This window comes from Alligator mississippiensis, chromosome 2 (genome assembly GCF_030867095.1).
Source record: "Alligator mississippiensis isolate rAllMis1 chromosome 2, rAllMis1, whole genome shotgun sequence".
In the NCBI taxonomy this organism is placed as follows: domain Eukaryota; kingdom Metazoa; phylum Chordata; order Crocodylia; family Alligatoridae; genus Alligator; species Alligator mississippiensis.
Window position 1 is genome coordinate 150,887,125 of NC_081825.1, and position 71,328 is coordinate 150,958,452.

Genomic DNA, 71,328 nt, shown 5'->3' on the forward strand with positions numbered 1-71,328 from the left:
CTCCCAGCCATGCTCAGCTGAGTGCCACTGTAATATGAAGAAATGGGACTGATGTACTGATAAATTTTCCAGCTTGTTATAGCTTGTCATTTGATTGCCATTTACAGTAAAATTATTGTTTTCACAATCATCATTCAAGCAAAGTTCATTCCAAGCGTATATAGGGAAACAGACTTGTTGAAGTACAGTAAGGGAACTGCATGAAGGGAGAAGAAGAATATCATGAGAAGATTTTTAAAGATAATCTGGGCAACAGAGCTGCATGAAGGCTTATGTCGGTACTATTCAGAAACTTAATGTTCAGAGGAAGATTAAAAGAATTTGGGAGGAATAAAGCATCAGACCATTACCTTTCACTTACAACAGGCCTGTATATTACTCTGAAAAATATAGGCATGTGTGTCTAATAATAGTAATGTCAATGACTAAGTAAATGAAATAACTAAATTAATAACTTAGTATTAACAAATATAAATAGCTTCATGAAAAATACTCTTTTCTAGTAGTTCACATCAGCGTCTTGACAAGGATGTCATATATTGTGGAATGTAGCCAAATAATTTCAAGTACAAAAGGGCAAGTGAACACATCTTGGAGTCTATGGTGGGAGATTACTGGGGTTTAGCATAAGACCCTGTGAAGTCATACTTAAGTTACTGTGCTACAATTGGTTGCTTAGAAGCTCAAACAAAGCTTAAATTCCTGCAAGTTAGTACCAGGGTAGCTCATATGTCCAGGTGTTGACACTCAAAGAACATAAGCAGCACAACATTGTATCAGATTTCTCTTCAGACTTTAGAAAATTTCCTCAAGGGCTGCTCTCTATTAGATCCTCCTCTGTGGTGCTCCAGAAAGGTATGTGGGTTCTCAGTTAGCCTTTAAAGAGGTCACCAGGTAAAACTCAAAGTTGTATTTGTTTTCATGAAATGCTAATGTCAAGAAACAGGTCGCATGTTCTTTATTTTCGTCTTTATTAAGCTGCTTCTGTGATGTTTGTATTTGTGCCTGCATTTTAACTGGGAAATTGTATTGCTGCTGAAGAAAGGAAGTCTCTGGAGTGACTACCTTGCCTTTGCTTTTTTTGTCTGGCATGAAGGCTTTGTAATCTGCACAATAACCTGTGTAGGTGGCAGCCGGGCTCCAGATACCCCAGTTCAGAGAGTACAAGACTCTAACGCTTGAGGTACAATCTCTTTCCTGGGGCTGCTCAGTCTGTGCAGTCACTGTGTAATCCACAAGGAAGTCTAGTGTATGTTTAAAGTAAAGATACCAAAGCCAGTGATGGCATGAATAGCAGGCTAAATGACCTACTGAGAAGTCATTGTTGTGACTGCAGGGTGGATATGCCTTCAGATTGCTTTAAGTCCTGCAGGGAGTGAGAGACAGGTCAAGAACCTCCTCCCCTCTCTTTCATTTTTCAGAAGAAATAGAGGCTACAACTAAGGATAGGCCTTTGTGCACCACAGGACAGGCTCCTGTGGTTGACACAGGATGGATCACAGTCTGGTCCACAGAAGTTCAGACTCCTTGGGTGCATTCAGATGAGCGTGCACTTGCGGTACATGGCGCCACAGACCCCTCAGTAGCACTGCATACTGCATGCACCCCATATGCAGGGATTCCCAACACTGCTAATTTGCAGTGTGGAGATCCTGGTGTCAAAAAAATCTGCACCTAAAAAAAGTGGGGCAGTGCACATGACAGCAGCGTGTGCCACCCAAAACCAGAGCCTGGCCAGCTAGACCCATGCTCTGGCTGCCAGCCAGGCTCCCTGCTGCTGGATCATTGCAGCTGCAGCCATTGGCACCCCCAGGTAAGGCTTCTGGGGGCAGCCCAGGTGCTGGCCCCAGCCTCCCCTCCCCCACCTGGGGTAACGTGCTGTGTGCCAGAGTGCACATGCATGGGCGTTCCCCAGGGAGAAGTAGCAGTGGGACATACTGTTCCACTGCTGTTTGTCCCCAGGGAAAAGCACGTTCTTGCTTGTGGGGACATGCTCTGTGATGTACATTTCACCTTAGTCTCCCCAAACCTCTGAGAGGGTTGAAGTGTGGACTCTTCCCTGGTTTTGTCACCTCAGCACCCAAAACAGATTCAAAAGTAGGAAAATACCGGGGTTTGTGGCCATGTAATGCTATTTTAGGCATTGGTGTCATCACCTGGATTCCTGGGTCTTCTTTCAGCCAGTGGTATCCAAGGAATGAAATATGTTTTTTAGAAACTGTTAGATCTGGCTGACCCCCTGTGCTGAAAAAACAGATGTACTTGATTTTCCTGTCCCATCCCCTACATAAACTGGTGGGGGGAAATAAACACATTTTCACAAAGGCCTTTCCACTGCTCTGATGGTGCTAGTGAGATTTAGGCCCAGATGTAACAACAGATCCAACCTGAACCTCCCGATTTTGGTTTCTTCCAGGAAATGATGTAAGCCCTCTATCACTAGACTGATTCAAGGCCCATCTAACAGTTCCCAGCACTATTTATACAAACTCCTCAGTCTTGCTGGGAAGAGTCACTTCGTAAGAGAGGCTCTACCCTGCTTCAATTGCACCTGCAGTGGGATATTATCATTGCTGCCCTTGGCATCCTATAAAGTGCCCATAGCCTTTACCAAGTGGAGGAGAACATTGTCTCTACCTTGACAATCTCTTGGCTTTGACCTTGGCAATCTGTCGTCTGTTGATGTTTTGTTTCCAGCCCTTTTATTAGAGCAAGGAGTTCTTTCTGAGCCACATAAAGAGAATTCCTCTCCCTCCTGAATTGGGAAGAAAGTCCCTTGAGGGGAGGAGAGGCCATCATTACATGTTTTCCACCTCCCTATGGTTTTCCACAGCGTGGACCGTATGATACCAGTAAAACATTTCAGATGGCTTGGCTCATTTTAGTGCTAAATCACTCAGCAAACCACAAAGCCAGGATTGGCAAACTGATGTGACTTTTTAAAGTTTTGGGTGGCACGTAAGGACTGAGACCTTGTTATGATGACTGAGGCTTACATCTGTACAGTTTGTGCTGTAACCACTGGGAACAAAAGTAGGCAACAAGAGTATCACAGTAATCTATAGCAGATGCTTCCACAGCCAATCAAACCTGTTGCTGGCTGACAGTGTGCACTGATTTGGCAGACTGTTTGGCTGCACTTCTGAGATGATTAAACTGGTGTGAGACATTGTCCTGTATATGTAAAAGGACACACAGACAAATAGGAGGCTTTGCAATCTAAGAAAATCTCTCCTGGAACAGTAAACATCATTAGGAGGCCCAATGGTATTTAAAAAAAAAAAGCATTCCCAATGCATTTTAAAAAATGCTTCCCAATGGTATTTTTAAAAAAATGCATTTTCTTCGCAAAAGGCTTATTGACATGAGTGGATGGGGAAACTAAGAGGATTTTAATGAGACCTCTTTTAAACAACCTGCTGCTTGCCAAGTAGAGGTCTCACATGAATACCACTAATGCCTAACAAGGAACAAAATAAAAGATTAGAAGTGCTCACATGAGTACCCATTTTAACTGCACTGGAATCCACCTAGGAATTATGTGGTGATGCAGCTATGTAAATCTGGCATTGGGTTCTGTGTACTGCACCTTAAATTACTAAGAAATTTTCCATATATAGATAAAATAGCTGTTTAATTCTGAGTTGTGGCATCTTCTTCCAACACTCCAGCATATCTCTGTCTTTCTCTCACACAGGTGTACATAGACATGCACTTGCTCACTCTCATACACATTACTTTTGTATTTTCATTTCTATATTTTTTTGAGATTAGGAAAACAAAAGTAAAACTGAATAGATATGATTGCTCTTTGACAAAGGATGTACAAATATAAGATACATTTGTGACTGGAGCTGCCTGTAGTAACTAATGAATACTCTAACTTGGCCTGATTTTTGGTAATAATTATTTTTTGTGGGAGAGCCAGGTGGAGGTAGAGGTATATATCAGTAAACATTACCATAATATACGAGTTAATTCCATAGCAGAATCATAAGGAAATTACTGTATTCTATGAGCTAATTCAATAGCAGTATTGAAAGGAAATGCACAACAGAAAGGAGTGGTCATTCCTGACATATACCAATGTCAAAAAAATGATGTTGCTGTATTAAAAAATGACTTTGTTGTAATAAAGCAAAGTTCCCTACTCAACCGGGCAGAGAGCTTTGGCTCAATAGCTGCCTATGGACTCTAGTGATAAAAGTCATAGTTTAGAGATACTCCCTAATTTAGAATGCCCAATTTAAGTAAGTGGGAGATGGTCCCTCAGTTAGGTAGCAGACGTGAGTTATAGAGAGAAAGGGTCAGCAAAGGTTACTTACTGCTCCACAATAAAATTCATTGTTTAGTTCTTCTTATTCACATATGCCTGCATTTACTGAACCCAACAATCCTTTTGATGTCAGAAGTGATAAATGAGAAAGAACTTCAAAGAATTTGAGTTCTGAACTGAGCAGTGCACTCACATGGAAGACAGGGGCCTCTTTAAGTGATCTTCCGGCACAGTTATAGTCTAAGTAAACAGAAAAGTAGTCAAGTTTTTAACCTTGACCTGCCCTTCTGATGTCACGCAATATAGCAGAGAACTGGAGGTCATTCAGACAAAAGTTTAAGCGGTAACTAACAGCCATGAGGGCGGAAGAGAAGAATGGCTAAGTCAATTCTTGCATATTGTGGGAGAAGAAGCCTTGGCTGTTTACAACACTTTACTTTCAAGGAAGATCAGAATATGAATTTAAGTAAAATACTGTCTAAATTTGAGGACTACTGTGCACCAAAAGAATGAGCTTTGAAAAACACAGCTTTTTTATGTGCAAACAAACAAGAAGAGAAAGTATAGCTCAGTACTGAACTAACGTGGTTGAGTAAGAACTGTGCTTTAGGGAACTTGACAGAATCTCTGATTAGAGATAGGATTATTTATGGCACTGCAGACATTACAATACAAGAAGGGCTTTTGTGTGAGGGAGACTTGTCCTTAGAAAAGGTTATCCAAATGTACAGGGCAGCTGAAACTGTGGAGGTGCAGACTGCAGAACTGAATATCCCCAAAGGGGCAGTAGGTATGAAAGAATATGACAAGAAAAAGCCACCCTACAGGGCAGAATTTTCTACTGGTGAGAAGCCACCTCACAGAGTGGAATTTTCCATTGGTGAGGAGAATGCTAAGGGAGAGAGAGGAAAGAAGTAGATGTGAATCAAGTGTGAAAAGTAATATGGCCACAAACATGGTAACATGTAACATGGAAAGCCCTGTTCTAACTATAAGAAAAGGAACTTTTTTCCAGGTGCTGCAGATCCCAAGCATAAAACTTTCAAGTGCATACAGCTGACATATAGGTATGGTAGAATCAAGCAAAATCAAGGAAAGGGACTGGATTTTGCCAGTGGAAGTTCAAGGAACCATATTTCCATTTAAATTGGAGACTGGAGCTCCAGTTATTTCACCAGAGCATCAATATAGAAAATTAAAATTGAAACCAAAAGCAAATTCAACAAGCATTAAAGTAACTTGCTATTTGGGAACAAAGGGCTCTTATACATAAGCAGTGAGGCTGCTCCAACACACTGTAATTACAGTGGGATTAATTGAGTCTGCTGGAACATGGGAATTACCATGCTCCAGCAGGCTCTTGCATCTTGTGTATCAGCGTCCCTGTGCTGAAAAATGGCAGTGGGGATGCTTTAAGTAAAGCTCGTTTGACAAGCTTTAGTTAAAGTGCCCCCTCCGCCATTTTTCAGTGCAGGGACACTGATACATGAGATGCTTCAGGTACTTTAATTAGAGCAGCTCTTGGAGCCACCCTAATTAAAGTGCACTTCCCCCCCCACAGCTCTGCCCTTTGCCCAGAGCATGTATATAAATGCCCAGTGAAAGGTGGATGCACTGATAGCATCCGGTATAAGAACAGAGTAGACAAACTCCCATTCCTTGTGGTACCTAAGGAGATTACATCAATTTCACATCTGGTGCCTTGTGATAAACCAAATCCAGTTAAGTGTGTGCTTTCAGTAGAAGAACATTCATGCCTTCAGATGATCTTCTCAGTTGTCACTGCCCAAATCTGGACATTTTTCTTAGGAAGAAACCAATTGTTCCAGAACACAAGAAGCAACCATGTCCGTAGGAGAAAATGTACCTATGGACACACATGCAAATACTATCATGCAGAAAAAGGAAATCAGTCTCAGCAGTCTGGACCTAATGAACTTTGAGCAGAAGCACAACTGGCAAAAGTGCAAATCAGTTAGATCCCAGCATAAGGACTCAAGTCTATCAAGACTTGGAGGAGAAGCTTCCCACCAAAAACAAATCAGAAACTGGATCTGATACTTCATTGGTCTGAAAAAGAAATGAAACCTCCTGAGATAATCACAGAGACTTGTTAAAAGAGCAGCAGAAAAGGGGAAATAGGAAAGTGATAGGTAAAGACTCAGTTCAGAGGGATGTGCTAGTAACCTTTCCTCCTTAGATTTGTATTCATGGGTTTTGGAATTAATCGATTTTTTTGTAGCCGTTTTTGAGAGAGAAGATGTAGTGGTAAAAGTTATAATTTAGAGACATTCTCTTACTTAGAAGATTACAGAAGTTGGAAAAAAGGGAGATGGAGATGAGATCCATCAGATACACCTGAGGCTTTAAATGTACATTGGAAAGCAGCTCAGACTTGAAGTGAAGCCCGTAACAAAAAATATTTTATGCAGGGGTTTGAAGGATGAGAGTTTGCTTGATGCAAAAGAAGGAAGTAGCTTAAGACAGGGATAGGCAAATCTCCATCCCCTGAGCTGCCCAAGCCACATGTTCTTGTTCTTACCAGTGATTCCTGTCCCCACTGGCAATGGAGAGAGGGAAGTTCTGCAGCTTGGTTAAGTGCAGGGAGGGCTGCAGTGGGGTTTGCTGTGGAGGGGATGGGCAGCATAGTTAGTGCACCTGCTTGCTTCCACTCCCTTGTGCTGCCCCTGGGTAGAATGGACCTTTGCAGGCTGGATCCAACCTTTTTGTGGGTCAGATCCAGCTCCGTGTCAGAAGTTGCTGTCTCCTGCTTAAGCAAAGCTGTCACCTTGTTATGAATAGAGCAAACACATGTGGTTTGGTCCAAATATGTCCCCAGCCTGGAATTATTTTTTTTGGGTTGTGGGGAGGTTGTTAACTCTGATAACATCAACCCATGTCAACTTTGTCCTAATCTGACCTATCCCAAGAGCTTTCTGATATAGACCTCTCTCTCCCAAGCTCCATTACTTTTTATCAAAACAAACACATCTCTTCAATAAAAGGCAAAAATTAACAAGCCACACATAGCATAAATGATTCAGTATTGTGATTCAGTCTGGATATCCTAGAGGGTGGTGCCAACACCTGCTGCTAAAGAGAGATCTGTAGCTTTCTGACAGTGTACTTCAACCTGCTTTGTTAAATCCTGTGCTTTGACAATGTGCCCACCTGGGTTTATCAAATATTATGTCTCTGTTATATAGTGGCATAGATAAGAAGTAATAAACTTTCTGTTTCTTATAGGAAGTAGTTTCTGACATGAATATTCTGCTTTTGATGATACATGTTCTAGGTATAACCTCTGCTTCTCCAGTAAGTATGAAAAAACAAAGTGGCATACTGCACTAAAATGATTGGTATAATCCATTAATTTATTTACTTTTTAGATTTATAGGCCACCCTCCCCAGAGACAGCTCAGGTAGGCTTTTAACTGTAATTTGTAAACTTACAGTTAAAAATTAAATACATTATTAAAAACAGATAACACATTAAAATAGACTAGTGTATAAAAAACTACAAAAAATAGATTCCCCAAACAGTGCTAGCCAAACTTGACTCCTCCTGCCCATATAAAAAGATCTTAAAATGTTTCCAGAAGATGCCTACTCCCTACTCCCCTGCTCTGACAGGCTGCAAGGCAGAAGGAGTTCTAGAACTGGGAAGTGACTGCTGAGAACAAACTTAATTTCATAGGTTTGCACTTTTGGCGCTTATGTCCAAGTGTCATGGAAAGAGTTACAGGGGTTTGGGTTGTAGCCGTGTTGGTCTAAGGACATAGGCAGACAAGGTTCCTTGGGTGAATTTGATATCTTTTATTAGACCAACGCAAATGGTTGGAGAATAGTTATTAAGCAAGCTTTTGGGTTCAAAAACCCTTCGTCAGGCTAAGGAAGCTTCAGTAGTTGCTGTTGCTCTTCCAGGAGCTGAAGCTTCCTTAGCCTGACGAAGTGTTTTTGAACCCAAAAGCTTGCTTAATAACTATTCTCCAACCATTTGCGTTGGTCTAATAAAAGATATCAAATTCACCCAAGGAACCTTGTCTGCCTATGGAAAGACTTAGGAATTTACAGGGATTTCATGAGCTAGTCCTGAAATGGTCATTCAGTCCATTACTGAAATGACTGTCCTATTTCCATGTGTTATATTGTAGTTGCATCCGCAGTGTAAATTGGTGAATTTGCAAAATTTAACAAAGAATGCTGGGGGTTTTTTTTATCTCTTCTATTTCATCAGAGAGGTCTAAATTGTCTGAATCTTTCTTCTCTCTCTCTCTAAACACACACACACACACACACACACAGAGTATCAAAATAGTGTATCAGTTTTATATCTATAACACTGATACACTATTTTGATACTGTGTTCATATGCTTTTAATTTTACTTAAACCTTTTTTGCAAAAAAAACAAAAACAAGTGATGAGTAAATTAATTTCTGACTTTGCATTTAACTATATACACTGGACTCTTAATTCTGAATCATAAGTCTTTAATCAAACTGCTCCTAATGAAGTCTGTAAGGGGAAATAACCCTGACTTGAAATTTACCTGTTACTATTACAATATCAAAGGACTCTTCTACTGGTCTAATGCTGGTGCTGGATTCATTGTCTTCTAACTAACATCTTTCTATAGTGAATGATGGGTATTGTGCAAATTACAGTGGATTTTCCCAACTATTAGAAAATTATTAATAATAATTAATTTGCATGTCGAAGTTACTTTCTTCAGCGCTATTGTATCTTGTGATGTTAAATAAGATATACATTTATTTTGATTTGGTAAAGTAATACTGCTATCTGCTGTGACCCTTTGGCAGATTAAAAGGAGTGCCAGTCTACCTGGAAGTGAATATGAGGCAAGCATTTCCAGTTTTAATGTCATTGACACAGACAAAGAAGTCTTAAGCAACAGCTCTGAGAATGATGTGGGGAACAAACAAAGTGGTGAGAAAAGAAACTATGGGCACCTGGAGGAAACAAAATTAATTAAGTTTACAAGTGGACTGGATCAGACTGAAGAGGTGTCTACCATTGATAGCAATATCCAAGGCACTCATAAGGATAAATCTAATAATCAGCTAAACCAAGAGGACACTAGTTTCCAGAAGAGCAATGATGCTGCTGAGAACAATATCCAGGGAACACAAAGTGTTGATGATAATGTTGAGCTCCAAAGAGGAGAAGGCATTAACAGTCCTTACATAGACCCACATGTTAGCAGAAATGACACTGAACAAAATCATTCTGAACAGCTGAACTGGAAAAATGTAGGGCATGATTCAGCTTTGGGAGAAGAGGAGTTTATGCCTCAGGAAATGGTGTTCTCTTCTGAAAAGCAAGATATGGTAGAGCCCCACGTTGCCAGCCACTTTAATATAGAGAGACAGGACAATGAAATACATAAAGGCCATTTTCATTTTGACACCTATTATTTTAGTCATGAAGCCATGCAAGAGGAGGATGCAGGTAATAGCAGTGATGGGAATGAAGCTACCTTCAGTCAGCAGGAAGAAAGCAATAGTGACTCTGGGCAGTCTACTCAACAAAATGGCCAAGGCATGGCCAGTGACTTGAAGAGTTCAAGTGAATCTAGTCAAGATGATACTAATGAGTTAAGTGCTCCCAGCAGCTCCAGTGGCTCAACAGATTCCAGTCATTCAAGCAACTCTAGTGATCCCAGGAATCCAAGCAGTTCTAAGAAATCCGGTGAAAAAGACAGTACTTTGCCATAAGTCTAACAGTGACATCCCAAGATATTGAATACTGGTAGCAGAATCACAAAATAAAAAAGAAGGCACTAGTCTTACACACAGGTGCCAGTGAGAGTAATTCATGTAATGCAGGTGATTAAAGCTAAATCGGTAAATGGCAGCAGCTGTAGCTGAAACCACAAGCCTCTAGCAGTATTTTAAAAGAAATACTGCTGAGCTCTAAAGGACTCCACGTGCCATATTGAGTCACATATCACACACACCGTTCCCTTGAAAATCAGCCATCCAAAATTGGGGTGCATGTCTTAAGCAAGGAAGCTTACTTCTACTCCAGGATGGCAGCAGGGAGCTGTGCTACACCCCACCTTAGCCAGGGCTGAACTGTCCGGGTTCCTGAAACAGGGGTAGAGTCCCATCACCCTGTCACTCCTCTCCCTGCTGCAAGGCCAACACAGCTACAGGTTAACCCCTCTTACAGCCCCTGCCAAACTGGCAGTAGCTGTCTTGGCCAAGCAGCAAGGGGGAGGGGAAGTGAGGCTGAGGACAGTATTGTACCTGTGCTTCATGCTCCTGGAGTGTTCTTCAGTCCTGGCTGAGTCCATATGGAGGCAGGGAAGACTCTGAGAAAATCTTTTTCTTCATTCTGCCTCCCCAAAACAAAGTGTGCATCTCATTCGCAGAGGTGTGGCATACAAATTAATATGATAATTTGTTTTGGTCGCTGCATAATTTTGCCTGCATGAACAAGTTTTAACAATGCCTGGTTCTGAAACAAATGAATGAATATCTGCTTTTACCACTTGCCATCTGAGATTCAAATTCTGCTGTCTCTGGCAACTTCATTGACTTGGGTATCCCTTGGAGAAGATATTTCTTTCAAATCTTTTGTTTTTAGTTCAGGAGACTCCAAAATGTTTTGATGAAGCCATAGAACTTTTAGCCAACACTGCAAAGTCTCAGAATTTATTCAAGTATTTTTAAATTTCTTTAGAAAAGTATAATCTCTTAATCAACATTAAAATGATCATTGTTTAATAAGCTGAATTAATGACACTTCTTAGCATTCCTCTTTATAATTTTTGCCTATACGTCTTTCATATCCTCAGGTTATTTTTCAATTTATGCTTGCTGAAATGCAGCAATATTGTACTGCTTCCAAGTAATTTTCTGTTTAACAAAATATTTTGGCAGTTAGATCTTGGAGAAATGTTGGCTTAGTAGTATAACTAAAGGGGGTGAGTCGGGGATCAGCACCAGGCACTGACTTGGGGGGGGGGGGGGGGCAGGGCACAAAAATAGCAACTACCCCCACTGCTGTTGCCCTGTGCATGGCTGCTGCCCAGGGTGTAAGCTGCCCACTAGGCCTGTGTGAATAGGGAAGTATTCGATTCAGATTCAGTCAATTCGGAGGACAGTGATTCGATCAGTGATTCAAATCACTGTCCCCATTTGATTTGGCTGAATCAGAATTGGAGATTCTGGCCCCAGCCTCCTGGCACTTAAAAAAAAAAAGCAAAAAAAAAAAGCCCAGCACTCACCAGCTGCAGCAACAGTGATTGGGGCCTCTGAGCACTCATGGCAGATCCCCACTGTGCAGCACAGGACAGTGGGGGGCAATGGGGATCACCCCCCATCCACCTGGTACCTGCACAGCAGCTGTCGCATTGTGTGGACACATCCTGCGCCCGCATCCTGCCCCTCCCGCCCCAGCTGGGCAAGCGGCAGCAGGGCATAGCCCCTGCTTCAAGCGCTGCTGTGCCCACATCCCCCCCCCCCAGCCACTCTCCCCTAGTAACATGCCCTTCTGCCCTGGCGGGGCAGCTTGTCCCAGCCCCAGCCCCAATCCCTCCCCCCCCCAACCCCAACAGATTTACCAGCTGGAGCAGCTGTGTCAGCTGCCTGTTTAGCCTATGGCCAAATCTCTGAAGCAGACAAATCTTTTTTGAAGCTTTTCTGAATTGATTCAAATGATTCAAATCAATTCAGAGCTTTTAATTGGTCTCCTGATTCGATTCAGATTCAGAGATTCAGTCCCCGAATTGGGCCTAATCTCTTCTAAATCAAATCAGCTACCGATGCTTCGCATAGCCCTACTGCCCACCTATGATTCTGTGTTTGCTCCTACTAAGATTTACACTGACTGAATAGTTAGTTAGGTAAAAACACACATGCATATACACACAATATTGTTAGGTAAGAGAAACATCACACCTAGGCCTATTGATTCAGCAACCTCAGAAGTCCAGAACGCTTGTATTCAGAGACAGAGTCATCTTTAGAGGTGCTATACCTATTGAAATCATTAACAACTGGGGATGTTCTGGACCTCTCAAAATTGGGCTGGTTGTCCCTGCCTCAAAGATCTTCTGATTTAAGTATGTGTAGGCAGAACAGAAAGAGTGAAAGGGACAAGATTAGGAGGCTTCTCAGTTGCAAAATAGGCATAGCTTGGCAGTGCCTTTAACATTGCTTTGGTTATTGTAAAATAAATCATTTCATGTACTGGTAGTGCTGAAATGATATTGTGGCCATGATGACCCAGCAAATACACAAGAGGCAAGAATTCTTGTGGGTGATTATCTTTGGTACTTCAATGACTCAGAGAACCTGTGGTATATGCAGAACGGTAGGGAACACTTTTTTGGGGGACTTAATGAGTAACTGCTTGCCAGCTTACAGGGCTTAATGCAAGAATTCCTGGTCTTAAATTCATGGCCTGTAGTATGCACAATATGAGACCAATGGCCACATTGTTATATCTGGTCCTCAAAATCCAAGGAGTGATGATAATATACAACGGTTGAGACCCTGTCCCAATAAATCTAATAATATGAGGAATGGGTAACGAGAAACCCATGTAAAGAATGAATGTAAAAACCATACGGAAAAGGTGGAATGTTCTGTAATACGTATTCAAAAGGCAAAGTGTAATAAACACATCACCCTCTCTGACATTCTTGAGTGCTTTTTTGTATTGTTTTTCTTGACTTATTTTTGGAATTATGGTTTCCTTTCAGAATACCTCTAGGGTGTGGAAACAAGACAATATAATAAAGTTGAATGTATTAAGGCTTTCAAAATGACAACCACAGCCTTGAAACAGTAGAACAAAAATGTCTATTTTTATGGATTGTGTCATAAAAGTAATCATTAAAATTAAAATTCTACATAATTCTGTCAAGCATTGCTAAAAAGAGACACCTGAGGCTCAGCTTTTGGAAGCTTAGCCAGTTACATGTCCCATATTTTATCTTTGCCACAGCTAAGGATTCTAGGCACTTACTGGCCCATTTATAGCACTGGCAGCAATTTTTAGCCACCTTCTGGGACTGATCATTGAGACACGCAGAGCGGCTGAATGCCGCTAAATAAAGCCTTGTGCCAATGGGTGTTGCTCTGGTCTCTAAGCAGCACCAACATCTGAGTGTAGTGACCCCTTTTTGGTCCTTGTAAAAGTAACAGGGCTGGTTTTGAAAAGCAATGATTTGCTAAGATTTTGTTTCATGTAGCAGCAACCCACAAAGTGTCATGTTCCTTTTTTGGGTGATATGAATGACAAGGCTGCAAAGAAATGGTTCATTTCCCCCCACCTTCCTCCCTAACATTCTCACTGAAATGTTTATTCAGCAAAAGACAATGTATTTATATATGAGAAAAGAGTAATGGAAAATACAGTGTAACTATATCTCCTGGCGCTGAGCATGCCCATAAATTATTTTTAAAATATCCTTTTCACTTTCTTATTCTTGTAATAGATTTTTCTTCTGGTTATAAACTTATGTTTTCTATAAGAGTTGGATATAATGAGTTCTATAGACTTATTTTAAAAATGCAGTTTTCGATCAACTGGAACTATTTGCAAAAGTATACAAATAAACTGAAGAAAATGGAGGGAAAAATTGAGAAAATCAACATGGTTCATTTCAATATTTGTAGATGGAATGTTCACCTTTGAAATTAAGCTAAATATATGCCTTAAAAAATGAAAGAAGTCTCCCAAACCTAAAATCCAATGGTTTACTGAATCTTAAACAGTTTTTTGCCTTATTTTTTAATCTTGTTTAATGAGCAGAAAAATCAGTTATTTGCACAGTTTTGGTTTTTTATTGTTAGGCTTAACCTTAAGGAATCAGACAGGGTTCCGTTGTGTGAGTTTGAAGGAGGGACAATGACATTTCCCTCTCGTTAGCACAAGATCTCTTCTAAGGTGAGATCTCCTAGATGCATCTGTGTTGTTCTGTTTACTAGGTGATACTGGGGAAGAGGGAAGACATTTCAGACTAATTCAGTGTTGGCCTAATTTAGCTCCCAGTGAAATCAGTGGAAGCCATAGGCTGAATGAAATGGGACATGTGCTGCTATCTTCTGTGTGTGTTGTAATCTGCCCCTTCTCCACAGATCTCTGTTCTTTATTAGTGTCCCCCTAACACAGCCCTGTGGTCCTGCTCAGTAGGACTGAAGGACCAGGGCTCTATGATAACTCTACACTTTTTTTTTTTACCTAAATGGAAAAAGACAACTCAACCCTGCACATATTAAAATTGTACCTGATGCTTTTAGGATGTACATTAACAAATGGTGGATAAAGTATTATCAAGTTGATCATCTATAAACATATTTAATGAGTAAAATTCTTCATAGACCTGAAATCATTCATAATACTACAGTTCATTTCAAAAGGTCTTTTTTTTTTCTTTTTTTTTGGTAAATTCATCACAAAACAACTCTAATTTTAGTTTATAGGTAAATTATTTATAAATATTAGGGGTGCATCAATAGAGAGTTTTTGCACCCATACCAATGGCCAATTTTTAATGAGCCATAATGGCTGATAATGTTCTGATTGCTGATATGCAGCCAGGCAGCTTGGAGATCAGCATCCGGCTGGTAAATCTGTAGTGAGGGAAGGGTGTGTGGGGGTGCAGATTGAGGCTCCCACAATGAAGGAGAGAGTGGGTTGGACCTGGGGCAACAGCAGGCGCTGCAGAGCTGGGGCTGAGAGTGAGACAGAGTCATAAGTGGCTTGTCCAGGGGGATGCGGGGAGGGGATGGCAGCTCCCGCTGCTGCATGCACCCTGGGAGGGCTTGGGGGGCATCTGCCCCTGAATCTGTAAGCAGGGCAAGGGCAGGCTGCCACTGCAGGCTGGGGCCAGGGCGGTGATGGGCTCTTGCTGGTTGGTGGGGTTGGGCCAGGGCTGCACTCGGGGTGGGCAGTGGGGGCACTGGGAGGGGGGCTATGGGAAGAGCTGCAGCCACCCCAAAGTTCATCATAAACACCCCATACCCCCTTCCCACTGCTGCCACTGCCCACCCTAAGTGCAGTCCCAGCCCAACCCCCGCCTCCCAGAAAGAGCCTGGCACTACCCCTAGCCCCAGCCCACAGCGGCACCCCACCTGCATGCAGATCTGGGGGTACATACCTCCCATGTCCTCCTGGGGTGAGTGCAGCAGTGAAAGCCACCCCCTCCCCTGTGCACCCCAGACAAGCCACTCATGGTTCAGTCCCAGCCCCACTCCTTCCCTCACCTCTGGGGCCTCAATCTGCACCCCCCCATGCCTCTTCCCATATAATAGATTTACCAGCCATATCCGGCTGTTCTCCATGCTGCTGGGCTGTGCTCCTGGCTGCCTGCATGCTGCGCTGCAGCTGTGCACATGCATGGGGCATTTATCAGCAACATTATTGGCCACTTCAGTCAAAAAAAGCTGACTGCTGTCGGGGATGGAAGATTGGAACTTGACCAGTGACGCTGAACCTAGAAAAGGACAGAGAGAAGAACTGTGTGAACAGTGGACCAAAGCGGCTCACAGGGGACAGTTACTATGGTGAACCCTAAAATACAAAGGGGTTTTTGCAAGGCAAGGCCCAGGGCGGTCCAACACTGGCTAGAGGACTGTAAAGAGGGACTAAGTCCCGGAGTGATATTTTGAGTTCCATATTGTTTTGTTTTATATACGTTATTTACTTCAGAAGGCACAATATGCAAGCATAGCCTGTATGCTCATGACATCTTTTGGAGATCTCAAAGGTTGGCGTAAGGTGGGATGTAGGGGTGTTGGAGCCCCAGAAGACCATGCCAGGGCTGGCTAGGGACAGCACCCACGAGGAATAAGACCTCCTCCCATATAGCATAGAAGATCAAGTTGTGGCAGGTGAGAGTGGTTGTCCTTACCCCAGTTCCGGTTGTAAGACTATAGAGGCAAGCTGTCCAGTTCCAAAAGAGCTGACACTGTGAAAGGTCCTGTGGACACATTAAGATGCATGTCACAGGATAGGCACAGGCACTTCCACACCGATACTGTCAATTTTCCTTATATCGGTACCGATCCAATATGGGGCCAATATATTGGTGCACCTCTAATAAATATTCACCTGGAAATGTGGATATTCACTTAAGAGTTTTTCCACAGACTGTGCAATATAACAATTTGTTTTTTTTGTGACAAATCACAGGATTTTGTTTCTTCTTGTTTAGTTGACAATCTTTTTAAATAGGAGAATAGATCATGGATAGAAGATGACAAGGAAAATTCTTGCCTAGAAATGAATACTCTTGTCCATATGCAAATAATATAATAAGAACTGTAATTCCCTAAACATTTGTGCAAGCAAAATGCCAAGTGTTTGCAAATTGTGACCAATGGGCAAAAATGTGGTTGCACTGAATGGTTGTTCAGAATTCAGAAACTCGATTTTCAGTATTTTATTGTCCCCAAAAATAAAGTGGTGGGGAAACCTGGAGAAAGGATTGAATGCATTGCATTTCATTTTGCTAACTCTACTAATAGTGATTCTTTTTTTCCTGAGGTAGGTTTGTGAAGTGAAGTATTTTTTGTTTGGATAATTAAGGTAATGTGAGATAATATCTTTCAGTAACCAGCTAATAAAATATGTTTGTTGAGACCAGGATATCAGATGTGAATCCCAGTCTTTCTTCCTGATACTGTATCTACAGTAAGATGTTGACCTTTAGAGACATAGGTTACTAGAGACCATTACCTGATTGTTCAGTATTAGTGAATTTAGAATTTCCAGACTATCCACTCTAAGCCAAGAAATAAGAGGTACCTAAAATGGAAGAGAATATTTAATGAATTGGTTTATTTTATGGGTAACAATACTTTATGCCAAACCACAACTGATATAACCAGTAGAAACTTGTGCTGTTAAGCTTGGAGCTAAGGATACTAACTATGAATCCCACAGATGCCACCAATAAGTAGGTGGCAGTTGTTTATGGTCCATGCATTTTGGTTGCATGACTCATTACCTACTTATAAAGATCTCCTGTCACTAATCATCCCTTCATGAGTGTCATGTCCATGTAGAGACAAATGCCTCTGAAGTTAAAGGATTATCTGAGCAATAAGGCAATATATTGCCTTGAACTGAAGGATTTGAGTCAGGAGTGGGTAAAATATGGCCCGTGGGCCACATCTGGCCCACTAGGCCATTCTGTCTGGCTTGTGGGACACCTAAAAAGTTTAGAAAAGTAGTATTTATCTGCTCCTGGCTGCATGTCAAAGATGACAAGAGCCAAGAGCAGTATGACCCAGGGGAACCTGGCAGGACTCAGGAGCAAGGCCTGACCAGCCACACCCTCCCAACCCCCCTCCCACCCCTGCCCCCTTACAACTGGAAGCCTCTACCTACCCCAGCTTTCACTGCTTCCCTGCACACCTGCTCCAGCACCAAGTAGCCCCTGGCTGCATCCTCAGACTGCAGGAGCACAGGGCTGTGCTGATACCCCGGGACCAGGAGCGGGAGGGTGTGTGTGTGTGTGTGTGTGTGTGTGTGTGTGTGCGTGCAATGAGGTGGGGAAGAGAGAGACAGAGAGAGCAATGAAGGAAAGAGAGAGAGTGTGTAGTGAGGGAGGCACATTGTGTATGTGTGTGTAGTGAGGGAGGCACTGTGGTGTGTATGTTCATAGGGTGAGTTCCACAAGCACATCCCACCATACACATGTACCCACACCCCCTCACACTGCCATACACGCAGACCAACACCCCCACACACCCCAGCCACCCACCTCTCCATACACAACCCCCCACAAACTCCATACCATCCACACCCCACATAACGACACACACACCCACATGCTCCCACATCCCCACATCTATCCAGCCCCCCACAGAACCCCCCTACACACACCCACATCCTCCCCACACCCCATATACCTACACATCCACAGCCCCCCCCCCAAACCTATACCCACCCCACTTGGGAGCAAGCTGTCCTACACTAGGCAACAGGCTGAACTGCAGCAAAGTAATTAAGACTGTAGAGCTGCAAGACAGGCAGCAACAGCGGGGGACAAGCTTGTTAATCTGTTGAGTGGAAACCCCTGAGCCTGTTTCTGAGGATCAGAGACAGGTGACCAGAAGGGGTGGAACCCATGGCCAGATAAACCCAGCTCTGGAGCTATAGAGCCTAATCTGACTTTGATTTCTAAAGGAAAGTCTGCTGGGGGGAAAGTTGCAGACCTAGGAAGGTAGCTTGAAAGCTGGAAGGGAGCCAGCTTATTTGGGATAGAGTTTTGCAGCCCCATAGAGTTTAAGGTTTGAGTTAAGGGCTGGTTGGTGTTCTGTTTTGCTCTTGCTGTGAAATTAAGGGTGGCTTAGTGGGGAGGAGGTGGCCGTGGAGGAATGCTAGAGAGGTTCTCTGCATTGGGACTGAAGCCAAGATAGAGCCCTGCAGGAACCAGGGATCTGATGGGCTGAGGAAGAGCCCTGCAAGGACCAGGGGGGTTGAATCCAAGTTAGGGTCAAGGTGCCTGGTGGGCTGATGCCAGGATGCGGCCCATTGAATTTTGCAGGTGGGAACAGCCCAGCAAGGGCCCAGGGCCTGCATGAGCAGAAGGGGCAAGAGAACCTGGTAAGCTGAAGCTCAGGCAAGGGTAGGGGCCTAGGAAACTGAAGCAGGGGAAAGGCCAGCTGCAAGAATAAAATCTATGAGGCATGGATGTGGCTATGTGGGAGACCAGAGGCTACAATTAGTGCCAGTGAAGCATATAATGTTTTTAGTTAGGGGACTTAAGGTTCATTGACACAACTAGGACTGGGGATCTGGCTAAGCAAGTAGAGCTAGACCATGTGAGGAACCATTGGGCTCACTCCAGGACTCTGGGGGCAGCCTTCTAAAGTGATATAAAGACTGCATCAAGGCATGGCAAGAAAGCAGGAAAGGTACTGTACTGATGGTTATTTCCATAAATATTTGCATATTAATTTTTACCCTACTTACCCAGTTCTCCTTACAGTTGTACATCTTTTGACTAGAATTCAGTGTGTTGCAGGGGCACCAGTAGTAGTTTTGAAGGAGGGTGTCTCAGAAGCTAAAAATAGTCTGGGTTCCAGGAATGATGACTCAGCAGCAGAGTGGTTTGGCATAATCTGTGGGTTCAGAGATATTTCTGTTACTCCATCTCTAGCACTTATAGTGTCAGAGCACAATATCATTCAATGCATCTTTTGCCCACTTCCATACACTGCCATTAACTTCTGTCAAAATAAAATATGTACAAACACAAAGTTCATAACCTTGTATTCAAAAGGATCTTTTTACTTGTCACCCTATCTTTGAATCTTTTTTCACAACAAAACATTGTATGAAAAAGTTAATTTCCCCAACCATTTCATAGATATTTATTTAACATGGATGTTTCAGAGAAGTGAAGGCTATAGAAGGCCATTCAATTTTCTAATTCTATCTCCTTCATATGAAAGACTATTTCATTTCACAGAAATTCTAATATAATAAAAGCCTTAGTGTGTCTGTCTGCCTGATCGTAATGATTTATTCGCACTCTGATTGGTTGTCTCAGCTACTGTCCTGCTAAAGGTGGTGCATGCAGGCACTTGGTAAGATGGGGCCATGAGCACCATAAGCCACCTGAATGCTGGCCACTCAACTAAGGAGAAGGGCTGGCTATCCAGAGCAAGCATCTCCCCAATGCTCTGGGTGATCTCGCTTGCCCTTGCAATGCACCCCCCTCTGTCTGCTGGTTTCCCCCACTGTTCCAGGGTGGCCTGCCTCTGCTTTGTGGGGAATGGGGGCTTTGGAGCGAGCAAGAGACTTCCCTTTGGGCACGCTTACACTGGTGCCAGGCTGAGGAGGAAGAAGGGCAAGGGGATGCTGCCTCCTGAGATGCAGCAGCACCACTGTGCTGGTGAAGTGTTTCACCTCCTTGCCCCAGCTAAACTGCCTCTGCTGTCTCGGCAACCAATCAGAGTGCTCTGCGCAGACAGCTACACATGGAGGAGCACTGCCATGACAGTGGGGACTAAGGGACCAGAGTGGGAGGGTGAGTCCAGCGCTGCTGGCCTCGCTCCTCCCCCAGCCCTGCTCCTTGGAGGTGGAGAAGCAGCAGCATGGGGTGAAGCTGCAGAGGTTGTTGGGTATGCACAGGGCCGCACTGGGAACAGTGGGGGGTGGGAGGGGCCCACAGGGATGGACGTGGAGGGGGGGGGGCACATGGGGCCGGATGTGGGGGGTGGTATACAGGGGCCGGAAGTGGAGTGGCGGCACTGTGGGGCACTGGGTGGCAGCACTCCATCCCTTCCCCCCTTCAGCCCCATCATTCATGACGGGCAATTTGTTAGTTCCTTTATGTTAAGCCTGAAGAGTTCAGTTTGGCCAATTATTTCAGTCCTCAAAGAACTAAATAGTGCATCAAAGACAGGGAACAGCAGAAACCTATGTTCAAAGTGTTACTTTTAGTTGGGCTGCATATATTTTCTCAAAACGTGGTAAAATTACACTTATTTTACAGCACAATGTTCCTGCTTAGTCAATGAGCAGAGAGAAGTAGTTAGCCATGTTAGTCTAGTCAGGCAGAAGGCATGGTAGTGATGCACCTTAAACTAAATCAGAGATGCATTAGCTTTCATCAGCCTGAACTTACATTATTAGATGCTGTGAAAGAAAGCTGCCCTGTGTGTGTCCTTCCACATCATCTGATGAAATGAGCTTAGGCTCACAAAAGCTCATGTATCTCTGATTTAGTTAGTTTGTAAGGTGTGTTGTCATCCTGCCTTCTACTTAAAGGCACTCTGCCTTCAATCATGTATTGGTTTCTTCTACTTCTGAAATTATTCAAGTACTGCTGCTTCTAATGCCTGAATACAGCTAGTTCATAGGGCTTCATCAGTTATTGTAATAACTCTACATTTAGGTTCTGAAACTCAGAGTGTTTACTGCTACATCCATCATAGCTGGGCCATTTGTACTTTATGTGTTAAAGTATACATGTGACACCTTGAAAGCTTGTTGTAATTAGAGAGGCTGCTACTATTGATTGTCTTCTTTCACACCCTTTTCCAAAATATAAATGTTGGCCCTAATACAGCAAATTAATGACACATTAATATTTAAATATTCTGCTGGGTTATTGCTGAGTTGTAGATGTCTAATTTTGGGGAAATGTTGGCTTATATTTGAGCACCAGGCATCTCTTTAAACTATTTTTATGTAACCTGGGTTTTCCCAAAATGAGTGCCCCCCCCACCACTAGTAGAAGGGGAAGGCCAGCAGGGCACACATGTTGGGGGGGAGGGGAGGATAACTGCAATCACTCGCAGTTTCTTCCTATCTATCATGTCTCAATAGAGGAGGGACAGAAAGCGATGTCTTAACCAGGTACAAAATGTAATATAAATATATATAGTGAACTAAAGTGAGTATTTACAGGTTGCAAGTACATATAACTATAACTATGTACACACTCAAATACAAACGGTAAGCATAATGGTCCCAAATGATATAAACAGATAAATATAATAATAAATGGCACTCTAAAATATAAAGCATACAGTTAACAGTTAATAAACCCTCCAAAATGCACAGTGTGTATTCAACAATTAGGCCTGTGTGAAAAGGGAAGTATTTGATTCAGATTTGGCCAATTCAGAGGCCAGCGATTTAATTTGTAGATTTGGATCACTCTTCCAAATCAATTCAGCCGAATCAGCTTTGGAAGATTCAGCTCCGATTCGGAGAGATTCGGAGATTCAGCCATAGAGTATAATGGAGAATCAATTAAATACCTATAACTTTGTCATTTTTTGGCTGATTTGGGTGAAACTTGCAGGGACGGTAGCCCCTTCTGAGGGCATGAAGCCTGCGAAGCATCAAGGAAATAGATGGAGGGGTTTCTGGGAAACTGCACCTCAGGCTACTGAAAAGCAGAACTCATGTCACATGTGTGTGTTAAGCCACAGCAGGATGAAAACTGCAGGGACGGTAGCCCCTGCTGAGGCCATGAAGCCTACCAAGTTTCAAGGATAGAGGTTCAGGGGTTTCTGGGAAACTGCACCTCAAGCTGCTGACAAGCAAAACTCGTGGCATGGGTGACATTGTGTGTATGTTAAGGTGTAGCAGGGTGAAAACTGTAGGTATGCTAGCCCCTGCTGAGGCCAAGAAGCCTGCCAGCTTTTATGGATATAGGTGCAGGTGGTTCTGGCTTCTGGGACCCTGCACCTCTAGCTACTGACAGGCACAAGTCGTGACATGGGTGGGTGATACTGTGTGTGTGTTAAGTTGTGCCCTCACTGGCTCTGGGGCATCTACATGGCATAGTAGCATGCCCCAATGAGGCCTTCTCCTCCCCTACAGCCTCAGTCCAGTCCATCACTTTAAATGACAACGGGTAAAAAATAACTTAGTGAGCACTAGCACAGTAACACCAGCAGCCTTTCAGGTAGCCAAACTGTGACAGAGCCCTTCTTTCCTCTCCTGCAGGAGCTTCTTCTCCAGCTTGTGTGTTCAGGTGCACCCTCACTGTCTGACTCTGTGTGTGTGTGTGTGTGTGTGTGTGTGTGTGTGTGTGTGTTAAGGTGCACCCTCACTGGTGCTGGGGCCTCTACACAACACGGTAGTGTGCCCCAATGAGGTCTCCTCTCCCCTACAGCTTCATTCCAGTCCACCACTTTAAATAACAACAGATAGGACAATCTGGTGTCTTTTAGTAGGCCAACTGAATAGTTATAGAAATATATCTTAGCAATCTTTTAGGTTGAAAAACCCTTTGTCAGACTGAGGAAGCACCTGCAGTTGGTGTGTCTGTGTGCTGTTCCTGGATGGAAGGAATAGTAAGGAAGCCAGAGGCTGGCCTAGCATGCAATGCAGGCAAAAAAGCCAGTCAGTAAAAATGGAAATGGAGGTGTCAGGGGGTGAGGGACAGGCTGGGGTGTTGTGGGGGAAAAGGGATGTAGCAGCACAAATAAAAGTGCAGAGGTACCTGGGGAGTCAGATGTCCGACAGGTTGTAGTGTGTCACAATTCCACTGTGTATATTGAGTCCATGAGTTTCTGTACCTACTACCTAGGAGGCTGATGAAGTGAAGTTCATAGGCCCAGCTCTGAAAAGTGGTTTGTACATTCAAACAACCTAACCTCATCACCACAACTGAAGCCAACTTCCTACAGCTAAAAACACAAAACCTGCCAACAATTTCCAGTACCCCCACAAACTGCACACCAGAATCTATCAAAACCAACAATACCCAACTACCTGTGGGGGCACATTCCTCACAAAAACACACTCTGCCTTCAGTCTTTCAGGCCTGATCCTGAGAGGAAACAATTTCAAACCACTTTTCATAGGCGGGCCTAGGTCATCAGCCTCCTAGGTAGAGAAACTCATGGACTCAATATAGTGGAATTCTGACACTACAACCTACTGAATATCTGACTCCCTAGGTACCGCTGCACTTTTACATGTGCTGTTACATCTCCCTCCCTCCCCCTCCCCCCAGCCTGTCCATCACTCCCTGCCGCCTCCATTTCTATTTTCATTGACTGGCTTTCTTGTCTGCATTGCATGCCAGGCCAGCCTTTGGCTTTCTTACTATTCCTTCCATCCAGGAACAGCATACAGACACACCAACTGCAGGTCCTTACTCAGCTTAACAAAGGGTTTTTCTCCTGATGCCCTCCTTCAGCTGCCTCACCAGTACCTGCGCATCTGGTGATAGGGGCTTGCCTCAGCCAGGAACATTGATCCCCTTGATCTTCTCCATTTGGTGCTCAAGTTCCCTCACTTGGGGATCACCTGGCTAAGGAGGGCATCGGCAGCACTGAGAGTCTCGGTGGCCTCAAGGAAGGGCTTGAGGACCACCAAGATCTGGGAGGTGGTATCTCACTGAGCTCTGTTAAGGGGTCTGCTGATCCTGATCTCCCTGAGCAAAGCCATCTCATGGATGGCCTTCTGTTGTTCCACCAGCCTTTCCAGCATCAGGTACGTGGAGTTCCACTGAGTCTCCACATCCTTCATGATTTTGTCCTGTGCAATGCTCAGCTTTACCTGTTTGTCCCACAGCATCTTGTCCCCCTTGATGCTGTGGTGGAAGTAGCCCACCACCTTCCTGCATTTTGAAATGAGATGGGTGGTAGTGATGGCACCATCACCAGCAGCCCTGTCCCCCTCCAGGGCATCCCTGGTCCCCTTCCGAGGTGTCCCTGACTATGAGGTACAACCATGATTTCCCTTGCTGTGTGGGACTCATCCAGTACCTCGGCTTGAAGAAGAGCCCACCGACGGCCTAACTGGTCACACCAGTGCCTTGTGAGGGAGAGAGGTAGGTGTGATCGCCACCCTGGCTGCTTCAGATGTTGGAGGTGAAGTGCAAGGCTACCTATTGCCCTGTGTTGCGCAGCTCCTCCCTCAAGTACTCCCTGCATGACTCATACAGGGAGGGCACCACCATCCTGCTAAAGGTGGTGCATGCGGGCACTTGGTAAGATGGGGCCATGAGCGCCATGAGCCACCTGAATGCTGGCCACTCAACTAAGGAGCAGGGCTGGTTATCCAGAGCAAGCATCTCCCCAATGCTCTGGCTCATCTCGCTTGCCCTTGCAATGCACTCCCCTCTGTCTGCTGGTTTCCCTCACTGTTCCAGGGTGGCCTGCCTCTGTTATGGGGGGACTTTGGAGTGAGCTTTGGGGGCTTTGGAGTGATCAGGGGACTTCCCTTTTGGCACGCTAACACTTGTGCCAGGCTGAGGAGGAAGAAGGGCAAGGGGATGCTGCCTCCTGAGATGCAACAGCATCACTGTGCTGGTGAAGTATTTCACCTACTTGCCCTGGCTGATCTGCCTTCAGCAGTGCTGGCAGATAGCAAGCCTGGAATCATCTGCCACCTCAAAATGATCCCACATTACACGACTCCCCCACTTCTGGGTTGAGGGTGAGGATCTTGCCTTATCCCCCTCCTCAGGAGGCAGAGGCACAACAATAGGAGGAGCTGACTCAGCTGAGCCACTTGCCTCCACAACCTCAACCTGAACCTCCTCCAAGGTGCTTTCCAGAGAAGGAGACCTGCGTCTATGGGAACTTTGAGGGGTGTGGAGCACAAACTCAGATTCCCCCTCGGTCCCCAGAATTTCTTTTGCCAGAGTGCTCAGGTCCCCTGGTTCCAGGTGCAGCTCCTCCTCTGGCAGTGGGAGGCTCATGCTGGGAGATGAAATTGGGGTGGAGATGGTCATTGTGCTGCTGGTGCCTATTTCTGGACTTAGGGGAGGTGGTGCAGGTACAGGGACAGGTACTGCTTCCACTGGCAGCAGAAGCCTCATGGCTGCTAGAGAACAGGATGCAGCTCTAGGGGGGACAGGACTTGCAGCTCTAGCTCTCCCCCTACCCTCTCTAGCCCCTCTCCCTCCCCTGCCAGAAGACTTAGCACCTGCCTTTCCAGGACCCTTCATATTAATTTTTCTTGTGCTAGAAAATGTGTCTGTGTCTGACTTCTTCTGCATTGTGTTTTGTTTACTCTGTGTTGTGTGTAGTGGACTTTAGTATGATTATTGATTATTAATAACAATATATATTTTGGTGTCTTATTCTGTGCTATGAATCTGAATGCATGACTACTTCTTCTTCTGTGTTGTGTTTGTTTACTGTTCTGTGTTGTGTACCTAAAATAATATATCTCTTTCTTCTTTTTCTACGATTCTGACTTCTGTGTTGTGTGTTAATCTCAGTCTGAATCTCTATCTGACTTCTTCTTCTGTTTTGTCTTTAGTTTGTATGTAACTAACTATAATAATATTAATAACTAATAACTATATATAATCTCTTCTTCTTTTATGAATATCTGACTTCTTCTTCTCTGATCTATTTGTGTGAGTGTGTATAATGTGTGCTTCCCTGCACAGTGATGGATAACACTGCCAGAGAAAACACTGAGCTTTCTTTTTTAAAAGTTTTGGAAAAAGGACAAGAACAAATATAACTTGAAAGAAATGAATTGGATAAGGGTAAGTAAACTAGAGGGATTCTAGATAATAAGCTAAACTAAGCTATATCATATCCAATCCTTTCTAAGAACAAAAAGGAGCAGGCGACTGACTAGGAAGCCAAGCTAGTACAGTACCTTTCAGGCACTGTTGATCACTCAGGCAGAAACAGCTCACAAAAAGCACAGAAAGCCTGCAGACAGCTTTTATGCTGTTTCTATTCCCTTCTCTAGACACTGTGATTGGAAGTGGACTCAGGGAGAGATCACACTCATTAGCCAGCTAGAGATATCAGTCCTTCCCCTCCTGCTCCCCCTCCCTCTTCTCAGTTTCTGTTTCCCCTGAAAGACCACCTCCAAATCTCTGAATCTTTTCTGAATCTTTTCCAAATTGATTCAGAGGCTCCAAATTGATTTGGAAAGTTTTAAGCTTTTAGCAATTTGATTCAGATTTGGAGATTTGGCCTCCAAATAGGGTTGAATCTTCTCCGAATCGAATCATGAACAGAAGCTTCGCACAGCCCTACCAACAATCAATAACACTCCAAAATATAATACACAAGAGTTTTCTAATGGTTCCCCTCCTCTGGGGGATCTCTTTCTTGTGCATTTTTATTGAGACTACCTTCCCCGAGTGTCACTCCCCGGTGGGAGACCCATTTCCCCACTGACCCACGTGTCCCTAGGAACTGGGTTTGGCAGTGTTCATAAGCTGCCTGGCCTGACTAATGTTTCTTCAAGGGAGAGCTCGGTTCCAGGCCTCAGGGGGGTGGCGTGACGTGCTTACACATCCCAGTGGCTCAGTCCTTCTCAGGGAGAGTTGTGGGTCTGGGTTGCCTCATGCATTCCCAGGGCCATGACTCTGAATGCTGTTCCCTGCACTCAGGAACCATTCTGTTCCCGGGGCCCTTGTGGACCCACTGCAGGGAATGGGTCCCAGACTGCCTGGCCCCTCCTCCTGGGCCTTATGCCCCACAATGACTCACCCTGCAGTAGCACAGACTCCCAAGCCTGGCCTTGTGCCAGGGTTGGAGACCTGAGCTGCCTTGGTGCAGCTCCCAAAGTCCCAGTCCCTCATGGACCCTCCATGCAGCAATGCCTGCACCACCTACTGCTTCTGTCCAGCGGCAGAATCTTTCTGGCTCTTCTGGGCAGCTGGATACACCCACTGGGTAGCTCTCTCAGCTCTTCTTGGCCCCAGGACCCCTTCCTTCTTATTCATCACTTGCTGACTCCACTGTGTGCTTAGCATGCAGCAGCTTATATTCCCTTCTGCGGCTCCACCCCCAGATTGAAAATGAAACAATTATGGGGGCTGCAACTGCAGTTCCTAATTAAATCGGCTCCTGCCCCCCCCCCTTTGGAGTAGAGGGGGAACAGACTCTTTTCCTGGCTCTTCCCTTGCTTATCTCTGTTTGCTGGGTTTTTCCCCACCAATTGTATTCGCGTTCTTGTAAGCCCAGAGAGCCTGCCATATTAAAAAAGCAGGCTTCTTTAATTCTATGCAAAATTTATCTCCTTTCATAATTTACTGTTTCCTGGCTGTAATTCAGTCAATTTTTAGGTTAAGTGCACATAATTAATTTTGAGGTTAAGAGCTTTGCTGCATATGGACCTCTGAGATAAGCTAGCAGGGAACCATTAAGACTAAGCAGTTCTTACCCACACAGAGTGCTCCTAAACTGCTGTAAAGTCATATATACATGGAACCAAATCTTTGATCTCAATTGTCTGGCAAATGTTTTTGCAGGAAGACACATGGGCTGCATCCAGATGAGCGCAGACATTTGGTTCCTCAGGAACAAGTAGCAGCAGTGTACCTTGCACCACAGCTACTTGTCCCCAGGGAATGCCTGTGCCATGTGCGCTTTGGCATGTAAGTTGCCCTGGGGGCAGTAGGGGAGGCTGGGGCCAGCACTGTGCTTCAGCAATGGTGATCCTGCTGGGCAGAACCTGGCTGGCAGTCACAGCATGGCTCCAAGTGACCCAGCTCTGCTTTTCAGTGGCATGTGCTGCCCATGCATGTGCTGCTTTGCATTTTTTCCCCACAGATTTTCTTGACCCCTGGATATCTAGAGGTCAAAAAAACCCATGGAAAAAAACATGGAGCAGCGCCTGCACAGGCTGCATGCCCTTGCAGCATGGAGAACGCCTGGCTGTGTGGTATGTGTGTCACAGACTAGCTGGGCATTGTGAGTGTATCAATTCTATCGCAGGCTAACTGGGCACTGTGAGGGTAACAGCCACTGCACTGTTCAGTTCAGTTTCGGATAGAGGAGGCAAAGTTGGGAGTGAAGCAAAGGCAAATTTATTGTAGATTACACACACAACAGTTAACAGAAAGATAAATGTGATAAGCAGATAATGCAGTATTAAAGAGCTAATAGTAAATAGTAACAACAGATAATAACAACAGATAGATGGATCAATTCTGTTGTAGGCCAACTGGGCACTGTGAGGGTATCAGCCACTGGGCTGTTTAAAACAACAGATAGACAGACATGGGTTGGCAACTTATCAATAGTCCCTCGATGCCAGGTGCACGCCAAGTAATTCCAGCGAAGTCAGGCGTCTCAGATCGACGCTGTCGGAGGGATTACTGGGGAAGTTCCCTTGATCAGGATCCGATCCTCAGTCATACTGGGAGTCCAGAGTCCGGGCCTGGAACAGCAATGACTGCTCTGTTCCCTCCTTCCTGCTGGTCACCTGATGCACATGCTTTTTATACCTAGTTTTATGCTAATCTGTTGGTTTTAGAGCCACTCACTATCTTGCCCTATAGCCGTTACCCTATAGGATTAAAAGGTGTTAAAAATTATCATAAAAGGTTACTATCCAGACTTGGGTTTATCCAGTAAGCAAATTACAATGCAGCATCTTTAGGTTTGAAATTAACATTACTAAGCCCAACCCCTTTAGGTTTCTCTGAATATGCTTTCTTGGGACATGTTTTCCTGGAATGTGTTGGGTGTGCAAGATGGTTGGATCCAGTTTTTATCATCAAGGCTGAACCCTGGGCAAAAACCATTAGGTCAGCTAATCTTGCAGCTACAGCTTCGCCTTTGGGGCTCAGTCAGTTCCACGATTAATACAAACAGTTAGTTTTATCATTTTGGTTAAATTTATGACAAACAAGTTGCATTTGCAGGTTACGAGCTTACAAGCTTTATATTAGCTAATATTACCTATTAGGCAAAATACTAAATGCCTCTAAGAAGCACATATGTGGTACTACATAACACATGGCTGGGCCTGCCAGGACGCACCCATATGCTTCAACAGTTCTTTAAAACATTCAGTTTTGGCTTTAGTTCAACAATGCCCTTAGGTCTTTCCTTCAGTAGCATAGTTAGGGGTGGGCAAGCAGAACACCAGCCCTAGGTGCTTAGAGTGTTGGCTACAAAGGACCAACTCACAGGCTCATCATAAAATTCTAATTTATTAGATGGATGCAAAAGTCAGATCATAAACCTTAGAGCTGATCCCCTCAAACACACACACATTCATGCACACACACACACAGTAGCTAACTATGAACACTAAGCACCAATCTCAAGATACACCTATCCCCAAGTGCTGGAGTCTGCTGTCAATGGCCAGTTGAGGCTTCTTTCAGTGCAATGTTGCTTCAGAAGGGGGTCGCCAGCTGGTCCTTCTGGCTGGGCAGGCAGGGTGCTGGTCAGGCCAGAGAGGGCGCCATTGGGGGTCATTCATCACTACCTTTTATCCCTCTCTGGCAGACTTTGGTGGCTCCCCAATTTTCAGGTTTACCCAATCCAGGGGTCATTGACCTTGTGGGATGTCCCCCTTGGTGGTTGCTGGATGGCAGCTGTCAGCCCCAGGGGTCATGTCTGCAGGTACATGCAGTCTTGGGAGTCAGTTGATGAAATTTGATTAATTCACAGCTATAATTAATTCAAACCAGGCCTTCTGTACCTTTAACAGTGAAGTTTCAGGGAGTTCCTGGCTCTGTATTGATCCTTTCCTCTCCTTAGTCTGTGATTTAATAGGTGTTAATTGCCACCCATTAGCCTGTTATCCTGTATAGCTACTGTGTTACACAATCAGCCAAGGTTCATTCAGGGACCCACTCCATACAGAGAAGCTGCTGTTTGATTCCTGCCCTTGCTAACATTGTTACATGGTACAACTTACTTTTAAACTTAAAGTACATTTGTTACAAAGTTAAAAAGCTTAGAATACAAAACATAAAAGGGTGAAATGCCATGGCACATATAACAGACAAAATACAATGGGGGTGCGGGGGGGGGACATACTGATGCAGAATACTATTTTATACCCATAAAAGCATCTACAAACTATATTTTTTATTACAAGTACACCTTATATTCTATAAAAATAATATAATAAAAGAAGAAGAGGGAGGAAGGAAGAAAAGGTAGAAAAGAGAAAGCATCCCCAAAAGGGGGCAAATACTGCAAAAGGGGCTTTTTGCCATATGGAGGGGCTTCATATTGCAGGTGGGGGGCAGGCAAAAAAAGGTTTCTTGCTACAAGAGGGAGCCTGAGAATGGCTACCACCACCACCATTGGCCTGCTACTGCTGCACAGGACACAACATTTCCTAGTAACATCTCTGATGTGCTTAACACCAAGTATGTTCTTAAGTGATTTGTTGAACTGAGAGCATGGGTTTTTCTGCTGATTGATAGGTTTTGATAAAGAAAGGAGGAGGCAATGAATTATGTTTTTTGTGCAGCTTCTATTGATCTTATTGCTGCATTTAAGATGAACAGGAAAGCATTAGGGCCAGGAAGTGGGACTGCATGGAGAGGCTGCTGAAGTAAAATGGGAAGGAGGCTGCCCAGTCAGAGCTAGAAAGGTGGATATGTCATGTTAGAGTAGATGGTAGAAGACTGGTTCTATTAAGCCATCCCTGCTGGCATGGAAAGCGAGTGGTCTTGCAGCACCATGTTGAGTGTTTAATTATGTAGGAAATAGAATAATTTGTTCCTGAGAATATTCAGTTCTTACCAGGAGGTGGGAGATTCTGGATGTTCATAAGGTTTTACCATAGGGAAGCCATAGAAATAAAATGTGCATTCTCATTCCACAGCTCTTTTGAGCTAATGTGGTATAAAAGGCTAAAAGCAGCTGTTATGCCTGACTTTTTCTTTACTTAAGTCTGCTGTGCTGGCATTGGATAACAGGGTCTACTTTTGATTTTGTGGGTTTTTCTGTCCTGAGGCTTCAATCAAAACTCAAACCAGTCCCAGCTCTTCCTTGTAATTAAAGTTCATTGCAACAGCCCAATAAAGCTCAACTAGACCTTGAAGCTCATATTTCATTAAGATGAACGGCTAAAGTTTGTATAACTTCTAGGACTATCATGACAGTCAACTTGTCAGCAAACTTGAAATAACAGCTGTACACACTGAAGTACATGGTGGGAATCATCTTGGACATCAGTACAGCTAAACAAGTTCTTTTTAAAATAATGAATGATTACATTTCAGGAAAAGAGAAAGATGGAATTTCCTAAGGATTTTAAGCAAGTTAGTGCTCCGTTCCTATGGAATTACAATGGTAACTGATCATCTAGCTAATTTCTCTTGGCTCTTTTGAAAATTCTATTGTAAATTCTAAAGAGCATGCATGGCAACATGGTGAAGTATACTAATGAAAAATAAAGCCCCACTTCCCTTTTTTTGGATACTAATACCTTTAATATGAAATCAGATGGTCAAAACTGGACTCTGGTCTGGTCTTTGGGTTTGACTACGAGAGATTGAGCAGCTGAAGTTCAAATAGAAGTTTAAATGGGGAGTTAGCATCTCTGTGGTACAGGCCCTAAGTAGCCCAACTTCATGAGAGGCCTGATAAAGGAGCCCCTGCATTTCTAAGGTTCAGAATGCAATTGCCAGTCTTGCAATATTTGCTAGGTTTCTTTAAGCCCAAATTCCTAAAGGCATGGATGAGATGAGAATCTCAGCTTCTTTTTATAAACCCTCAAGACTTTTGAGCCTTCATGATTGTAGGGAGAAGCTAGAAAACATGACTGAAAGGCACCCTTGTGGCTTAAATCTCAGCAAGCCCATAGAAGGAATTTACACTTTATTTATTGATTATTTTAGGGTTTTTAAGCCAGTTTCACGAATTGTTGGGGCTTGGCACATGATTTGCACATGTCTTGGGTTTGCAGTCCTGTGGCCTGGGATAGGCAATAATCTTAATAAGTCAGTTGGAGAGTTGCCAATGTCTGGATTAGGAGACTAGGCCTCAGAATTTGCATTTCTTCATGGACCAAATCAACCATGTAAAATGAAGTTGCCTCATTTTAAAACCTAAATTGCTTTTCTCTTGCTGTGCTAATTCCAGCCATTGGCAGCTGCAGTTTTTTCTTACTGTCTGTTTTTCCTCAGTTTTCTTCTTCTTAGTTACAGCCACGGTTACTACATTTAATAGGGTTGCTTTATAGTAGAAACGTCAATATGTCAGTTTTTATTGAATAAACTATTAGCATACTGAGTACCTATGGAAACTGTTCCATCTTTCATGATAAGAATTATTACTTGACCAGTTCTTAGATTGCAAAAAGACATTACACAGAATATGGCTAGGGTTTCTTCAATTCAGTGGCGACATGTAGTGGGTACACAGGGGTGCACGTGCAACCCCTGAGAGTGTCAGTACACACCCTGACCAGCCGCACTTGCCACTTAGGCAACTGGTTGGGGGGGGTGGGGGCGGCAGGCGGGAGTGCTGGTGCCTCCCCTGCGAGCACTGGCTGGGGAGTGGGAGAGTGCCATGGCTGCTTTGCAGTCGGCCACAGGGGACCACCCCCCATCAGTGAGATCGGCCGCAGGGGTAGCCCCCTGGCCAGTGAGACTGGCCATGGGGGGGACTCTCCCTGGTCACTGACTGGTTACTGGGGGTCATATGCCCCACCCCAACTAAGTTGGCACCAGTCGTCCATGCTTCTATTAGTTGTTTTCAGCTCCCTATTCTCTTGCAATGGGTTCAGTTACTTGCCCATAAACTGTTTATTAGGAAGGATATTGGAATACTTCCCATTTAATTTTGTAGTGTACCTTCTTCTGAATCCTTTCAGTTGTCTCGTCTAAGCATGCCAGTCTTCACTAAGTATCAAAGCACCGGAAATAAAGTTTTCCTCAGCTTCAGCAGATGTTTTTAACCAGTTTCATGGGAAATGTAATTAACATGCACGGCGACAAGGTTTAAAGGCATTTTACTTTAAAACGCATCCAGTGTTGTTTGATAATTAAACAAATACAGATTATGGCCCTTGTACCAATTTCCCCTCTGTTCTACTCCTAAACTAAGGGAATGAGCACAGCAAAGCTATCTCTACCTAGTGTTTTACTATTTGGTCAAAAACATAAGTAGGGAGAGTAAAATTGTAAATTAACCAATATTCCTCTAACTCATTAATAAATATGTATAACCCTTCTAATCCCTGATTGATGAATTGATGGAAACCCTGAAATAGTCCATTCTGAAGGTTTTTTAAATACTTCCAGAACATATGGAGTTAAATTTAAAACTACTTAGAAGTTTTCTTAGTTTTCCTAAGCTGTCCTTGGAAAGGAACTGAAAGGCTTAGTCTTTAGCTTGTGAACCAAAGTCATTCAGTCCTTGTGTTAATTCCTTTCAGCATCTAATTTCAGGCTGGTACATCTCAAAGTAATAAGATCAGGATTAAGCAAACAGGCCTTATTGGCAAAATTTAAAAAATCTGGAAAAGCGGATCTAAAACTCCATACAAAGTTAAAGGAATGTGATATGTGCAACAATAGGAACTCCTCAGAAAAAAGCAAGGCAAATTTTAGCACAATAAAACGCCAAAAGAATAGTAACTTGATTTTGTTCTATTTTGGATACTAGAAAGGAGGTAAATATCAAACTCCCCCAATATATTTCCTGTCTCTTCATTATAGACTGTTTCTCAGATTAAAGAGCAAAAGCAGAAAGATTTCTAATGACTGTTAAACAACTTAAACTAAATATTATATTACACACCAAAAAATAACATTAAAAGAACACAAAGTTTGCCAGAATTGATTGCCCAGGCAACATTAATTCATCCCCCTGTATGTAGGTCTTGTGACACCATCTTTAATGACATGATGTCATGCTTCATGTTCCACAAGCCCTTGCCTCATTCAGTGCATAAGGTGGGTGGTGCTGACTGAATGAGCAGATATTCAATAATTTTTCATGGTCATCCTTCAATATGTAGCTCATGTCTTACGTACTTGTCCTAATCTCTATTGACAGCTGGTCTCTCCTTCTAGTCTACCCCAGTGGTCCTCATCAAACCACATTCTTTCCTCTGACTCCTCTTTTTCTCAGTCCCTGCTATCCCACTGGTTCCTCTCAATTCCAGACTCCCTCACAGTTACTAAATCTCACAATTTCATCATGAGGCACAACTTGCAAGATTTGTGTTTGTGTTGCATCTCTGCATTCCAAGATGGCCATGGGGGTGCTTTATCTAAAGTTTGTTTGACGAGTTTCAGTTAAAGTGCCCTGCAGCCATTATGAAACGTGGGACTCTTAATACATGTGATGCTATGGCACGCTCCAACAGACTCAATTAATTAAGTGTGCTTGGACGCATGAATGCTCCAACATGGTATAATTAAAATGCATCAGAGCACGTGTATAGGTACTTTTCAGTGCCAGAAGGCAAATATCCCAAATGTAAGATATTTTCATTTTCTTCTTTTTTAAGAAAAGCTCATGTTCTTTGAAGATTTGACTCATGGTGTTTAAACACTTGGGTTTGATAATGTTTTGTCTGTGCTTTTATTCAGTCTTTCAAAAAATCTCATTTTGTTTAATAAAGGCTGATAACTTGACCAAATTTGGATGGGTTTTCACAGAAAGGCCCATCTCTGACACCAGGGTTACTCATTCCTTCTGCCAAAGTTCAAGTTTCTGCTACAGTGCCTGAAGGGGTTAGAACAGCTTAGTGAAATGGTTATAAGATTCCACCCCCAACTCCCCTCAAAAATGTTTTCTCCTAATCTCATTCTTGGAAATGGTGGGACCACTTCCAGCAAAACTTTCAAATGTTGAGGCAAGCTGGGGAATTTTAGTCCAAATGGTTTAAGTATGGCACAGGTATGATCATCTAAAAACAAAATCTTATTATGAGAAACTCTCATAACTAGAGGTGTTGCTACCAGCTCCCCCTTTATTACACGGAGACAAACTCAACCTTTGCATCCTGAGACCAGGGAGAAAATGAGTGCAACTCCTCTGCTCTGCCCAATGGCAGGAGCTAGAGGTGCATGCAGCAAAGAGCTCTATCCTGCTACATGGACTATTGTTATGGTTTATTATGTCTTTTGAGCTCTGGGAGGCAAGGTTGGGGTATGGAGAAGAGAGGTACCAGCAGATCAATAGCTCTGTGGCTTTACCAGGCATTTCTTGTCCAAGTTGGCCAAGAGCCCCTCAGAGTTCTGTGGCTCTTTGGTTTCACTAAAGCTCTGAAGGCCTGAAGGAACAAATCCCCTCATACTAGAGTCTGTCAAATTCTTGAGCACCTAGCCCACTTCCTGGGCTGTGCACTTTAATTATGATTAGCCACTTAATGCCTAGTCTACTGCTGTTCTGCTCTGGCTGTGGTATTGAGGGGCAAATTTAGGAAGGGATTGGATCCCACTTTTCTCAGGCCATGAAAGGGGTGGACAAAAGGGTAAGGATATCCAAGATGCCAAGCAGTGCTGGCTAGGGTACCCAACTTGGTTTTCCTAGTTTATTAGAGAAAACAATAAGGAAATTAAAGATGCCAACATAAAACAAAAACAACAATGAAAAAAATGAAAAATCAATAAACATGAAATACTAACACAGTCTAGAGTGAACAAGGACAATTCAAGGAAATATGGTAAATATGTTACTAAGCAACTAATGGGATTGTTAACCTTGGAACGATGCTTATAGAAAAGGAGCAGGCTCGTGCTGGCACTCACACACTCTCACACCACAGCTCACGCTAGATCAGACTTCTTTGATCTAATGTAGCAGCTGCATCTCAGTGCATGCACTCAAGCAAGCTCAGATGCATGAGAACTTGCTCGCTCACTCACCCACACAATGGAGCCCTCTTGACATCTGGCAGCTTCAAACTGGATGAGTGAAACATGAGCTTTCCTCTTCGGTATCTCAGCAACAAGCCAACAAGAAGACCAGAAACCAAGGTGAGGACGAGTTGAACAAGTCAACCCCACACACACCAAAAGACCCAGCACAAAACCATTTCCATCACTCCACTCAGGCACCTGTCTTTTACATCTTATGTCTCTCTCCTCATCTCACCACCTTAGCTTACCATCATCACACCATCTACGCACTGGTGTTGGACACTTCAAGGAACTAATGTAGAAGTGGGGCTATACCACTGAATATGACACAGAGCCTCAGACTATGTAACATCTGCTGCTTGAAGGCCCATGTACAAGTGGAATATCTTGCAAAGTACAATAAACAAGCACAAGCATGTGTAACAAAATGGTCAAATGCGGTATAGGGACATGAGAAGAAGACAACAACCACCTTCACTTAACCAATCATCCTGGATCACTGCCTTTCCATCATATGCATCACCACTCATCTTCATTTTCACCTTGATACATTCCTGTCACTCAAAACTGTCTCATACGTTTACCTTGGAGTTCTCTCTCTGCCTTCCTGCCAGTTTCATGAACACGTCTGTGCTAGCTTACCATCCCTAAGTAGGTCAAGAGTTCATTAGCTCATTCCTTCTAGGAGGTTTTTGAGCTTGACCATTACTGTGCATGGTCATAACAGTATTCCAATATTAACTTTAACTGTACCAAAACAGGGAGTCAGGTCTACAGTAGGACAGTCAGTAGCACTGGTGGTCCCAGCCTATGCTGGCTAGGGAAAAGTGGTGGCAGCTCCCCTTAGGGCCAGGGTGAGACTGGAGGGATGAAAGCTGGACCAGAAGATAAGCATAGCATGGCAGAAGCATGAGTGTTGGGATTGGGGGTCAGATCCCACTGTGTCTTTAAATGAATGTATGCCAGGAGCCTTAGAGTGATAGATAGATGGAGGGAAGCTGTTGAAGGAGCAGGTGGAGAAGGCATAATCAGTAGAAAGCAGCCTAAGGAAGTGGTAAGAGTGAAGAAAGGCTGGTCCTTTGGTGCCTAAAATGGGGTCCCTGGCTTGGAATCTAGAGGACTAGGGAGGCCTTCCCCTGAAGAAGAAGTGATGGTTTTGGAAACAAAGGGGTTAAGGAGTAGTAAGCCCCAGACTGAAGAGAGAGTGAAGGCAGGATATGTGGCCCAATGGAGTGGCAGAGGGAGGGATGAGGTGCCAGACTTGGTGGCAGAAAGGGGAGTGCTTGTCACTGATGGGCCCTTAGATGCCTTCCAACAACAAACAATTCAGCTTCTAAAATGTGTATTTATTTAAGTAAATGGAACTCCTGCCTGACTTAAGATCCAGGAGCATGGCCCTAATTACTCACTAGGTGAATGTAAACTTTCCTTTTCTGCTGTAACTGGTTCCTGGCACAGCTAGAAGCGGATCAGATAATGCATTCCATGTCAGGTGGCCATTGCAGGTATTTCCAGTGTACCAGTCAGATTTCAAGGCCCAGCTTCTAGGATATGTAAATCAGCCTTGACCCTGAAAATCTGAGAGAATAGCTATATCCAGCACTGCCTCAGTTCATCAATAACCTGGCTTTCTGAGGGGAGAAAAAAAGTCTCTTTACTCTCAAGTTGAGCCAGACAGTGTTCTGATGAAAGACCACCAACAAACACAGGGTGTTTGCAAATGGCAATGATAATTCAGTGGGTGGCCATTTACTTTCTGAGTCAGTGCTGAGCCCAGAAAAAGTCTCTTTACTCCCTTGCATCAGGCAGTATCAGTTCGTCTGTAGAGTCTCTCCACTTTAGCTGCACTTCTAATTTCATCCCATAGTTCAGTGGTTCCTTCCTCCCTCTGACATGTTCAGCACTCACCTGTGTGCAGATGTTTGACTGTACTTATCTCATTTGTTGCACAAAAAGATTCAGTTCCATTGCTAGTTAACCTTCCTGCATCACTAGCAAGTGACTGATTGCTATCCAGTCCAAACATGGTGCGCTCTTTTATGGTGTATTCATCCACTCATATGGCTCAGTGAAACCTCTTGGTTCCTGTCAGTATTTGTACCCACCAGGTTTGACTCTCTAAAGCCACTCTATTCCTTCCTATTTAACTCTTTAGTGTTAAGTACACCCAACTCACCCCCTATCTTCCAGATAACTCAACCCACATAGCATATCTGGATAACAAGATGGACTGCTATAATAGATCGCTACTAGGCACTACATACTCTTCCCAGCTTATTGAAAGGTTAGCCCTCAGGCTTGCATGTCCTCTGCCTGATGAAAGTGGGGCATGAGTGCAAAGTTTAGCCAGACAGTGTTCTGATGAAAGATGACCAACAAACACAGGGTTTTTGGAAGTGGTGATAATAATTCAGTGGGTGGCCATTTACTCTCTGAGTCAGTGCTCAGCCCAAACACCAGCCTGCTTAAAGAACAAAGCTGCAGTAGGTGAGATCTTCAGATGAGCCATAAAATGAAAGACTTCACCATTTGTGGTCAAAGATGCAAAGGCATTTCTGCAACAGTTGGGTTGTTAAGGCTGGTATCCTGACCAAATCCCTACCGAGTAACTGAACTCTGCCTATTTAGTGTGCCCTTGTAGTTTGGGTTGCATAAAATATTTTTCACATTCTGCCCTAAGCAGTTTTTTAGCTTTGCTATGTGTCTTTAAAGAGTTGCCACGTTTCACCCCAGATGTGACCAAATGTCGGTAGTGGGTGAGGTCTTTGTATATTTTGTAAAGTAGGTTGAGTTCCTTTGAAATGAATAACCTTATGCACACTGGACACATCTACACATTCATTAATGCACCGTAGTTACGGCTCATTAAGTTTAGTACTTATATAAGCAAATACTAATTTAATGCACAGTAGTACCAATGCATGGTTTTTTTCAAGTGCTAACTATGCAGTAGCCTAATAACACTGCAATAGTGTATTAGCACAGGTTTTGCCTGGCACGCTACTGCACAATGTTATTTGGCTACTGTGCAGTAAGCATCTTGTGTAAAACCGCCCACTGTGTAGTATTCTTGATTATAATGTTAACTGCAAGTTATTAGAGCACTGATTTGTGCCCCCTCCCCCCCTCCCCCCCCCCCCCATTCTATGTACTGGTGAAATGGGCCAGGTCCTCAGGTGTAGCATAGCATGATGATTCCAGTTTATAAACAGTGAGAATCTAGCCCATGCATGTTGTGTCTAATTCATATGCACCAGATTTATAGGGGTGTAATTAAGAGAAGATTCAGGACTCTTTGTGTACCGTCTTTGCAAGACACTAACAGAATTTCCAAAAAATCCCCCAAAACAGATTTCCCAATATTTATTTTATTTTAAATCCGGAATATGTATTTCAGCCTCCTAGCCATTCATCTCAGCCCAAACCTTCAATTAAATGGAACGATACAAACCTCCTGGCACTGGAACAATGTTTTATGTTTATAAACTAAATCTGTGACTAGAAAAGTGTTGAAGTTTGGAGGTTTTCTGGTAAGAGTCCACTTACTGACATCATATAGGGCAAAGCAGTGATTGGCTACCAGAGGGCAAAAATAGAGTTTATATTTCAGTAGAATTACAGTGAGCAAGCAGAAGAACTAGTAAATCTCTGTCCACTGGCTTGCAACTAGCTTGCATACTTCAGGACTGCAAACAGGTAGGACCTCTGCTTAGTTTTTTTATATAGTGTCTAAAATGAAATTGATAAGCTTTTCCACCAGTATTTCTAACCTACTGGTTCTCTCCTTTTCAAGGGATTGAAACATGCTCTGTACTCTTTATAAGGCAGTGTGATTTCTGTAATAATACTTGATTGCTGTAATAATGCTTATTGACAAGATCACCGGCTCTGCCATACTTTGCTGTAACTCACCATCAGCTTCTGCATAGGACCCAAAAGAAAATGTGAAACAATGTACTTCATAACTGAAATGCACTCAAACCTCACTGAATATTTAAAAAAACAGGGTTGTTTTACTGCTTTTTTCCCAGCCTGACTTTACTACAGCATAAAAAATATCCGAGTGTGAAAGAAAACAGCAAAAGAAATATCCTAGTGTGGAAGAAAACAGGTTTCTCCATAGATCAGCAGAAAAAAGCAACATATCTTATTACAAATTCAGTCAAGGAAACTGTCACAAACATGGAGCTTAGATGGATTTAGCAAATGTTATAAATAGGTGCAATTTTCAGCTGTTCAGGCACATCCTTAGATGGTATAAATCAGTGTAGGTCTCCTAAAGTTTTTAGAGCTACACTGATTGACTTTAAGCATCTGATCTCTCGCCTTCATGAAATAAGTGAGTATGTAATGCTTAAGCTATGGATATTTTGCTTCTAGGAGCAAGCTTCCTCTACCAAAGAGAAATCTATAATTCCGAGAAGATAAATTATAGTCAGGGACCAAAGGCGGGCAGGTGCAAATGTAGTTACATTATCAACTACGTTACAGTGGCTCTCACTTGTCCCAGGTCCATATCTTACTCCTAGTGTCTAGATCTCCTTGCCATTTACTAGGGAGTTAGGATTTGGGGTGTTGGGTAATAGTTTTTCCAAAACACCTTTCTACTGAAAGGCAGATTTCCCTCCCCCAGCCTTGTCTCAGATGTATAGGCCTGAAAGAGAAAGCTGTATGGAACTACAGATGTGTTTCCTGTTCTTGTTGCTGTAGCGTATAACAAGGAAGTGGAGCTGTCACCTGCCTCCTGGCCATAACTGGGTAGTTTCGGAAACTGAAGAAAGCAGTAGATGTTAGTGAAATCTCCTATGTGTTCCTCAAAGACCTCAAAGGTCAGCGTGTCCCATGGAGACTACAGAAAACTGTTCAGTCTGCCAAGATCTTGAGATTTTAGGCAGGTTTGGAGAAAAGTTCAAAAGACTGTTTTTCAATCAGGAGGTCCTGGATTACGTAAATCAGTGAAATATCGGGCTATCTAAACACGAATGTTATCTAAATCCTCTAGCGACCTACCCTCTCATTCATGATCTTCTGATTGCATTGACCAAGCAAAGTTTGGACCCAATTATTTCTTGGATGGAAGATCTCTAAGGATAATCCGGGTTTTGCTGCCCTGGACATATTGATATTAACATGTCATTCTGTTTATCTAAATATTTCCTTCTGAAGTGCCAATATTATATATTAGTGATTTACTGCATTTTAGTATTTCTTAGTGTTACTGAGCTTTGTTGGAAGTTAACGTGACTTTTGGGTGAATAATACAGAAAGTGATTCATTAATATTTTTATGAATAAATGTGATAAACTTTTCCTGCTATTATTCATAAGGTGATAGGGGTATTTTTAGTTTACAAGGACAAATGTTTGTTTATTTGTGAAAGTGGTTGCAGTTGCCAGAAGCTTTGTGAACTCTCATATGAAAGAGCATTTGTCTGAGAATTCATATTGGATATATATTTGTCACTATAATTGCTCACACTTCATCATTCACTTTCTCCTGTTTTCTAAAATGTCCCAGGTCATCCATCAGGGAAAGGGAAGCAATCACATGTGGCCTAAAAGACCAGTCAGACCTTGCAAACAGAGGCTTAGTCCACAAAATTGATTTACTTTGCTTTTAGATACTATTTTGTGAATACTTGCAAAGAACAAATATATTGCAGAACTCAGGACTGATTGATGAATGATTTGTCAATTGAGGGAAAGGAAAAATGTATCAGACAATGTATCTCAGTGGATTTTACTATCTTGAGATGACACATTCAATCCCAGAAATGGTCATATTCTTAGAGAAGCAGCTTTTATGTTTGTCTGTGAAATGACATACAGATACAATTATTTGCTATAGATAGCCTGCCTGTTTCACTGGGATATCTCTGGATGAAAAGACTACCTGATTTTTATCTTAATAGCTTTGTTGCTGTTTCAGTATTTTGTAAACGTGAAAAAAATTGTGCTGACAATACGCTGTTTGTTACTTTCAGAAAATATAACAATGAAGACTGCACTTATTTTTATCTGCCTTTTGGGAATAGCTTGTGCTTTCTCAGTGAGTAACCCCAACAGTTCACTAACTTAGGGTGCATCCAGTCATTCATCCTTCCTGGTCTATGTTCATGCAGCTTACTATAAGCCACGTTAATGTAGACCAGGAGTGGTGTGTACTGCCATTCACTGGTGCTGAAAACTACATGGGGAACCATGTGTAAGTAACTTGGGGTGCAGGAAGGGGCAGGAGGGACTGGGAGGGGGGTTGGCAGCATTAGAGAGGGGTGGGTGGGTCTGTAGGTGGGAGGGTCAGATGGCTAAAAATAGCCCCATCAGGGTAAAACGTGTGGGGCAGGGTAAGAAGAGCACAGCCCCAGGGCTGAGGCAAGCCGAGTTTTCCCAGGCCCAGGGCTGCGCTTCAAATATGTACTGATGTTTGATAGATTGAGTTAACCTGTTCCTGATCTAAGTTAGTTAATTTGAAGAAGTGAACTAACTTAAATCAGGTCTGCCATTTTTTTGCCCAATTTAACTCCTCTTAATGCCTGCAAAGATGGGCGTTTAAATGTAACGAATGTATGTACCATCACAAATCATTTGAAAAGTTAGAATGCTGCAATCAAATAGCCTTGGTGCCTTTTGTAAATGTGAGGCACATTCGGTAACTCAACCTTTTTTCTTATAGATCAAGAGCTTCCGCAGAAGAGCAAAATCAGATGACTCTGAAGAAAATGCGGTATGAGACTGGATTTGCTGAGCTATATTTGTCTTTTGGGGGGGCATAAGAAACTATTACAAGGTAGGCAAAGGTATGAACTTACAGGAGTATGTTAATGACTCTGTGCTACCTGACTCTGTTCCTATTCTACAGTAAAATGAGAGGTAGTTTAGCCCTCAGTGAAATTGTGATAGCTACCTCTTGCTGCAGAATAAGAGCATGTGCCTGGGCAGTTAGGGCATTTTTCATGTGCTCCAGGGTGGGGGGAGGGCACTTTAATTAGAGCAGCTCTGAAAGCCAATCTAATTAAAGTACCACAGCATCTTATGTACCAGCGCCCCTGTACTTCAGAATAGTGGCGGGGATGCTTTAACTAAAGCTTGTCAAACAAGCTTTAGTTAAAGAGCCCACATCGCCTTTTTGAAGCACAGGAATGCTGATGCATAAGACATGAAGGCTGGCTGGAGCATGCTAATTAGTATGCTCCAGCATACTTGATTAATCGAGTCTGCTCTAATGTGCTGCAATTACAGTGCATTGAAGCAGCTTCCCAGCATGTCTACAGGCATGTGTGGTGTAGCCAGTACATTGTAATTTCACACCTTTGTTGGATCTGCAGTACTTCGTTCATGCTCTTGGATTTATCCTTGCATGTTTTTTAAGCTTCAGTACTTGAAACCAAAATTGATATGGTTTCTTTACTTTTCTACTAGGTTTTCAAGAACAGGCATCGATATTATTTTTACAGATATGCCTATGTGTATCCACCACAGAGAAGAATGCAGGTAAATGCAGCTTTTAAAATCTGATTTTATTTTAAAGTAAGCTCCTTAACATTGCCTGTTAGATTATGGTACTGTACATACACATTTAAGACACTCATTGGACAAAAGTCATTGTAAATGTCAAATGGTTCAAAGGCTGGTGTGGGTCAGTTTGAACTCCGCTGTGGCATAAGTAGGAATAATTCATTGTTTTTACTTAAAAACAGTAGCAGTATGTTCACTTGCAGCAGGACTGAATTGGATTCAGCACATTCAGTGGACTGCCCTTAGGGATGGTAATATATTATTAGGCTGGTTAAAGCTAGCCTAGTATAAGGTTGTGCAAATCTCTCAAATTCTCTTCTGGGTTTGAGCAATTTTTCTCTATAATTTAAAATGGAGTTGGGTGAGCTGCTCAAGTGTATTGTCAAAACAGATTTGAAATCCTGGCTTCAGTGACTTCATTGCCACTAAGCTTTAATTTCACATATTCTTCTGGCCGAAATGAAATTGTGCCAAGGAGAGAAACCTTAAGTAGCTAAACAGGGCCCTGGTGGGACAGATTCTCAGCTGGTTTGAATAAAATCAAGGCTCCAGGGAGCAGTAATGGTGTGGAACATTTTCTAATCTAGCCTGACGGGCAGTCTAACCACTGAAACTAATTCTGATGGATTTGCAGTGATGTAAATCAGGATTAATTTAACTGAAGTCAACATTTACACCAGTGTAAGGCTGGTGTAAGTGAAAGGAGAATCAGTTTCACTATATCATTTTTTTCCAGTTGCCCTAATTTGTGTCTGGTTGCTTGTGGCTTAAACTGGCAGTCAGACATGGTGCAGAAATCCCCAACCACACCTTTCTCCCTGGGAAAGTTTCCACTGTGATCTCTGAGCTGGGGCTCTTGCATGTGTGGAAACAGAATCAGCAAATTACCTTGGACCAGCTCCCCAGTCTCTGATGTAAAAGGCACCAGAAAGGAACTGTCAGACAGTCACAGATAGAGCCCAATGGAGCCAGATTTACCAACCTCCTCTCCTCCCAGTATCTGTGTTCCAAAGGTGTTTGGTCTAACATGATACATCTTGATTTTAAAGACAAATTCATACAAATAAAATAGTTGGAAGGTTAAATCAATAGACAAATAACACCACAGATCCCCAGAGCTGCAGCCAACACAGCCATGTATCACTTACCTTGCCAAAATGGCAGGTCATAGTATGGTTCAATTCTACAGGAAAACAGCACATATGATTACACAGGGCATCACGCTAGCAAGGAAACTCCATTTTAAAAAGTAATTCTGCTCCATAAGAGTCATGCTCTTACTCATATGAAGAGAAATGGCAGTGTTTAGTATAAATAGTTTTTTTTAAGTGAAGTGACTCAAAACAGTTTTCACAGAGTCTCTTGTTACTGGAATGCAATCGAATGCTGAGGCATCAGCTGTACTTTTGAAAGAGGGCTCGCTCAAAAGCTAAAAGTTTTCAGGCATCTTGGAGTGATGCTTCAGCCACACAGTGATTTGGTATGTCCTGTGGGTACATGGATGTTTTTGTACTGGCCCATCCTTGGCTTGGTCTTAAAATGTCAGTGAAGAATCCTACACACACATCTCTTACATAGTTTCTAAGCATGCCGATCAGGTCTGTCCACGGAAAGGGTCTGAAAGTACAAAGGCACAAACACCTTTGGACTTTGGAGATTTCATTACACCCTTCCTTTCCACACCTCTAACAATAAAAATTGTCATACTAAAGCTCTGTGTGGAAAACTGGTGATTTGGCAATGTTTTAGTGGTAGTAAACATTTATAAGAAGGGTGCTTAAGATTGTGTTATACGGACTGTACCTTTAAAGGGCCAGGAGTAGGATGATCCAGTCTCTTCCCTGATGCCCTGTAGGTGTGGTTTGTGGTGGTCGGTACTTGTAGTTCTCCCTGCAAGTTGTGAGCATGTGAGTTGCTGAATCCTGTTCCTAATAAAGATAAAGCTGTTTAGAACCCCACCAGTCTCTGCCAAATGGTGACTGGAGGACAGAACCCCAAAGGCATGGAGGTCTGAGTGAGTACCCCATCCCTGGAACCCAATGGCAAAGAGTAAACATTATAAAGATGTTTGGTCAAAATGTTATGCACGTCTGGGCCAAAACTTAAAGCCAGATAAACCACACCCATTTAACAGCATCTCTACCCAACACATTTGCTTACTGCCTCACAGACGGATGAAACTGGATTCTGGTACCCTGACTCTCATTAATCTCATTAATTAAACAACTGAGCATTGTACTGAAAATATCAAGTGCCACATAGGCAGTTGTTAGGAACCCCAGCTTGGAGATGGCAGCACTGACCAGGAAGAATAATCTTCCCTATACCTGATTTTCTTGAGTTCTATTTTTTTCCAGGAAACTCTGGGCTTACTGGGAGAATTTCAAAGTATAATATATGTAATTCAGGATATATTTTTGAGGAGGAAGGATGTTTGTTGGAAGAGTTTCTGCAAAGAGAAGCATACCTTGCAATGACACAAGAGATGAAATTCTCTGAGCAGCAATGGAGTTGCTTGTTCCACTTGAAAGAAGCAGCATAGTAGGCTAAATAGGCTTGAAAGGGTTAGTGTCTCAAAAGGATGAGGACTGAACTCTAAATCGGTTTGGCCTTGCCATCTACCCTCATAAGCTGTGTGTACACGAAATGAGGTACATGTGTGCACAACACTTTAAAGCGGGTTAAATGTTTTTGCACCGCTTTAATGGTGTTGGTGTTTGCACATGTCAGCAGCATATTGCACAGTAATTCCAGCCACTGTGGCAAATTCAGTGGCATAATGAGCCTTAAATGACTTGGGGCACAGCAAACTAAAATTCCTCCAAGGACTTTTAGTTTGCTGTCCTACAGCCATGGAGCGAAACACCAGGCTCCGTGCAGCTCAGGGACTCTGCAGGAAGCCCATGGAAGGCAGGCTCCAACCAAGAAAAAAAAAAGCAGCAAGCCTGATCTTTTTTTTCCCATTTTTTTTCCCTGGAGCCTGCCTGCCTGTTCGGTGATTCCCTCCGCAGCTGTGGTGCTCCCCAGGACCACCCGAGCCAGGTGCCTGTGGGTAGGTGCTGCCTTGTAGGGGGGGCCACCACTGCTGCGAAGGAAGCACCAGCCCTGCCCCCCACAGCCCAGGGACTGCTCCACCTCCCAGCAGCTTGCCCTCTCCTCCCTGCTGCCAGAGAGGCGGGTAAGTGCATGGGTGCGTGCACAACATGGGGTTCACTTCACCCTAAATTGAAGCAGTATTTTAAAAAATCCACTGTTTCAATCTAGAGCCCCTGCTTCTTCTACACACCCAAAGTTTCATGAAGCCCACTGAATATATGGCTGAGGCAAGATCTTAAAATCTGTCACCTGTGTGAAGTTTCAAGAAGTTCCTAGATACCTCTGTGATATGTACAGATGTGTCACTTCACAAAGTAATTGTGAAGCAGTTGTGTTCTGGCTGGCTTCACCCTGAAAGTCACTTGCATGGCTTGCTGCACTTGCATAATATTGTATGAAATGTTCTGGGATGAAAAGCACTTTCCCTATCTCTACATTGAAAACTACCCTCTCTCTACATGTACAGCTTCCTTCCCTGGGAAGTTGGTAGAACTATCAGTGTGACTTTGAATATTGCATTCCATACACATCTCATATTTAGACTGACGTTACAAATTCTTCCCCACATCACTCTCTATCAATAGTTCCCCTTCTTAATTATTGGATCAACAGAATCTGTTGAACATTTTGGACATCCTTAAAGATGAATAACTGTTGCAGAGGTACCTGCATTATATGCAGCCTCACACAGCTTCCATTAACTTTGATGTGAACAGTACCCCACCAATATTTGAGTGAGCTGGGTCTTTCCTGGGTGCACATGAAATAAAATGCTCATATTTCTCCTTTTGTTTAGAGCAGTGACTCATCAGAAGAGGAAGGGGATGGTGATAGCTCAGATGAAGAGGAGGAAGAGGGGGTAAGTAACGTGTGCAGACATTGTCAAAACAAACTGAGCAACATGCAAAAAAAGCAAAAAATTGGGGACAATTTTTTTATAGCCTGTCCTCTTTGAATGAGCATAGTTAGGATTACTTAACTGCCCACAGGTTTCCATTCTGGACTGAGTTGTTTTTAAGACCTATTTCATCTAAAAAAAGAAGTAATGTTTGACACAGAGTCAGGGCTTTCTGGTTTCAGAGCCTTAGAAACTGAGATATTACAGAACCAGACCTACTGCAGGCTTACCAGCTTGGAATGCTAATCATGCTTTACACTTAAGTAGCTCCTTCCTTGCAAGAAGCTCAGGTCTCTACACATACCATATGAGCACAGATCATATAGAATGATGAATCAGACACACAATCCTGTGAAGCAGGTAAGTGCTTGTTTGCTTTTTACAGATGAGTAAACCAAGGCACAAATGATGGAGAGGGTTGCTGCCATTTAGATCCCACAATAAGTTGCATTCAAAAACAGGGTAGCATTACGGAGATGAACTCTCTCTTTCTCAGGAAGCCTGTGCACCAGCTGTGCAGTGCGTGCAAATTTGCAAAGGTCTGACAATAATATGCTAGCTGATGATTTGGCCCTTTGTCTGGGTCTGTTCTTTGTGGAGGGGGTTATGTACAGCAGCCTGCAATCTTCTGCACTGTTCTTGGGTTTGGTGATTCACCAGTGCTTATTTTATTTACAAAGAAGTAGTTTTCCTTGTTTCCTCACCACAGGACTCTGCAACATGATCCTCTAGGGAACAGAGTGATCCAAAACCCAAATGTGGTAATAGAATTAACTCAAAGCGAACCCATTAATAAAACAAAGGAACATACTGACTACAGATGATGCTTCCCCGACATAACTATGAATATATTTGCAATCTGGGAAGTTAGGGATCCTCTATTATTTTTTTACCTTCTAGATTGTGTTGGCTCCTCCAAAATTGATATAATCCCTTTGGTAAATATGTATTTGAATGTACAAGCTATTTTGGGAAACGCATATTTTTACCTGGACACCAATAATAGCTTCTTTGGTAATTGTGGTCTGTTGGGTCAATATGTGCACAGACATTTCTGTATTTATAATGCTGAATTTTGGGCCTTGAATGACTGTTACAAATTACAAAAATGCCATTATATCCTATTGTTTACCTGGCTTCCACATACTCTTAAATAACTCAGTGGTGTTAGCTACTCCAGTACTCCAAGAAGGGAGTGTTTCATGTTCCTGAATCCACGAACTGGAAATAATTACGCAATTTCCTTGAAAAGGCCCAGGGTTAAATTCTCAGAAGCTCTTTATGGATGCCTAGTACCCAAAGGCAGCTTAAAATCTATATGCCAGTCTGACAGGAGGTAATAACTATCTGGGATCTCCATGCATGGAGAACCTGTGCTTTGTGGTGACCTCTGCAATTCAGCACAAGGCTGAGCTGGGGAAGCATAGCCGAGACAGGGCTCTGGTATTTCCATACAAAGTATGGATCCATTGGGGTGAAACCCCACAAGTTGGAAGGTGAACAGTAGGTAATTTTACACAAAGCAAAAACTATTTCATGCCTTTGCTTTGTCTCCATAATGTAGGCCTTTAGTATCTATTGGCAGCAATCCTGAATTCTTAAGTTTCATAGATTGTAAGGCGGGAAGGGACCTTGGAAGATCATCAGGTCCAGCCCCCTGCACCAAGCAGGAAAGATAACTGGGGGCCAGGTGACCCCAACAAGGTGACTGTCTAGGCTCCTCTTGAAGCTTTACAGGGTAGGTGACTGCACCACTTCTGGAGGGAGCTTATTGCAGTCTGGACAGCCTGACTGTGAAGAAGTTTTTCCTAATGTTGAGCCTGAATTGATCTTCCAAGTGTTTTTGGCCATTACTCCTGGTTTGCTCATCAGGTGCCCTGGTGAACAGTAGGAACACCTTTCCTGGCAGATAAGATGGAGACTGAACTAACAGAGAATACATTTGTCCTTTCACTTTGCGAAAGAGAGAGGAAAAAGAGGACTTTGACCCAGAATGCCCCCAAACGTGCCTTGCTCGTGGACAAATGCAAATAGCTTAAAACATTTCAGCTAAAATTTAGCATGGTGACTGGTGATTTTTGAGAACCTAAGGAGAGATGCTTCAAAGTGCTTGATTTTTCAGAACATGGTGAGCATATACTGCTTGAAAACAGGCCCAAGATGTCTCAAATTGGGGACTGAGAAATAGGGGCACCCAGCTCCAGCAGCTTCTGTGGAAAATAAAAATGGACATATTTAGAGACAGTCCTCATTTTAAAATGACACAGGGTTTATTATAGGTGCAAATGCAGGTCTGGTTATGTATTTGATGATGAACATTTGGCTTTGGGCTATTAGCTGGTGATATTATTTGCAAGAATAAAAATTATACTCACAAAAAGAAAGGCCCCATTTCTTAAGTTAGATGTGATATATACGTAGTGGTGGCTTATGTTCATCAGTAGACGTAATACAGGCAACCCCCACTTAGCGCTCTTAATTGGTTCTGGAAAAACCGAGCGCTAAGTGAAACACCGTTAAATAAAGCCCATTTTCCTATAGGGTTTAATGTAAATAAATATAATTGGTTCTGCACCACCTGCCGGCCCTGGCCCTGCCGCTCTCAGCATGGCACTGCGCGGGCTGCGTCAGGGGAGGCATTGGCTCCTCCTGGCCTCATTGTTCCATTACCGCGATAGCCCGTGCCAGCCCACCCCTACTGGCCACCAGCCCCAGCCACCCCACCTGCGGGGCCTGAGTCAGGGACCTGCATGCCCAGGGATTAACAGCGAGAAGGCAGTAGGGCTCCAGCCAGCACGGGGGAAGATCAGGATGGTGTCTGCACCCCACACGTGGATGCATGACAGGAGTGGAATGGGTCATGGGCTGCAGCTTAGGGATGGGAGGGCTCCACGGGCTTGGCCCCGCTGCAGCCTGGCGCGGGGAACCCTGCACACATGTCCTTGGCTTGCACTGGCTCAGGCCCCGCGCTTCTGCCGGCCCTGGTCTCGGGCCCTGCGCTCCTGCCGGCCCTGGCCTCGGGCCCCAGCCTTGGTCACTGGCCCAAGCCCCACAGTCCCACCTCCCACCCTTCCCTTCTTGCTGCCACCAGCGCCACTCCTCCCCACCCGCCGGCTGTTGCAGCACCATGTGCCGGACTGGACCCCAGGCTCCTGCTACTTTCCCCTGGGATCCGTCAGCTGCCACTCACCGCTTCACTCAATGATAATGGCACCACTGCTGCTGCTGCGACTACTTCTCCCCACCCTCCACGCTGAATGCTATAACAAAACACACTGAGCGCTAAGTGAAACCAGGTAGGTATTTTAAATGAGTGTTATAACGAAACCATGGTAAGCAAAATCGTGTTAACTGGGGGTTGCCTGTACTGTATTTGAAAAAAAAAAATAGTAAAAAAGATTTCCTCTATTACTCATCAGCCAAGATTAGAGTCAGGTATCTATTTTGTCCTCAGAAAGTATTGCCACGCATAAAACCTGAAAGAGAGCCAGCATATCTGCATCTTGTACACTGCTGTAGGTGTTTGTGAAACCAGTCTGGCAGAAGAAAAACAGTCTCTTGAAACATAAGCCTAGGTTCTCCTAGGTGTTTTAAAAGCCTTTATCTTTCTTTTAAAATGTTTTTACTCATAATCCTGAGGTTTTATTTAATGGAGTTGAGTTTTCATATAGTCATTTCTGAAGGTGAATTGAAATGGTTTAGTGAAACCCTGACTTGATTCATGATTGCTTTAAAAAAGTTCCCAAGTGAAGATATATATGTGGAAGGTTTTGCTTATAGACAATGGAAAGGAAGACAATTTATAATGAAAGGGCTGAATTCAGCAATGACTATGTAAACAGCTACGTTATAGTAGTTATTTTATAGGGGTCATGGTAACCTCTGAGTCCCATCCAAACAGCCAGCTGCACCATGCAATTTGGTGGTTCTTTCAACAGAGAAGAAAATTACTTAGGCTTTCACTGGCATAAATTAACCCTAATTTTAAGTGTTTGAGTTTACCTAAAATATAAGGGTTGCTTCTCTTGATTCCTTTTTAAATAGTGAATAGCAAGCTTGGATGAAAGAAGTCAAATGAAACTGTTTTCCCATCCTTAGCATCTTACTACTGTTTAAAGGCTGTCTCTACAATTAAAGGTGCATAGGACAAGGAACATTCGTTCCAAATTTTAATACAAAAGTCACGTGCAAAAATAGCAAAGGAAAGTTAAGCGAGGTGAGCAAGAAGAACTACTGAAAGACCCAATATCAAAGTAATCATGTAGCTATCTACAGTTCAAGTTTCCCACACTCCCAATCATAGCTTTAAGAACATGAGGAGCTATTCCTCACCAGTCTCAATGGTTAAATTTTCATCCTGCCTTCTATTCACCTTCTAGAAATGTCACCTGAGCATCGAACCTAAAAAGACTGTCTTCTGCATCCACTTCCCAAGAAGGACATGGACTTTACTTTCACAGCAAAGATGAAATCAATCAAAATACCATTTATATTTCTTCCTAGCCATCATAAATGCTGTGTGGTAGTCAAAACTGCTGTTACCATATAGAATGCTACATAACGGTTTTATTGTTATGTATTCAAGATTAAAAAAAACCCAAAAAACTCAAAGATGAATAGGCAGAAGTGAGGTCCTCTAAATATATGGTTTTTATTTTTTCATTACAATTTTTCATTCTATGTGCTCTGCTCCTTTTCTACAGTTTCTCTGTATTTCTTTACTCTTCATACTTCTTTGATCTACTTTGCATACTCTTCCTACACTAAAATATTTTCCTCTGCTGTTTCTACAGTCTCTCCAAAGCAGAAGGCAAACCTAATCATGTCTGGTTTCAAACCCAACTTTCTAACCCTCAATGCTGGATTGTATTTGAAGTTAGGTAAAATGAGCTCAGTTAACCTTACTTGAAAGTTTTGTTTGGGTTTTTCAAATTACATCCACCATTAAATATTTAACCCAAACAGAAACATTTGACTTTAGTCACTGAAATTTAATTACAATGGAAAGGTGAGCCTACTTTTGTTTTTTTATTGAAACATCATACAAATTTCTTGGGAAAATACAAACCCAGAACAAGTCCCACTGATCTGAGGAGTGTATTTCTGGGATGTGTCTGAATCATGGCTGACAGGGCAAATGGGCCATGAGGTGGACCTGAGATACAGTCCACACAGTAGAAGACAAGTTTGAAAGCCCTTGTTCTATACAATACAAAATTTAAAGTGGTCCTAATTGTTCAATGTTTATATATATAGACACCATGTCTTTTCTGACTTTACAACGTGTTTCAATAGTTGTAATCACTTGTACCTGAGGTGCAAAAACATATGCTTTGTTGACCTGGAACTATTTGCAAGCACCCGGATCTGACAGTCTTACCTTAGTACTTGCATTTTATCTGAATACAGATCCAAACTTATAGTACTTGGTTTCACAATTTCAGAAAGGAAAAGGAATAAAGAGAAAAAGAATTTTATGTGAAAAAAGCTTATGAAATGCTTACTTGTTGGGATTGTTTCTCTGAAACTAAACAGCCTTTGTGATCAATCTCATGTAATATCTCAGCAGGAACAGTCTAACGAAGGGGAGAATGAAGGTGAAGAGACCACCACAGAGGCTCCCACTGGGAAGGTCCCCGTAGACAAGAAGGGATTTAGCAAAGGAGAAACCAAAGCTCCTAAGAAGGTAAGGTTTGCAGACCTCCAGTATAATACAGTGGAGCCTATACAAGAGACCTCCTTGATGAGATGACCCCCTGCCTAAATAGACTAGCCTGAAGAATCATCAAGTGTCTTAGCCTTGATTCCGTTTGCCCCTTTTACTCTGGTGTCAGGCAGTGGACATCAGTGAAGTCACTCCTAATATGCACTGGGTAAGCCTTTTACAAGAAGGTTCCCACTGATACACCCCATTAAAAAAAAAATCTAGGGCATTTATTATTTGTTTCAATAGCTCCTATAGGCCTAGACCTGGTAGAAGAACCCATAGTGGTAGGCACTGTATATATGTACACAGAAAGTCCCTATCCCAAAGAGTTTCCAATGTAGAGACAGGTTTCACTGTGCCATAAATCTATCTGCTTCCAACAAACAAGAGAGATCAACAGTGCTATAAAATACATTTTTTCAATGTTCAATCTCTGAAGCACATTCAGCTTCTTAGTACAAGCTAAGGAGCAAGTAGATGGTAAGCCAAGCTGTACAGGAGCAAGTGTCTGTGGCGATAGCCTGCATGACTGTATCACCCACTATGTGACTAGATCCTATACCTCATGTAATATAGCATTCCTCAGGCACATGGATTTTATGTGCCCTGTGCTGAGCAGAGAAGATGAGGTCAGTGTAATGTGTTACAGTTTTTAAAATGTGTACCTTATTGCTGTTTCTAGCCCCTGTGTAATTTTGTATATTGGAAAGATGGGTGGACACCTCCCCTCCCCCCGCCATCAGCTGTTGGAACTGGGGAAGCATCTATAGTGTAATTTAGTGTAATTCTTGTCTTGTCCTGTCCTACCCTGCCCTGCATGAATAGGCCATGACTGAAAGGCATGCAAGTAGCAGGTTTCTTCTCTGCTCCTATTTTTCCCTGTAGTCATGTAAGGGTAAAGCTCATCAAGCCTGAAGTAAAGATCCTAGTATATGGCCCTATATTTAATTTTTTTAAAAGGCTGTGTTGCTGCCTTGTATACTTATCCCTTCATAATTCTGAATTCTTTGCCATGTGCAACCCAGGGCCAAGACTGCAAAGGTCCTGAGAAAGAAGAGAAGAGTGAAGCCCTTAAAAGGGGGGGAAAGGGCAAGGCTCCAGAAAAAGGTGGGATGAGCAAAGGCTCTGAAAATGAAGATAGTGATGAAAATGAGGAGGAGGACAATGAAGAGGAGGAAAATGGAAATGAAGAAAAAGTGGATGAAAATGGAAATGGCATTAATGGCACTAGCACCAACACTACTGAAGCAGAGACTGGGAATGGAAGTAATGGCCTAGGTGAGAATGGGGAAGGCAATGGCAATGAGGGGGCTGAAGGGGGAAATGAGGAGGAAGAAGAGGAGGAAGAAAATGAAACTGAAGCAACGACTGTCATCACCACCACTGGAGATCAGGGGCTGTATGACACAACTACCACTGAGGATGAGGTGCCTTATGACACTACCACCACTGTAGATCAGGAGGGTTATGGGTATGAAGAAAGTCCTACCCCCGGCTATGAAAACGGATATGAAAGCCAAACAGATTATAACTACGGAAGCGAGAATGGGTACCCCCGCGGAGACACCTACAGAACTTATGAAGATGAGTACAGCTATTACAAAGGGCATGGATATGATGTCTATGGCCATGATTACTATTATAGTCAATGAAGAGCAAGACCTTGATTGATCTTGTTAATGCTAATACTCTGCATAGCAATTGTTTTCAAAGTTCAACTCAGGAAAGTATGACAAAATGTAACTTGGTGCCTGTATAAAAAAGAAAAAAAAACCCTGGTTCTTAGTTTAAAAAAAAAAAAAAAAAGCTCTCTATGGAGGTAGTCACACGTTCACTTGCAGTGGTTGCAAATCACTGGAGTGCTGTCACCTATTCAGGTTTGCATGTATTAAAGTTAGTATGTTAGATAATATTGCCTGAAAGGGAACAATTTAGCAATGCTACAATGGTACTTAATATGCACTAAACTGCTTGAACATGCATTTGCTTAACATGTTAATTACACCTAGTAAATGTTATGTTGAATGAGTGACACCACCCTATTAAATACATGCTTTTGACCAGGATTCATACACTTGGTGTGGACATTTATATACCCTACCAGGGACCGTAGCATTTTAATCTCAATACTGAGGAATATTGTGTATAAGATGGCATTATCATAAAATGAGTTTTGTTGTACACGTTATATTTGCAGTCTATCCATTGTTTATATTAAACTCAAAACTCATTTTAAAGCAATTATTTTGAACATGTTGTGCTTAAGAAATAACTTTTAAAAAACCTGCTTCATTTCTGTTGCTAGTCTTCCACTCAATGGACCAGACTCAACTGATACAGTGGGGAACTTTCAACATGATTATGCTTTTTTTACACTTGCAATTGGTTTGGTTTTGAAAGCTGGGCCTTGAATCTCTGAGGCTGTCCCATCATCTGTAAAGTTGAGAGAGATCCACAGGGCAGTCCCTGGGGAGAGGTACCACCCGCTTTGTTGTGAGTATGAACAACAGAATCTAACCCTAAGCAAATATACGGGAAAAGCAAATGCTCTTCTGAATGCCCATGTAGAAGTTCAAAGTTGTATCATTTGGTAACAATGCGCTTTCAATCTGTAGAGAATTATGATAGTTCAGAGACACTCAATAGCAAGGGGAAACAGGAGGCCAAGCACTGGAAAGTCTTACCTCTCTGTGCATGGGCTGCTGCTGCCATGGTGTGACATGGTACAGGCTCTCTGGGTGTTGCCTTTCTGGTGCTCCCTCTAAATCAGCACCTAGGGATCTTTGGATCTATGCCACAACATAGTGACTAACTGCATTAGCATTTTCTAATGAGATTTGTATTGTTATGTGGTAGCCCAAAAGTATCAAGCCTATCACCTCAACACACATGCAAGTGTAAGCAAGATGGCAGAAGATGACTAGATGGAGTTATTCTAAATAAACTTGCTCTTTGTTGAGAAAAGAGACTAACTAAAGGAATCCTACTAGTAATATATGCCTCGTCATCTCATATGTTCTGGGTATAGTAATGGGTTAATTGCAGTTATTGCACTAGCTTTACACTTCTAGAAAAGAAACCTGTGTTCAAATCCTAATATAGGTCTAACTGGAAAATGAGTTTCTATTCTCATTCTGGGCTACAGTAAAACTCTGGATGCATCACAAAACCATTATAATTATACCACGGGCATGGTCTGGCTCACTCCGTCTCAGAAGCATTGGGACTATAAACATTCAGAGCTCTGCTGGCTCTTTCCTGTTAGTTGCTATCATTCAAGATGTTTCTGTAGTGAGAGAAGCCAACATTTCCCGAAATGTTTACCTCCAGGCCTGGCTTCAAATTCAAATGTTGGGTAAAGTTTTTAAAAGCACCCAAATGGCAGTTTTGGGACCTAGGAGTCTAAGTCCTAGTGACCTTATACATGTCAAATCACTTTTGAAAGTGGCACTGAGCATCCCAATTCACTTAAACACTTCAGCAAATTTGACCCAAGATCAAAAAATAAAGTAATTCTGAAGGCTTTGTCCTGTTGTCCAGCTCACATCCAAATACATAATGGAATCATTACACAGTTGAACAAAATTGTCAGGCTGTATTCAGGAGATGTATCTAGATCTGTTACATCAGTGGTGCCTTACATCCTTTACAAAAACAAAACAACCCCCAAAAACATATATTACAACTGCTGCTTTAAAATAATTTCTAATAATATAGGAAATATTAGATTGCTCTCACAATGGATGTATGCTATTGCGGTAGATTCATTTTGGAAAGAGAGTCAACTGGTGGTACGTAATCTTAGAAAAATTTGGGTATGAGTCCAAATTTTATTTACAATTTCTTCATATCTGTTTTATGTGCTAATATTATCAGAAGTCACTTTCCAAAAATGATTTCCAGGACCTCTTGTTGTCAGTTTCCCAGTTCCACAGCTTATAAGTGATATTAGAAGGAAACACAGCTTTTACACTATTTTACTATTTCCACCTCCTGTAGCAGTTGATTTTTTTTCTAACTACTAAAAAGATTAAAGTTTGTTTTGAGTTTTGGTTATATGTTAAGTAGGGAGAAATAGGGCCAGGTCTTATATTATCTACTTGAACTCCTAAAAGCAAGCTGGGTAGTCCCAGCTTACCAGAAACAGTAGCTACACTCTTAGCCTCATGGCACAGCCCCCCTGTGGGGCTGTATGGGGCAGCACAGCTTGGTCCAAGCTGCCAGGTATCTATGCAGCCTCTGGCACAGTATGCTGCTGCGGCCCAGCTCAGTGCGGTGTGGGGCCGTGTGCTTTCGGGCTGTTACTTGGGGTTATGCGCTGCTCACAGGGACCACCAGTTGGACCAGCCCAGGTCCTGCGTGTATGAGCCCTACGCCATCCAGCCAGGCTGCTTGTGTGCACACAGGACCCGGGCCATGCAGCCAATGGCCCCTGTGAGCAGTGTGCAGCCCTGGGTGACAACTTGGAGCTGCCCAAAAGCACATGGCCCCATGCCATGCTGCGCCAATATACATGAATCAGCACTCTTGTACATATGTATACCATGCTGCCTGGTTACTGACACCATATAGCAGTTGCTGCAGGTCCTGAAGGTGGAAAGCCAGGACCTGGCTGTGCAGGCAAGCCAGGCCCTGTCCTCCCTCCTGCAAGGGAAAGTTCAGTACCTCTGCAGTGACCCAGTGCCATCCTGGCCAGAAAACTCTAGTGCCTATCTCTGGAACCCCACCAGGACCTCAGGGGGTACAGGCAGGATGTGCAAGAGCTTCTAGCGCATGGACAGAACCAGCTGGTTCACCACCAGCACTCTCCTATGTAGGGAGAGATGCCTCAGGAGCCCACACCTGAGCTGCTCCACCACCCTTGCCTCCAGCTGGTGCTAATTCTCTGGTGGAGACAGGTCTGTGGAGGACAGGTAGACCCCCAAGTAGAGCAGCGAGCCCATGCTCCAGCAGATCCCGTGGAGCACAGGTGGGAGTGAGCCCACCTGCCACCTACCACCAAGCTGAATGTCCTGACCCAGTTGACCCGGGCAGAGGAGGCCACCAAGTACAATGCCTGGCAGGCCTCCACCTGTGCCAGGTCACCTAAGTCCTGGACTGCAAGAAGTACATTGTTAGCATATGCTGACAGGACCAGCCGCACCGCTGGCTCCCAAAGCATCAACCCCACCACCCGCCTCTGCAGGAGAACAAAGAAGGGCTCCAGGGCCAAGGTGTACAGCTGGCCTGACAGCAGGCAGCCTTGATGCATCCCTCTCCTGAATGGGATGGTGTGAAAGAGTAAACAGGGATGCGGCGAAAAGAGCCGGAGAATGCCGCTTCCAGAGCCATTACCATATAAGGATAGAAGCTCCGGGAGAAAGAAAGAATGAAGAGATGGGAGTCTTAAAAGAAAAAAAAAAAAAGGGAAAGCATCTGAAGGAGAAAAAAAGTGGGGAAAAAAGAAGATCCCTAGAGGATAAGAGACTTACCTCCGCTGGAGAGAGCGGAGCTCAGAGGAGGGGCGGATCCCCAGAGACGCACACTGCGGGACGTGGCTGGTGGTTGCCCTGTGAAGTAAACACAAAAAAAAAAAAAAGGAAGAGTGAATTGACCCACTCCCACAAGCTTGGAGACAGCATCTGGGTGTCAGTCACAAGGATTCAAGGCTCCAGGCACGTGCAAGATAAAAAGGTACAAACTGATTGTAACAGAAATAAAGAGAAAGTATATGGCGGGGTTTGAAGAAAAAATTCCACCCCAAAAAGAAATAAATAGACAAACCAGGGATAAAGAGACTTCATTTTCTAATACCAAGTTCAGTCCAACCAAACTGATAGTAGTCATGTAAGAACAGTATATAGATAGAATTACAAAGTTGATATAACTGATGAGGTAAAATAAATAAATAAATAAAATTATATAAATGGACCACTTCTGTTTAAAGGTAAAGAAAGCTTGTATAGTGTGATAAAGGATAAAAATAAAGACAAGTGTTAATCTGCATCCGACTGTGAATATATATACACATATACACACACTGGTAAGTGCGTGTGGATAGTAGAGAAGGCGTGCGAAGTTTTCCTCTATAATACCAGGACTCCTAACAGAGACACAAACAAACAAACCCCCCTCACCCCCAAAATATATAATAACCCTCCTGACGAGTGACATCATAAATTAGAACATATTATAACAACATCCAAGACGTGGCAGGCAGGAAAGTCGGGGTACTTACAGTTCTTTGGGAGATTATAAGAGGATATGGGGAGGCATCGTAAGCTCCACCATCACAGATGGGCTCCGTCATGGTCCAGTTGAGCTTGACCAAACACTCTGCAGAGGTGTACAGCACCGGGAGAGCCCACACGAAGCAGGGCCTGAAGCTAGCCTGCAGCTTGCCCATGAGGTACCTGTGAACCACTCCGTCAAATGCCTTCTCCTGGTCCAGTGATAGATAGGCCCTCCTGGTGCACTAGCTCCAGGAGATCCCAAACCCAGTACAGGTTGTCAAAGATGGAACATCCAGGCATCGTGTACATTCGGTCAGGATGGATCATGTCTATCAGCATGGAATGCAGGCACAGTGAGATGACCTTTGCTGCCACCTGGTAGTCCGTGCAGAGGAGGGACACAGGACACCAGTTCCTCAAGTCATGGGGATTCCCTTTCTTCAGCAGGAAGGGCAGCATGGCCCTCCAGCATGACAGGGGGGGTTCCCCACTTCCCTTGGATTCAGCCCAGACTGTAGCAAAGTTCAGGCCGAGGATGTCCCAGAAGGCCTGGTAGAACTCCACAGTCAGCCCTCCGGTGCCTTGTTGCCAGGCATCAGGTGGAGGGAAGCTGAAAACTCAGTCAAAGTGAGAGGAGCTTCCAGCCAGTCCCAGTCACCCACACTGACCTGCAGGAGTCCCTCCCACAGGGTGTGACTGGCTTCAGCAATCGGTCAGATCCAGTGAGAAGAGCTCTTCATAAAAGGCCTGCGCACACTGGCACTTCTCCCCTGGATCCATGAGGGGGGTGCCATCACCCGCCAGAAGGCAGGAGATGTACTTCTTTGCCCCCCACCTGCCCTTCAGTGCATAGAAGAAGTGGGAGCTATGGTCCATCTCCCAAAGTAGCTGGACGCACAAGTGGATAAAATCACCACAGGTGCAGTGGTCATCCAGAGCATGAAGCTTTTCCTGCCTCTCCTGACACTCTTTACAGAGGGACAGATTGGTTGGGTTGGTAGCCAGGTGCCTCTCCAGCTCTAGCACTTCCTGCTTGAGCTTCTCCCAGATCTTCTTCCTCTGCGGGGTGTGCCCCCAAGTGTAGCTGCAGCAAAAAAGCCAGATGCACACCTTCCCCACATTCCACCATCTCTAAGCCGAGGGGAAAGCTGTCCATTGCTCCCACCAGGTGAGCCAGGTGGTCTCCCTGAAGCCCACATCCTCCAGCAGACTGGTATTGAAATGCCAGTAGGCTGACCCTGGACACCCAGGCCCTAGTGTGGCCTGGGCACAGACAAGGTGGTGATCGCTAAAAGGGGTCAGCTGGATGCAGTGGGCCTGGGCAAAGTGTGGCAAGGAGATATAAACCCGGTCCAACTGGGAGTGGCATGCCTGCATCTCCCCCACCCTCAGATGGGTGAAGGCAATGGAGTTGGTAGGGTGACAGGCATGCCAGACATCACCAGGGAGTAGTCCATTAGGATCTCCTCAAGGATGCCCACGGCAACCTGGTTCTGCTCCCTGCCCGACTGGTCTCATGCATCTAGGATGATGTTAAAGTCCTGCAAAGGACCAGGCACTTGTGAGGGTTAAGGGTGCTGATGTAAGTGGCCTCCTGGCAGAAAAAATCCACCAACTCTAGGTCTCTTGCAGGTGCATACACATTCAGAAGCTTCAAGACCAGCCCCTGCACTTGGACCCGGAGGTGCAGCAGGCAGCCTGGCACCACATCAATGTCTTGGAGAATCTCCAGCTGCAGGCCTGGGGAGAACAGGGTGGTTACCCCTCAAGAAGTGGCTGAGAGGTGACTAAAAAAGACCCTGCCTCCCCACTCCAGCCGCCAATTAGGGTCATTGGCCAGTTATCAGGGTCTCCTGCAAGAATGCCATGGGGTACCCTCCCTCCTGAAGAAAGGAGAGCACCCAGCATCTCTGGAGACCCTTCCTTCAACCATGGACTTTGAGGATCATGATATTAAATGACCTCATGGCTGGGGGGGTGGAATAGATGGTCAAGCAGGGGCCTCGTGCATCTCAATGCCCAGCATGGAGTTCACCAGTTCACGCAGCACCCTCCCATAAATATAGAGGGCGTCTACGAAACTGCAGGCCCACCTATAGATCCATGCACTGCAGCTTTTGGGCCCCTTGCCTTCCCCTGCCAGGGCCCACACAGTGGCAAGGACTCTGTCAAAAATCTCCACAATGGTCTAAGGTGAGCTGTACCTTGTTGGGGGACCAGCAGGTATAGTCACAGTCAAGAAATGCAAGTAGCTCGCCCCTGGGGACTGAGGCCTGCAGGCTCCATGGAGCCTGCTGGTTCTTGGATGTCCTTCTCCTGGGGTTCAGTGAGCTCCTTAGGTACCATTTGAAACCCCCAGTCTGCTAAGACCCCAGACTCTGGATGGGATTGGGAGAGCTCTGCAGCCCCTTGGGATGGGGCTGGGGGATAAGGGCAGGGGTGGGTTTCCCTCACAAGGTGGCAGACCAGAGCTGGAACCCCAGGGGGTCTGCATGGGGTCCCCAACAAGATTGGACTGTTGGTCTGAGGACCCCACCCCAACCTTCTCTGGTGTGGGATCATTGGGTGGGCTAGTAGTGGGGTTTGACTGGGAAGGGGGAAGAGGACACCCATCAGGTGGTATTAGTGCCCATCTTGGGGTCCTGGGAGAAGGGACTTTCCCCCTCAGAACTCACCAGGGTGAGCCCCAGGATCCCCATCTTCCCTAGATCATTGGAGGGGAAAGGTCCATTTGTGGAGCCCTCCATTGGGTTGGTCTAAACCTCAGCCGTGGCACCCATGGTCTCAGGGGACAGGCCTTGGCCAGTGGAGTGAAGGGTCTTCTCCATGGACTCCTGTTCAGGGCTACCCAGCAGCCCTGAAACCTCCTCCATGGGGATCACTCATTTGATCTTTCCCAGGGGTGGGGCAGGAGTCCTCCACAATCAGTGGGCTCCAGCTGTGTCTGGGCCTTCTTTTTGGCTTTGCACCCAGAGGGGACCTTGCACCCACTCAGCCATGGGGTGTTCCTCAGGTGGACAGGCTCCAGTAGGAGAAGATGAGGGTTGGGGGGTAGGGCATGACAGCCCTGCTCCCTCTTTCCCCTTGGCTGCTGCTGTCCTCCCTGGAACCCTGCCAAACTTGGTTTGGGGGCTGGATGATGCCAGAGGGGCCTGAGGAGGGAGGGGTATCAGTGGCAGGGGCACCCCTCTCATCAGTGGGACCTACAGATGCCCTTTCCTGCTGCCCATGGGGCACTTGTGATGTAAGTGCTGCGGGGCATAGCATCAGAAGCATCACAGGTTCCCTAGTGTATAGAAAACCCTCACAGGGCACCCTGAAAAGGAATTGCAAGGCACCCTTCAGCCACGTTCCCACCACCAGCTGGATCATAAAGTGGCAAAGGAAAGAGCACGCGTGGCGGAGGCCAGGTTCTCAGCACCCTAGTGAGTGGGCCACCACTGGGGAGATAACTCTCCCCAGGGTTTGGAGCTGGGGGAGCACGGCCCAATTAGGGATATAGAGAGGGAGGTCCACCCTGGTCCCCAGCTCTTCTAGGGGACTGAGGGGGACGTACTTATCCTCCACCACGAGCCCCCTCTCCAACACCTTTTGTGCAGCGGCCTCTGAGGCAAGGAAAAAGAACCTGGCCATGAAAGTGGGAGCCTGCTACAATCTTGGGGGCCCCCACTGCACCCAGGTCTTAAAGTGCAAGTTCTTTCTCGAGTAGTTGTCATTTCACTCTGTGCAGGGGTCCATGCCCCCCAGCTTTGGATTGCCCCACAGCTGCCTGTGCATAGCTGTGGTTCTCCCTTCAGTGGATCATGTTGGTGTGGCTGGGGCTAGGGCCAGGGCCAGGCTGAGTGGGTGTGCTGGCTGGTGTAGTGTACCTGGTCCCCTCAGGTGCTGCTGGTCTAGGCTTGGGGGCAGGGCCCTTGCCCTTCCCACCCCCAGCTATGGAGGAGGCTGAAGAGGAGCCCTTCCCACCACCCTTGCCCTTGGCCCCCGATGACAGGAGAGGGGGCTTGGGAACCCCTCTGGGGGCGGGGGGTCTGGCCAGGGGTGACTCCCCTGGCCCTGTTGGCTCCCTGCTGGAGTCCCACCTGCCCCTGCAGTGGAGGTTGCAGGCTTCTCTATCCCCAGGAGGAGGTTGGTCAGACACTGCTTCTGAGGTAGGGGCTGCAGGGATATGCATCCCTTTGGGGGCTTGGCTGGGATCTGCCCCCCATTTGTGGGGGCATCTGCCCCCCTCAGAAGTTTCCTGCCCTTTCACATGAGGGTGGGGAAGACAATAAAGAAAACCAAAGTATTCAGTGGGGCTGGTGAGGCTAATAGGGGCAGGGTGGAAGGGGGCTGAAGCTCACTGAGCTACAGCCCCAAAGGAAAAAAAAACTGGGAGGGCTATACTTGGGCAATGGCAGGGAGGACACACACACATGCTGGGGAAACTTGAGCTGGCTTACTCAGCCACACAACAAACACCAGGGCAGGGGGAGTGGACCACAGGACTTACCACACAAGGTCAAAAAACACAAAGGGAAGGTTGCTGAGGCAGATGTAAGAAATAGCTGGAGCAACAGAGGGGCTTTGTTTGTTGAACATTAGTCCAGGAGGCCCTCAGGCCTCCAGCCAGGCTCTCGGCACCAGAGCAATAGGCAGGAAAAACAAAGCAGGATCAGATGCAGTGAGGCAGCTATGGAGAAGGGCAGGAGTATGCAAGCAATTAGGGCATAGTCCAGTGCAGGTGTGGTGTCAGATGGTGCAAGGTGGTACAGCAAGGAATCTCCTCTCCTGAGAGTGGGAAGCAGCAGAACAACAGCAGTAGTAGTGGTAGTAGCTGTCCAGTTCAGCCACTCAGGGTATACTTCAGGTGAAAGTGGAGGTGAAGGTGAAGGTGGGGGCTGGCCTGCCAAGGCAGCTGAGGCAGGCAAGGCACATTTAGGTTCCAGCAGTGATGGTGGGGGAGGGGCCTACAGGCAGTGCAGGATCCCTCCCCAGACCGTCCCCCAACTGCAGCTTGGTGGCAGGTTGGGCAGCAGGCCAGAACAGGGGTGCAGAAGCTAGAGTACAGTGCTGGGGTGCAGTGCAGCAGATGGGGTTCCTCCCCAAGGGGGACAGCAGCATGCAGCAGAGGAGCCCCTCCTGTGGGTGGCAGCAACAGAAGCAGCAGTCCAAGGCAGGAGGGGGTAAAGCCAACTTACCCACAAAAGCTCTGAGACCAAGCTAGCAATTAGCAGTAGCCAGAGGCAGAAAGGGGCCTAGCCATCTTCTCCCCAGAAACTCCTGAGACCAAGCTTGCAGCAACAGCAACAGCCAGGGACAGGAAGGGGAGTGGCCAGCTTCCTTCCAGTGGCTCCTCCCCCAGAAGCTCCTGAGAGTAAATAGCCCTGAGCTGCTTACCAGGGCAGTTTTTTATACTGTTGGGGCCAGCAAAGGTGCTAGCCCTGGGGTCTAGTTGCTGGCTACAGATCTGGGAGGAGGCAGGCAGGGTTATTTTGCCCCAAGTGGCACAATTTGCCCCACACCAAAGTGCATGTCTGGGCACATGCACTGAGGCAAAAAGCCCCAATTCAAATTTGCACCACCTCTATTTGAGCTGCTGCAAATGCATGTGTTTGCATGTGTGGATGTGCCCAAAGAGTTTATAATTTAGTTAAGACAAGATGCAAGTGACTATAACAGCCAATCAGGAGAGAAGGTTAGGGAAGAAATACTAAGAATATGCCTTTAGGAAGATCAGGTCTGAGCACAGCTAAATGTCTTTTCAATTGGTTCATACATAAAATAAATGGAGTATGTCAGACATCCCTACTGACCATTATCAATTGGAAGTTTCCCTTAGACATCATGGTGGGGTGGAAGGGTTTGAAGGAGGGCAGAGTTTATGCTTTGCATCCAGTGTGGAGAGGCTATTTCACAATCAAGAGGAAACTAAAAATTCATATTTGCTTTCCAAGTCTGAAAAAGTTTAAGATAAAATCCCCCAGCTGACTTGTTTAGCCTGGCAGCATCTGTGGCAGACAACCTCTCTCTTATATTAGGCTAGTCAATTGATACATTAGGTAGTGATGCCTTTAAAAAGGTGCTTTCTGAGGAAAACCATAACATCTCTAGGTATGATGGAGTGTAAAAATATAAAGATGCAGATTTCTGTCTTTGGGTATCTTGGTGTGATAAGGGACTGACAGTTTTTCTAGGCAAGATATGCCCATTTGATTGCTACTTAGACTTGGTGATGAGGGTTGTGTTATTAGTCAGACAAGGTTCTTTAGGTAAATAGTTGGAAAAATTCTCTTTTGAAAGCTTTCGGGTACAAACACCCTTCTTTGGGCAGAGGAAAAATGATCAATTTTCCAACTATTTTTTTGGTCTAATAAAAGATATCAGATTTACCCAAAGATCCTTGTCTGACTATATCCTTAGACCAACACAGCTACAACCACCACCTCTGAAACATGGTAGTTATTAGTCAACATTTGTACAGGGTAGAGAGCCAAGGTATGAAAAAAAACCCATCCTTTATCAATAACAGCTTCAGTCAGTGGCAAGCCTCCTACATTTCCTGTTATTGTCAATGTCAATTTTATTAAAGACTTGCTGATACCTCAGGAAAGCAATTTTAAAACATCCTGTTTAGAAGCTACTTTGCTTAAGTGTTGTATACAGCATTTCCTGTTTGGTTGGTGGTTCCCACCACTTCTATTACTAGGGATATTTGTAGATAAACGTTATCCTTATTTCTTAGGGGTTCCACTGTTTGTACTGTTTGTTCCTTGCCCCTAAGGCATAATTATGTTCACAGTGGCAGATTACTGCATCAGAAATAGTGGGCTGTTAATAGAAGTGTGCCCAAGCTACCATCCCTTGCAATGTTGAATTTCTGAGAATGGAAAGCATTTTCAAGTAAAACTGCAAAACAACATGTTGTATTTTGCACAGATTTTTAGTCTTTATATATAGTCTTTCATCTCAGAATCTCAATGGGTTGAAAGCTTGATTAATTCAGCTTTCAAATAGCACTCTAAGAAAAGTCAAATGTTAGACCCTCTTTACAGATTAGGAAAGGGAAGCCCCAAACATAAAGTGGTATTATCCAAACCAAACACTGCACATCTGTATCAAAGTTATGAGCAGAATGGAGACCAGGCTCACTCATCTGTCTTGACTACTTGACATCACTCCTTTGTCTTTAACTTCGTGTAACTGCCATGGTAAACATGCTGAAGTTCTCGCATCCCTCTTATTAACAACCCAAGTAGAAACACAAGTCCAAAAATCACTGCTAATTGTTGAACAATTTAAGCTGGAGAACGACTATTTATATATTGGACTTTGTTTATTTAACTAGATGGAACATTTGATAACTGCCTTCCACCACAAAAACATTTTTAGATTAAAATTACTCCCCCTAGTTAGCTGTGGGCACTTCCAGCTCTGACAAATTGTTTGCTATTGCTCAGGTAGTAAGAGCTGATTGGCTATTTAGCATTATAACAAACTTTAAATTTCAGCGAAGTGCACAAAGCCTACAAAATCTGCTGGTGAGATCTTGCATTCTGAAGATAAAAGGTAATTCCCTTGTCCCACCTCCTTGTTGCCTTTTAACATTTAATATTTTTCCCTAGTGGAATAACTCTTCTCTGTCTCATTCTGTAAATGCACAAATCTATTGATTAGCAGACTTAAGGTGATAAGTAAAAGCTGAATTTAAACTAACCTGTGTATAGTTTTGTGCTTAATGCATGCCAAACAGAACATAATCTATAGAAAACCCTGGAGCAAGAGTTAGAGTATGAATTCCTTCATGTGTTTTATATAAAAGTAGTAACATAATCAAAATTAAGGGTGAGCCCTTCAGAAGCCTTTATAATCAAGCAATGACCAAGCAAGACAAAGGGACTATCTTAACAATTATTATTAATGAACATAAATGATTTGTCTTTCTGTTGCAGGGGTTTAGGCTGTAGCCGTGTTGGTCTAAGGATATAAGCAGACAAGGTTCCTTGGGTGAATTTGATATCTTTTATTAGACCAACCCAAATGGTTGGAGAATAGTTATTAAGCAAGCTTTCAGGTTCAAAAACCCTTCGTCAGGCTTCATCTTTCTGTTTGCACTTTCATATACACTTAATGTTTGGCTGTTATTATTATTGATCTAACAACACTCAACATAGTATCAATGAAATCCTTTTAAAGTAGATTAATTTAGAGATTTGGAGTGATAATGAAGCACATGTGAAATTAATTGCTTCAGTTATGATAATAGTTTTCTCCCTACAAAAATATCACTGTGCTGATTTCTTATGATCATCCCTCAGTACCTCTCTGATAAAAATGATCTTTTGCAAGGAATGTAACAATACCCCAGATAACACAGACACAAAACTTACTTTGCTGTATAATATTAAACTGACACATATACTTATTTCATATAAAATATACCCATATTATATTTTATACTTAAATAATAATTTTTGCTATTATAGGCTCCACTATGAGAGATGGGACTTCCATGGGCTCTGCACCAAAGGTCAGAGCACACAAAGAATGACTAGGTAAATTGTCTGCCATTGAACAGCTCCAAAATTGAACAGCTTTGGGTGACTACTGACCTGGATTACACCCAGAGGGGAAAGACTTTATGTCCCCATTGCTAGTTTTAAGGCATCCACTCCTGACACAGTAAATGGCCTACTTCTGTGGAAGTAATTATAAAACACCTACAGAAGCTACTTATAGTGCTGATGATTCACTGCACATTTTGGAAGAATTAAATTGGATGAAGCCAGTTAGGAGAAAAATCAGTGAGTTGACTTCCCTCAGCCCATCCTAGCCCCCAAAAATTACATGGGCAATATTTTGAGGTTTTAATAAGGAACATTTCTACTGTTATGGAATATAGCTATTTATATTTAAGACAAAAACATGTTTCAGTAATGTATTGTACTTGGTCCCTAGGAATCCCTGAAGATGAAACGTGTCCTTTTATGCTTGTGTCTCTTTAGCATGGCCTGCACTAAACCAGTAAGTATTCCTGTTGTTGGCTTTTCGTTGTGTATTTATCACTGCAGGAGTTGTAACCCATCATATCATGGTAACAAGGGATCTGTACCACAGGAAAGGTCGATGTTTCTGCATCCTGCTACTAAATTAAATTCATATTTATAGGACCTGAAGGGATATATCTGTGCTGGGAGCTGCCTTCTAAATTCCATCTCTCCACTTTATAGGGCAAATACCCTACACTTGAATGAGTAAACTTGTCATGTCTTAGGGTAGTTAGATACCTTTTCTATAAAAAAAAAAAAAAAAAAATCTTACAGCAGGTCTCTGTTCATGCTCAATGCTATAACTTTTTAAAGGCTGCGGAATTTTAATGAATGAGCAAATGAAATATAAATGTATATAAATAATAATTTGTAATTTAGACATCTTCTATCTAGTCACATTAATGTCATTGCTGTAGCCATTAGGAATTGCTACAAAGCCCACTCAGGTCAAAGGAATGTCTTCATGGACTTCCATGGGGTTTGGATCAGGTCCAAATTGCACTTAATATAGGCACTGAGTAGCCTTAGCCAAAATTAACCTGCTGCGGAAGTATGTCTAAATGTAATAGATAGGTATAGCTTCTAAATTTTTATTGTGGTTAAATTATGTTATGACAAGAGAGATGTAGTTAGCTGTGTTTGTCTGAAGTAGAAGGCAAGGTAGATTTGCACTACCCTACCTTCTAAATTATATTATGGACATAAACGTTTCCTTATCTATCATGCTTATGTATTAGCAGTGTTTTGCTACGAGCTGTCCCTAGAAGTATAGGTAGCAGGGAGCCTGGGGGCTGGGAGGATGTGGCTTGCAGGATGCTTCTAACACAGGTTAGAATCCCAGACCTAAAGCTCACCTTCCAAAACTACAGCTTGTCACTAAGGTGCAATACAATGGGCAAGTGATATCAAACTTGCAGGTGTACAGTCCCTCTACCAAGATGGTAATCAAGACTGTCGCTGCTGCTGCTGATCCATGGTTTGGGGAAGTGTGAGGAAGCACAGTTACCTTGATAGTGGGGAAGGGATGATCTGGTTCAGTGTACTGTTGCCTTTACAAGGCAAAGTTAGTTCAAATGAAGAGAAACTGCTGTTTCCACACAGTGTTATAGTAGATTATCGAAGTATGCATGTTCTGTTCTACAGCATACATTTTTATATATATATGTGTGTGTGTGTGTGTATGTATGTATGTATGTGTGTGTGTGTGTGTGTGTGTGTGTGTGTGTGTGTGTGTGTATATATATATATATATATATATATATATATATATATATATATATATATATATATATATATAGTATGTACTGTAATATACAGTGGCCTGTAGGCACAGTCTGCAGACCATACATTACATTATGTTTTATGCACCAGCTCCTGCTCTTGTACTGCCAAAAACAGAGCTTGCTTGTACAAGTTGTGTTATCTGCACAACTGGTACAGCCTTATGTCCCATTCTGTTCACCACTGGCTGGCCCAGGTGCTGAATTAAATCATTTTAAACAAATTGTCCACTGAACCCTGGAATTAATGACTTTCAATTCTGTACTAAGGAGACTTTCCTGTAGCTATAACCACCCATTGTAAATCAAGATCCCTTTGTCCTGCTTATGCCCCATGACATGCTCAGGGCACAAGATTGGTATGGGTAAACTGTGAAATAACCTGAACAGGATCTGGATGTGTGTTTTGTAGAACTGGGGTGCCCTCTAGTGCACTAGGTGTGATGCAGAAACACTTCTCACTGGGTAGGCCACTACAGTATTATCTACTCTATTAAAGGCTGGCCACTGTACTATGTTTCCCTACCCTTATATTTGTTAGGGACATGATTGGCTAAAAATGCAGGCTGTAATGGAAACTGTTAATATCCAGTTAAACCAGCTATGCCCATACACACCCTGTACTAGCTGCCTAGCTTGGCATACAGTTGTATTCCTGCAACCCGTTTAGGTACATGGGTATTTATTTGACTGTGGAGACAGACTTGCTTAACTGTGGCACTGTAATGAGTTACGCTAATTCTTCCTCTTCCCAGAACCCTAGACAGGCCCAAGCACAATTTCCAGGTGAGGAAACGATTGCTTCCATATGAAGGAGCTTAAGGTAGTGCTGTCCCTTCTGCAACAGCTATCAGAAGCTTACTGTTCAAGGTTCAGTCATGCAGCAAGGCTCTACCACGATTTCTGCAATGGTGCTGAACATGGATTGATTCTGTCTACCAATCAGTTCTGTTGGTTGCTGATCCTCATTGCAACACATGACATGTAATGGGAATATGAGAGCAAACAAGAGGGAGCATGTATCAGGGACTATTTATGCATTTTGCAAGAAAGAGTTCATGAATAAAATGCATAACTATGGTAGTGTTGGGAGCAGAAAGCAGGACCCTCCCTCCTAAGGGAAGTGGCCTAATCACTTGGCTATGGGGTCATGCTCCCCCTTGCTGGCTGTCTGTTTAGTCCCATATCCTTACAGTCCTCTCTACATTTGTATCACAGCTTCAGGAGCTATGGGGACTGCCCTTTGGTGTGCCTTGTCTCTAGCTCAGTCTAGAAATTGCTCTTTGGAGGTGGCAAGTGT

General features: G+C 43.8%; 3 protein-coding genes and 1 long non-coding RNA gene across 6 annotated transcripts in view; 3 read left to right on the plus strand and 1 right to left on the minus strand.

The window, feature by feature from the left end:
* The first annotated feature begins 708 nt into the window (after nt 1-708).
* Nucleotides 709-11,243, plus strand: LOC109283333 (dentin sialophosphoprotein). Its single transcript, XM_019488133.2, has 3 exons — nt 709-855; nt 7,523-7,591; nt 9,099-11,243. The coding sequence occupies exons 2-3, from the start codon at nt 7,538-7,540 to the stop codon at nt 10,011-10,013; spliced, it is 969 nt and encodes a 322-aa protein (XP_019343678.2). The 5' UTR covers nt 709-855; nt 7,523-7,537; the 3' UTR covers nt 10,014-11,243.
* A 4,211-nt stretch (nt 11,244-15,454) lies between these two features.
* On the minus strand, nt 15,455-27,445 carry LOC132248618 (uncharacterized). Its single transcript, XR_009459926.1, has 5 exons — nt 27,207-27,445; nt 19,237-19,385; nt 16,993-17,061; nt 16,166-16,234; nt 15,455-15,748 (listed from the first exon to the last, which is right to left on the minus strand). It is a non-coding gene; the product is annotated as an uncharacterized LOC132248618 (long non-coding RNA).
* Nucleotides 18,445-55,748, plus strand: IBSP (integrin binding sialoprotein). Of its 2 annotated transcripts, none has more exons than XM_059722288.1 (7): nt 18,445-19,178; nt 42,276-42,340; nt 42,965-43,015; nt 43,711-43,782; nt 47,699-47,761; nt 53,367-53,486; nt 54,533-55,748. In XM_059722288.1, exons 2-7 carry the CDS (start codon nt 42,287-42,289, stop codon nt 55,157-55,159), a joined length of 987 nt encoding a protein of 328 aa, XP_059578271.1. In that variant the 5' UTR covers nt 18,445-19,178; nt 42,276-42,286; the 3' UTR covers nt 55,160-55,748. The 2 variants fall into 2 exon arrangements, with proteins under 2 accessions (XP_059578271.1, XP_006266731.2); XM_006266669.3 differs by lacking the exon at nt 18,445-19,178 and adding an exon at nt 39,900-39,988.
* Nucleotides 55,749-67,155: 11,407 nt separating this feature from the next.
* MEPE (matrix extracellular phosphoglycoprotein) overlaps nt 67,156-71,328 on the plus strand; it is a 10,553-nt gene continuing 6,380 nt past the window's right edge. Inside the window, exons 1-2 of one of the 2 annotated variants that reach the window (XM_059722289.1) lie at nt 67,156-67,267; nt 68,657-68,722. In XM_059722289.1, coding sequence (XP_059578272.1) covers nt 68,669-68,722 — 54 coding nt within the window. In that variant the 5' untranslated portion in view covers nt 67,156-67,267; nt 68,657-68,668. The remainder of the gene's footprint in view (nt 67,268-68,656; nt 68,723-71,328) is intronic. The other variant, XM_019488131.2, reaches the window with a different exon arrangement.

Bases quoted from the DNA above. Each gene is read 5' to 3' on its own strand.
- LOC109283333 (XM_019488133.2), top strand. From the start codon at position 7,538: ATGAATATTCTGCTTTTGATGATACATGTTCTAGGTATAACCTCTGCT. The intron at 7,592-9,098 runs GTAAGTATGAAA...ACCCTTTGGCAG, and splicing joins GTATAACCTCTGCTTCTCCA to ATTAAAAGGAGTGCCAGTCT.
- IBSP (XM_059722288.1), top strand. From the start codon at position 42,287: ATGAAGACTGCACTTATTTTTATCTGCCTTTTGGGAATAGCTTGTGCT. The intron at 43,016-43,710 runs GTATGAGACTGG...CTTTTCTACTAG, and splicing joins ATGACTCTGAAGAAAATGCG to GTTTTCAAGAACAGGCATCG. The intron at 43,783-47,698 runs GTAAATGCAGCT...CCTTTTGTTTAG, and splicing joins CACCACAGAGAAGAATGCAG to AGCAGTGACTCATCAGAAGA.